General features: G+C 37.2%; 3 protein-coding genes and 1 non-coding gene across 11 annotated transcripts; 2 read left to right on the top strand and 2 right to left on the bottom strand.

Annotated features, from left to right (window-relative positions):
• Positions 1 to 27,997: 27,997 nt before the first annotated feature.
• LOC115723376 (uncharacterized) lies at positions 27,998 to 35,880 on the top strand. Of its 8 annotated transcripts, none has more exons than XM_030652843.2 (12): positions 27,998 to 28,160; positions 29,137 to 29,285; positions 30,190 to 30,712; positions 31,088 to 31,235; positions 31,487 to 31,597; positions 32,435 to 32,636; positions 32,781 to 32,828; positions 33,109 to 33,402; positions 33,728 to 33,797; positions 34,252 to 34,424; positions 34,709 to 34,775; positions 35,361 to 35,880. In XM_030652843.2, exons 2-12 carry the CDS (start codon positions 29,145 to 29,147, stop codon positions 35,513 to 35,515), a joined length of 1,932 nt encoding a protein of 643 aa, XP_030508703.2. In that variant the 5' UTR covers positions 27,998 to 28,160; positions 29,137 to 29,144; the 3' UTR covers positions 35,516 to 35,880. The 8 variants fall into 8 exon arrangements, with proteins under 8 accessions (XP_030508703.2, XP_060959605.1, XP_030508705.2 ...); XM_061103624.1 differs by lacking the exon at positions 27,998 to 28,160 and adding an exon at positions 28,168 to 28,355 and having other exon boundaries at positions 30,346 to 30,712; XM_030652844.2 differs by lacking the exon at positions 27,998 to 28,160 and adding an exon at positions 28,168 to 28,355 and having other exon boundaries at positions 32,450 to 32,636.
• Positions 35,881 to 38,738: 2,858 nt separating this feature from the next.
• LOC115719566 (ATPase family AAA domain-containing protein At1g05910) lies at positions 38,739 to 46,544 on the bottom strand. Its single transcript, XM_030648664.2, has 10 exons — positions 45,750 to 46,544; positions 45,145 to 45,243; positions 43,094 to 45,007; positions 42,820 to 43,008; positions 42,541 to 42,683; positions 41,895 to 42,140; positions 40,607 to 40,793; positions 39,931 to 39,996; positions 39,588 to 39,834; positions 38,739 to 39,236 (listed from the first exon to the last, which is right to left on the bottom strand). The coding sequence occupies exons 1-10, from the start codon at positions 45,987 to 45,989 to the stop codon at positions 38,851 to 38,853; spliced, it is 3,717 nt and encodes a 1,238-aa protein (XP_030504524.2). The 5' UTR covers positions 45,990 to 46,544; the 3' UTR covers positions 38,739 to 38,850.
• A 13,816-nt stretch (positions 46,545 to 60,360) lies between these two features.
• On the bottom strand, positions 60,361 to 60,467 carry LOC115721622 (small nucleolar RNA R71). Its single transcript, XR_004012630.2, has one exon. It is a non-coding gene; the product is annotated as a small nucleolar RNA R71 (small nucleolar RNA).
• A 241-nt stretch (positions 60,468 to 60,708) lies between these two features.
• Positions 60,709 to 62,104, top strand: LOC115719782 (uncharacterized). The gene is made up of 3 exons (XM_061104827.1): positions 60,709 to 60,818; positions 60,882 to 61,394; positions 61,468 to 62,104. The coding sequence occupies exons 1-3, from the start codon at positions 60,709 to 60,711 to the stop codon at positions 62,102 to 62,104; spliced, it is 1,260 nt and encodes a 419-aa protein (XP_060960810.1).
• The last annotated feature ends 9,985 nt before the right edge of the window (positions 62,105 to 72,089 follow it).

Genomic DNA, 72,089 nt, shown 5'->3' with positions numbered 1-72,089 from the left:
CTAAATAAAACTCCATTTCAGTGTAATCTATTTTATTCAACATCAATAAAGAAACCGAAGTATTTTTCATTCATTTGTGTATGTTTTGGTTCACCTTATCAATTGCCTGTCTATTTGATTTATAAATTCATCTGAAACCCTTTTCACATACTTGATCCTGTTTATTGTGTTGTCAACACTTTGGAAAGTAAACATGACTATGTGAATAAAGTTTCCTAGATTTATCAGACACAGAGTTTTACTGATATGATAATCTACAACAAGAGTTTACTTGCATTTGGAGAAATGCTATGTTCTTTCCAGAACATTGGTTAAAGTAAAGCTCAGGTTGGATGCATGGAGTATGCATCGGAAGGGACCGATATTGAACTTTGACTTAGATTTATTAAACTTACCGTAAAATCCACTCAAGTCAATATCACCTAGTTGATCCTAGATCAAATGATCTTAATCCTGTTATGATTAGGCTCAATCTTAAGAGGCTATTCGTGTTCTTTGATTTGTTAGTTAAGCCTACTTTTAGGTCAGGGTGATACGTACATTTTGGGAACACGGTAGTGCAATTGAGTGGGAGCGCTAACATAAACATGGAATCTATAGCTTCTATCTGGCGAATAGTAAGTAAAGGATGATCTCCTTCGAGCTTGACCAAACGAAAATAAATTGTGGAGTACTCATTTCACATAAGCTGAAATATCATTTATACGGGGTTAAGTGTTTTAAGGATAAAATACATTGTAGGGTCTAACGGTAATCTAATCCCTTTACAGTGTAGATCATTCATATAGAGGATCATTGATCAAATTAGGATTATAACAATGGATAACTAATGATGTGTCTATATGGTGGAACATATAGAGCATTCTATATACTGAGAGTGCGATTCTAAGTTCTATGCGTGGATTCAACGAAGAATTAATAAGTCAGTGAATTTAGGTTATAAATTCTTGATCTGCTTATTGGAAGCTCGGTTATATAGACCCATGGTCCCCGCACTAGTTGAGATAATATTGCTTGTAAGACTCATATAATTGGTTTTGATTAATCAATTATAATTCTCAAATTAGACTATGTCTATTTGTGAATTTTTCACTAAGTAAGGGAGAAATTGTAAAGAAAGAGTTTTAGGGGCATATTTGTTAATTATGATACTTTGTATGGTTCAATTAATAAATATGATAAATGACAATATTATTTAATAATTATTTATAGTTATTAAATAGTTAGAATTGGCATTTAAATGGTTGAATTTGAAAATTGGCGTTTTTGAGAAAATCATAGGCAAAAGTGATAAAACTGCAAAATTGCAAAAAGTGAGGCCCAAATCCATACTGCCATGGTCGACCACTTTTATAGGAATTATCCTCTGATATTTTCATTATTTTAATGCCAAATAATTCAAACCTAACCCTAGTGGAATGCTATAAATAGATAGTGAATGCTTCAGGAAAATTACACTTCTCATTCAGAAAAACCTGAGCCTTCTCTCTCTATACTTGGCCGCCCACTCTCTCTCTCTCTTCTTCCTTAAGATTTCGAAATACTTAGTGATTAGAGTAGTGCCCACACACAGTAAGTGATACCTCAATCATAGTGAGGAAGATCGTGAAGAAAGACTTTCAGCAAGAAGGAGTTTCAGCACTAAAGAATCAGAGAAAGAGATCCAGGTTCAGATCTTGATAATACTCTGCGACAGAAAGGATACAAGGGTTAGAGATCTGAACGGAAGGAGTCTTATTATTCCGGTGCACCCAATGTAAGGTTTACTAAACTTTATATGTGTTTATTTCATCGTTTTAGAAAGTTCATATTTAGAGTAATCAACATACTTGTGAGTAGATCTAAGATCCTGGTAAAATAATTTCCTACAGCAACATTCTCCCCCACTTAAACATGTCGATGCCCTCATCGACGGACCGCAGGCAAATCCTCCTGATCTCGACTCCTAAGCTTACCCTAAGCTTCTCCTGAATACTAAGTCTGCACTTGTCCCTCTACCTCCGTAGAACCACCCTCTTGGCGTTGATCTCACACGCCCACTCCTGGACTTGATGAAAGACCCTGTGCCACTGTCGCTATTCAGATCCACCCATGGAGTAGTGCCTCTGCACTAGAATATCTCTTCCCCAACATGAACTCCTCTGAGTCCATCACGACGTCCCTCCAGTCAACCAAGTAGCCCTTGTAACACTAACCCTGAAGCTACCACATCCTCTGATTGCAGCTCCTCGCCAATCGTCCAATGCATACTCCTTTTGACAAGGACTAAGTATGGTGCACCCCTTGGGTTGAGGTTCGCAAACCAACCATTCCCAACGGCACCTACAGAACACGCTTCCACTGAAGCCAAGTCCCTTCGGACAAATCCCTTCGGGAACTACACACGCCAACTCTATGGCCCACCATCCTCCTGATGGCAATTGAGCAAGACACTCTCATCACAAGGTAAAGTTTGGTGCGTCCCACCTGGATGAGGCTCGCAAGCCAACTGCACCCAATGCAGCACCAAGTGCACTCTTGCACAGATTCTCTTCGCGAAGTTCACAACATTGGCCCTCTGGCCCAATCGCATACCCACGGCTTCATGCAAAGGTCCCACTGACTCACTGTATACTTGCTCCTCTGAGCTCCTGCTTGTGTTGGCTCCCAAACTGTGTCACAAGTTTATCTCCCAAAATCAGCCCTGCATCCTCTGATGACTCGCTAACTTTCTATAAACTTGATGACACCCAGTCTTACTCTTAAGACATGAAGTCATCCCAATCCGCTATCTCCCATCGGCATATGCTCTCTGAACCATTCAGCTTACAGTGTCCCATACAACACTAGTGTCCCCATAAACATAAAACATGCCCATACATGCCGCAAACTAGCTCAGTCTTGATCTCAGTCTACGCCCTTGCATATTGTCTATCTGCAGCTTGCAGCAAGCATGCAAGTCTTCGCACTGAACAACCCATCTTGTCGTAGTGTTTCCCTCTGGATTCACACATCAAAACTGAACAAGTACCCTGATTCCTCAAACACATGAATTAGTGGGCTCCCCCACTTCAACTTGGGAACAACTTCTCTCTTAGAGGAATATCTCTCAAGATATAGCTCGCAAGCTAACCGCATACTCGCATACGGTTCCTCCATTCCACATGTCACTTTGATGAAGATGTTGAACTAATGTCCCGGTCATTCTGACTCTTCGCCCCTCGACATTTCAATGTTGCCTTAGTACCTTAGTCCTACTGACTTTCACCTTAGGCCAACATTGCCATGGTGTTATCTTAGTACCTGAGTCCTGCAGACTTTCACCCTAGATAACTGGCTCTGCCTGTGTCCCGAGTCTTCTTGACTTTACATTCTGAACAACAATCAATCTCCATGATACTCATCTTGATGCTTGTAATGAATAACTAGTCCGTTGAGTGAACCGTGAAGGTCTCTCCCCCACTTCATCTGTTGGCGTCCTCGACAACATGCCCACACGCAAATGCCTGACCGCCCAACTTTTCATGCACACCATGTCATCTAAAAGTGCATCCCGCAGGATGTGCCTCTCGAGTCAACTATCTCATATAGCACCCCTGTCGAATTCCACATGCATGCACTAACTTCCCACTCCACCATCCAACTGATTCACACTTGCATCACGCCCTTCTGGCTCCCACAATGTACTAAGTTCCAATGATGCAGCCCTCTGGCCTTCATGCAAACTCTAGCACCCTTCTCGACCTTCGCAGGCTCACATGACTACTGTTGGGTTTTATGCCCTAAATAAAACTCCATATCAATGTAATCTATTTTATTCAACATCAATAAAGAAACAGAAGTATTTTTCATTCATTTGTGTATGTTTTGGTTCAACTTATCAATTGCTTGTCTATTTGATTTATAAATTCATCTGAAACCCTTTTCACATACTTGATCCTATTTATTGTGTTGTCAACACTTTGGAAAGTAAACATGACTATGTGAATAAAGTTTCCTAGATTTATCAGACACATGGTTTTACTGATATGATAATCTACAACAAGAGTTTACTTGCATTTGGAGAAACGCTATGTTCTTTCCAGAACATTGGTTAAAGTAAAGCTCAGGTTGGATGCATGGAGTATGCATCGGAAGGGACCGATATTGAACTTTGACTTAGATTTATTAAACTTACCGTAATATCTATTCAAGTCAATATCGCCTAGTTGATCCTAGATCAAATGATCTTAATCCTGTTATGATTAGGCTCAATCTCGAAAGGCTATTCGTGTTCTTTGATTTGTTAGTTAAGCCTACTTTTAGGTCAGGGTGATACGTACATTTTGGGAACACGGTAGTGCAATTGAGTGGGAGCGCTAACATAAACATGGAATCTATAGCTTCTATCTGGTGAATAGTAAGTAAAGGATGATCTCCTTTGAGCTTGACCAAATGAAAATAAATGGTGGAGTACTCATTTCACATAAGCTGAAATATCATTTATACGGGGTTAAGTGTTTTAAGGATAAAATACATTGTATGGTGTAACGGTAATCTAATCCCTTTACAGTGTAGATCATTCATATAGAGGATCATTGATCAAATTAGGATTATAACAATGGATAACTAATGATGTGTCTATATGGTGGAACATATAGAGCATTCTATATACTGAGAGTGCAATTCTAAGTTCTATGTGTGGATTCAACGAAGAATTAATAAGTCAGAGAATTTAGGTAATAAATTCTTGATCTGCTTATTGGAAGCTCGGTTATATAGACCCATGGTCCCCCCACTAGTTGAGATAATATTGCTTGTAAGACTCATATAATTGGTTTTGATTAATCAATTATAATTCTCAATTAGACTATGTCTATTTGTGAATTTTTCACTAAGTAAGGGCGAAATTATAAAGAAAGAGTTTTAGGGGCATATTTGTTAATTATGATACTTTGTATGGTTCAATTAATAAATATGATAAATGACAATATTATTTAATAATTATTTATAGTTATTAAATAGTTAGAATTGGCATTTAAATGGTTGAATTTGAAAATTGGCGTTTTTGAGAAAATCATATGCAAAAGTGATAAAACTGCAAAATTGCAAAAAGTGAGACCCAAATCCATACTGCCATAGCCGTCCACTTATATATGAATTATCCTCTGATATTTTCATTATTTTAAGGCCAAATAATTCAAACCTAACCCTAGTGGAATGCTATAAATAGATAATGAAGGCTTCAGGAAAATTACACTTCTCATTCAGAAAAACCTGAGCCTTCTCTCTCTATACTTGGCCGCCCACTCTCTCTCTCTCTCTTCTTCCTTAAGATTTCGAAATACTTAGTGATTAGAGTAGTGTCCACACACAGCAAGTGATACCTCAATCATAGTGAGGAAGATCGTGAAGAAAGACTTTCAGCAAGAAGGAGTTTCAGCACTAAAGAATCAGAGAAAGAGATCCAGGTTCAGATCTTGATAATACTCTGCGACAGAAAGGATACAAGGGTTAGAAATCTGAATGGAAGGAGTCATATTATTCCGCTGCACCCGATGTAAGGTTTACTAAACATTATATGTGTTTAATTCATCGTTTTAGAAAGTTCATATTTAGGGTGTTAATCAACATACTTGTGAGTAGATCTAAGATCCTGGTAAAATAATTTCCAACAACTGGTATCAGAGCCATGGTAATTGATTTGCTTGCAAGAAATTTGGACTTAAAACGATTGTTTGATTTTTTGGATGGTATCATGTTGTATTGAGTGTTATTTGATGATTGATTGATGTTTGTGAATTTTCGTGAAAAATAATTGAATATCTGTTTCTGGAATTATTTTTATTGGATAGTATGAAAAACTAAGCATGGACCTAACCATTTCCAAAAGCGTGCGATTCCGTCTTTCTGCAACTCCATTTTGCTGTGGAGTGCTAGGGGCGGTAAATTGGGATTTAATTCCAAGTTCAATTAAATGATCTTTGAACTCCATATCCATATATTCTCCACCCCTATCAGTTCGCAAGATCTTTAATGTTTTACTTCGATTTTTCATGCTATTTCATGGATTTAACTTCCGATTTTTTGTGTAGTTCTGTATTTAAACATTTACTATTCCTAATTCAATTCTAAATATCATAATTAAATTAATTAATATTTTTTTTAAAATTAATTCATGATATTAGTGTAATTTGAATTTGAAAATAGTAAATAACTATCTTTTTTGCTTAATTATCTATCTTATTTTTAAATTTGATTATATCTTATCTTATTTTTAAATTTAAGGTCAGATATTAAATTTTTTTTTAAATATATTGACCTTATTTAAATTTAAAATAAGATAACTATAATCATGTAATTTTAAATAGATGTAAGATATTTTGCTAACTTTTAAATTTTGTTATTTTATTTATTTAAATTAAATCATAAAATTTGAAAAAGATATTTATTTATCTTTTTTTAATTTTATTTATAAAATAACATTAAATTTTTAAAAGTAGTTAGCAAATTTTGAAATGATATTTAGGTTGGTTCAAACTTAATTTTTCAAAATTGTAGGTTTAATTTTAAACATTATTTTATTAATTTCGAAAATATTTAACTTTTATTTTATTTTATTATTTTTCGAAAATAAAATTTTTTTAATTAGTTTTTCGAAATTATTTATTTAAAATTAAATAAATCCTACATCCAACTATCCAGCTAACCTTGTTGCAGGAGTATGTGTTTTTAGCTTGTTTGTAAGTTTTTAAAACCTATTACTGCTTGATTGCAAATAGCCATGGTTAACTTGTTGACAGATCCAATGATCTGATTTTAACTCATGGCTCCCTTGGTCAAGTAAATAATTTGTAACGGGTATATTTACAATCTTCTTTCATCTGTGTATGACCTAGCAACATGATAGGATCCATCCAAATTGTGTGCCTGTGTGAGCCTATGTGTTTAATTTTATTATAGATGCATATAGATCCATCCAAATTGTTGCTAAATAAAATATCATAGTTCTTGATAGATTTTATTTAGGCCCATTTAGTTTTGGGCCTATTAAATTAATAACAGTTGTTCATTTTAAGGTTAAATTCCTCTCTTTTGGGCCTTGTGTGAGAGTTGGGAGCCATAGAAGTGGGTACGACATACTGAACCCAGCACCCCCTCACATGAACCACCCCAATTGTGAAGGCCCATTTGTCTGATTTGAATAACTGTACTAGGTTAATTAAATTAGTTTAACCTAATAAAATTGATTAGCAACATAATTAATTTCATTTATTTTGAAATTAATTTAAGAAAACCATAGTTTAAAGAATTTTTATTCTAAACTAAACTATATGTATTTTCTTGTATTTAATTAAATATAGAATTATAACCATCTAGATTCTTTCTGAAACTTAATTTAAATTTTTCATTAAATATTCCTATTTAAGTTGATATTTAGTTATCTATAACTAATCAGCTTAAATCTGAATATCTTTTGGATTTAAAATTTCAAAATTAAGTTGAGGAATTTTAGGAATTGGTTATTAAGATTCTTTAGATATTTTTTAAGTTGATATTTTTTCAAATATTAACTTAAAATGGAATATTTTCAAATTAAGTGGTTACAACTTAATTTTAATTTAATTAAATTTAATTTGAAAGATATTTAAGTTGATTTTTTAGATTTTTCTAAAACAACTTAAACAAGATATTTTCAAATTTGTTCCATTATATTCGAATTTATTTTTCGAATTTAAATAATAATTGAAATTTAATTAAAGTTGTTTTTTTTTATTTAAACCAACTTTAATTTGTAATTTTTCATTATTATAATATGGAACTTGTTCGATATTTATTCGAATTTATTTTTCGAATTTAAATAATAATTGAAATTTAATTAAAGTTGATTTTTTATTTAAACCAACTTTAATTTGTAATTTTTCATTATTATAATATGGAATAAATGATTAAATAAAATACATATTTTTTTAAATAATGAGCTTTAATCAAAAGATATTCGATCTCCATTGTTGGTCTTACAATAGTTAAATTTTTTCAATATAACCTCGAGACGCTAGACTTCGTCCCCTATGGATGGTTATTCGTTGAACACTTTTAACACCGTAAGATTTCATTTGATAAGTGTTTTGTGAGTTTTCGTCTCTATTAGACTCTCCCCTACAGTGACTACTTAGAGAAACTCATAAAACATGAAACAATGGTGGAAGCTCATAAAATGAGAATAACCTTGACTCTCGCCTACCGGGACAACGTTGGATTCTCATTTTGATCGAATAAAAGGTTGCTAAAATGTTTAATTTTAGATGAGCTGACTACTCTATTCAACTAATGTTATCTTTGACTCTCGCCTACCAGGACACTGTATTTCATTATGTTGGAAACATTTGAAAATAAACTATGTTATATTTAGTATTTCTATAACATATGTGATTATTTGTTATTTTCTGAACTTGTGTATGAATTTGAACCAAAACCTTACTTCTGTTTTATTGATGTGTTGTAGTGCCAATAACCCTCATCCCATTCCACTCCTAGTTAATATCTTAGCAATTGAACTTGAAGTTAGGGGTGTTCATAAAAACCGAAAAACCGAAACCGACCATCAAACCGACCAGACCGTAACCGAATTTTTGGTTCCACGTCATCACCGAATTTTGCGATCGGTTTCGGTTTCGGTTTTTTTGACATGGCGGTCGGTTTCGGTTCTTGAAATTAAAAAATAGTTTAACCAAAAAACCGTCAAAACTGCCAAAAATCGCCTAAAACCGCCCAAAACCACCAAAAACCGCCTAAAACCGCCAAACCGAAAACTGCCAAAAACCGTACGGTCGGTTTTATACGGTTATAATTTTTAAACGGTCGGTTATAAAATTTTAAAATCTGACCATAACCGACCGATTTTCACCCCTACTTGAAGTTATAAACTCCTTGTCAGAGTAATACTTCACATATGCTCATGATGGACATTAAATTCCAGAAAGCAGGTAAGCTGGGAATTGTTCACTCTGAAGAGCAAATAGTTCATTACTCCATAAATCCTACTACTTCAAGCTTAGTTGAGAAGATAAGAGAAAGTGATTCCGCTTCCTCAAGTTATACTTCACAACAAAATGAACAAGCAAGAACAACAATTAACAAACGAATAAGCAGTAATGCTTTAGTCTTCGAATCATGTGTGTTAGAGAATGATAAATCGATATGGATTCTTGATTCTGGGTCTACAAACCATGTAAGTTGTTCATTGCAATTGCTTGAGAATTGGAATTATTTGAAATCTGGAGAGTTGAAACTTAAAGTTGGTAATGGCGAAATGGTTTCGGTTAGAGCTAGAGGAAGAGCCAAACTCTAAGTTTCAAAACAAAATTTTGGAATTAAACAATGTCTTATACATTCCAAATTTCAGTAGAAACTTGGTTTCTGTTTCATGCTTACAATTGCAACAATACAAATTAGATTTTTCGAGTTCTGGTTCTACCATTTCTCGAAATGACATTCAGATTTGTGTTGCATCCATGGAACAAGGGCTTTATGTTCTTAGACCAGAAACACCATTTGACCTACATAACGAACTTTTTAAAGTAGCTAAACCTAGAAACCACAAAAAGCAAAAGATCAATGATGATAATGAAACATATCTATGGCATTTACGTTTAGGTCATATAGGCTTTGATAGACTCAATAGGCTAACCAAAGACGGTCCATTGAAAAATGTCGTCTTAGGTGAACTGCCAGTATGCGAGTCCTGCCTGGAAGGAAAAATGACTAAACGTTCTTTCTCTGCAAAGGGAGAGCGTGCCAAACAACCCCTAGGGTTAGTGCATTTCGATGTCTGCGGACCTTTGAATGTAAAAGCCCGAGGTGGTTATGAGTACTTTGTCACTTTGATTGACGATTACTCTAGATATGGACATATTTACCTTATGCATAAGAAATCTGAAACATTTGCAAAAGTTTCAGGAATTTCACGCATTGGCTCAAAACAAATTGGGTAAAACATTAAAGATCTTGCGAACTAATAGGGGTGGAGAATATATGGATATGCAGTTCAAAGATCATTTAATTGAACTTGGAATTGAATCCCAATTAACCGCCCCTAGCACTCCACAGCAAAATGGAGTTGCAGAAAGACAAAAACACACGCTTTTGGAAATGGTTAGGTCCATGCTTAGTTTTTCAACTCTACCTACGTCCTTCTGGGGATATGCAATTCAGATGGCAACCGACATTTTAAATGTTGTTCCATCTAAATCAATCCCTAAGACACCTTTAGAACTATGGATTGGTCGTACACCTAGTTTACGCCATTACAGAATCTGGGGGTGCCCTGCTCATGTCTTAAGAAAGAAAGACGGCAAACTTGAATCACGTACCGAAGTATGCATGTTTGTCGGAAATTCTAAAGAGACTAGGGGGGGACTATTTTATAGTCGCAAGGATGATAAAGTGTTTGTTTCCACAAACGCCACTTTCCTTGAAGATGACTATATTAAGAATTTCAAACCACAAAGTAAAGTAGTGTTGGAGGAAATGCTTTCAGATATAACTCCTTCCAATGTTCCGTCTTCTTCCACTCGTGAGGAGGACTATCCCACTCCCTCAGTCGAGCCAACTGAGAAAACTACTGCTAAAGTTCCTGTTCAGAAGATCACCGCTCCTCGTCGTAGTGGGAGGGTTTCAACAAAACCAGCTCGTTATGGCTTGGATGGTGAAATCAATATGGTCGTTGGTGACGGTATTGAAGACGATCCATTAACCTATAAATAGGCAATGGCTAGTCCGCAACAGAAACGATGGTCGGTCGGCATGGATTCAGAAATGGATTCCATGAAAAAGAACAAAGTCCGAGAATATGTAGACGCACCTGATGACTATCATCCGATAGGATGCAAGTGGGTTTACAAGAAGAAAAGAGGAGCTGGAGGCGAAGTCGAAACTTTTAAAGCTAGACTTGTAGCCAAGGGTTATGCCCAAAGAGAAGGCGTGGACTATGAGGAAACTTTTAATCCTGTTGCTATGCTCAAATCCATCCGAATTCTTCTCTCCATAGCTGCTGCTTTCGATTATAAAATCTGGCAAATGGATGTCAAGACTCCCTTCCTTAATGGGGTACTTGAAGAAACCATCTATATGGAGCAACCAGAAGGCTATGTTCTTCAAGGGCAGGAAAAGAAAGTTTGCAAACTAAATAGGTCTATCTATGGACTTAAGCAAGCTTCTCGCTCATGGAACAAAAGGTTTGATGAAATCATCAAGACCTACGGCTTTCTTCAGAATGAAGATGAACCTTGTGTTTACCAACTCAAGGAAGACCAAGTAGTAGTATTCCTGGTCCTTTATGTTGATGAACATTTTGATTATTGGAAACAATATCAAGAAAATGACTCACATCAAGGAATGGCTTAACACTCAATTCGATATGAAAGATTTGGGTGAAGCAGCCTATGTTCTTGGTATTCAGATTATCAGAAACCGGAAGAACAGATCTCTTGCTCTCTCTCAAACAACCTACATTGACAAAGTTTTAGAGAGATTCTCCATGAATAACACCAACGGGGCAAACATGCCTTCTAGATATGGTATCCGTCTATCTAAGGAACAGTCTCCGACTGATCCTCAAGAGATAGAGGACATGGCGAAAATTCCTTATGCTTCTGCAGTTGGAAGTCTAATGTATGCAATGTTATGCACTAGACCTGACATCTGCTATGCAGTTGGAATCGTGAGCAGGTATCAGTCAAATCCAGGACAACAACATTGGAATGCAGTTAAGTATATTCTGAAATACTTAAAGAGTACAAGAGATCTAGTATTAGTCTACAAGGGTGGTGCTTTAAATCCTATAGGCTATACTTATTCAGATTTCCAGGCAATTCTTGAAGACAGGAAATCTACATCTGGGATGGTGTTTACTCTTGGGGTGGAGCAGTGGTTTGGAGAAGTGCAAAACAAACCGGGATATCGGACTCGACGATGGAAGCCGAATACATAGCTACAGCAGAAGCTGCTAAAGAACTTGTCTGGCTAAGAAAGTTCTTCACCAGTATCGATGTCGTGCCTGGAATGGAAAAGCCTCTGGTCCTACTTTGTGATAATAATGGAGCAATAGCCAACAGTAAGGAACCTCGAAGCCACAAGAGAAGCAAACACATTGAAAGGAAGTATCACATCATCAGAGAATACGTGGCAAGAGGGGATGTACTAGTTGAGAAAATGGACACAGAAGATAACCTAGCTAATCCATTCACCTAAGTCTTGGCCGTGACTTCATTTGAAAAGCACTGTCAGAATTCAGGATTAATTGATATGTACTGATAAGTTTTATATTAGTGCAAGTGGGAGTTTGTTGGGTTTTATGGCCTAAATAAAACTCCATATCAATGTAATCTATTTTATTCAACATCAATAAAGAAACAGAAGTATTTTTCATTCATTTGTGTATGTTTTGGTTCACCTTATCAATTGCTTGTCTATTTCATTTATAAATTCATCTGAAACCCTTTTCACATACTTGATCCTGTTTATTGTGTTGTCAACACTTTGGAAAGTAAACATGACTATGTGAATAAAGTTTCCTAGATTTATCAAACACAGGGTTTTACTGATATGATAATCTACAACAAGAGTTTACTTGCATTTGGAGAAATGCTATGTTCTTTCCAGAACATTGGTTAAAGTAAAGCTCAGGTTGGATGCATGGAGTATGCATCGGAAGGGACCGATATTGAACTTTGACTCAGATTTATTAAACTTATCGTAATATCTATTCAAGTCAATATCGCCTAGTTGATCCTAGATCAAATGATCTTAATCCTGTTATGATTAGGCTCAATCTCGAAAGGCTATTCGTGTTCTTTGATTTGTTAGTTAAGCCTACTTTTAGGTCAGGGTGATACGTACATTTTGGGAACACGGTAGTGCAATTGAGTGGGAGCGCTAACATAAACATGGAATCTATAGCTTCTATCTGGTGAATAGTAAGTAAAGGATGATCTCCTTCGAGCTTGACCAAACAAAAATAAATGGTGGAGTACTCATTTCACATAAGCTGAAATATCATTTATACGGGGTTAAGTGTTTTAAGGATAAAATACATTGTAGGGTGTAACGGTAATCTAATCCTTTTACAGTGTAGATCATTCATATAGAGGATCATTGATCAAATTAGGATTATAACAATGGATAACTAATGATGTGTCTATATGGTGGAACATATAGAGCATTCTATATACTGAGAGTGCAATTCTCAGTTCTATGTGTGGATTCAACGAAGAATTAATAAGTCAGTGAATTTAGGTAATAAATTCTTGATCTGCTTATTGGAAGCTCGGTTATATAGACCCATGGTCCCCCCACTAGTTGAGATAATATTGCTTGTAAGACTCATATAATTGGTTTTGATTAATCAATTATAATTCTCAATTAGACTATGTCTATTTGTGAATTTTTCACTAAGTAAGGGAGAAATCGTAAAGAAAGAGTTTTAGGGGCATATTTGTTAATTATGATACTTTGTATGGTTCAATTAATAAATATGATAAATGACAATATTATTTAATAATTATTTATAGTTATTAAATAGTTAGAATTGGCATTTAAATTGTTGAATTTGAAAATTAGCGTTTTTGAGAAAATCAGATGCAAAAGTGATAAAACTGCAAAATTGCAAAAAGTGAGGCCCAAATCCATACTGCCATGGTCGACCACTTTTATAGGAATTATCCTCTGATATTTTCATTATTTTAATGCCAAATAATTCAAACCTAACCCTAGTGGAATGCTATAAATAGATAGTGAAGGCTTCAGGAAAATTACACTTCTCATTCAGAAAAACCTGAGCCTTCTCTCTCTATACTTGGCCGCCCACTCTCTCTCTCTCTTCTTCCTTAAGATTTCGAAATACTTAGTGATTAGAGTAGTGCCCACACACAGCAAGTGATACCTCAATCATAGTGAGGAAGATCGTGAAGAAAGATTTTCAGCAAGAAGGAGTTTCAACACTAAAGAATCAGAGAAAGAGATCCAGGTTCAGATCTTGATAATACTCTGCGACAGAAAGGATACAAGGGTTAGAGATCTGAACTGAAGGAGTCATATTATTCTGCTGCACCCAATGTAAGGTTTACTAAACTTTATATGTGTTCAATTCATCGTTTTAGAAAGTTCATATTTAGGGTATTAATCAACATACTTGTGAGTAGATCTAAGATCCTGGTAAAATAAGTTCCAACAACTACTAAGTCTCACTGGCACAGCCTTCTGGCCTCCACACAAACTCTAGCGCCATCTCAACGCTTGCGCTCGGTCTTCGCCCTGCTGGCTTCCTTGATGCCTTTATTCCACAACTCCGCATCTCTATCAATGTCTTTGTGTGACTTACGCCCTCTAGCGGTTCAACAAGCCAACACATTCAACTCAACTGCCTCGGCGCTTCCATATGGATCAAATACAACTCCCATGCGAACACTTCCAAGTACAATCATCCTCTAACGATTGCGGCATATGCCCCCTTGGTCTCCATGTGCGTCCCTCTCGACACCCAATGTAGCAACTGAGGCATTCCATGTCTGTCCCAATTTGAACAATCTCGATTATCAACTCTCAACCTCTATCGTGACTAACAAGGATTTGACGGTCCCTGCACCACTTCCACACTCCTGCCAACAAGCTTCATTTTCAACAAAAGCGCCTCCTGGGGCTTACGATGTCACTCAGGCAAACTTGGCCTAGTGTACCAAGCATATAGCATGGACTATCCCCTCAACCTTGTCCTATGCCAACGAGTTCCAAACATTCTGTTGCGCTCCTCCACACTTGCACGTGGTAGTTGTCTTTCTAGCATCTCTGAACTTGACTCGAAGCAACCATCAACGTCTCCTCTCTAGGATGTCCAGTATTCCCATGAAGAAAAGCAACCCAGTCTTAACTCCATCTCAGCCTACTGATCCTCTTTAAAAGACTAACTGGCTCAACGACTTCTTGTTCCAACATTTGGACCATCTCGATCCGTCCACCCGCCTACATCCTCTCTAGGATGGGCCAACAAGGTTCACCTCCCACTGAGATGAACCTGGCTCTGATACCAACTGTCACGGCCTCACCTTTTCAGGCAGCGGAACACCCGTGCAGCACCTTGACTTCTCTAAGCAAAGGTTAGCCTTCCAACCATCCGAGTAACAATGGGCTCATTTTTCGCGCGACCGTGTGCCTCTTGCACACTTCCGTCTCTCGAACAACTCCCGCCGAGTCATGCTCGCAAGCATCCATGAGTGCATTCATGCATCGAGGCTCTCTAGCCAAGATACTCGCACTGTCCATAGGTTCCCACCATGGTAAGATAAATCCCAACACCGACGCTCACCTTGTCACTCGAGACCAAGGTAGCATGTGTGGCAAGATGCCAACACCAAGCTAACGTGCCAACGCCTCTATCATGCCCCATTTGATACTGTCCGAATAGTCTCCCTCGTCGCCCAAGGACTCCCATACGTCCATGGACCAATCCTCAAGGCGCCATGCCTCCACGCATGTTGGCAGGCCCTCAAGACAAGCCACCAAACTAGTTGCATACATTAGACCTCTGTCCCTGTTGTCGAGTGAATTTCGACAACACCAAAATGTATTACTTAATTAATATAAAAAGAGAATTTTCAGAGAAGTAACAAGTGCGAGTATTCGACCTAGAATGGCGAGTACTCGACTGGGAATGCAAGAACAATCAACAAGGCTGGAAAATATCAATAAGACAAAGAATTATAGTGGTTCAGTCAGATTGTGATCTGCTTAGTCCATTGTAGCAAAGGATTCGTAGGTGCCATTTTCATGGTGGATCACTCCTTTATATACAAAGTAGGTGTCCAATCGGTTACATAAGGATCACATTCATTGTTAATCCATTATTTACATATTGAATTGCAATAATTAAACCCAAACAACGTTAACGTTAATAAATGAGTGACAGTTACTAAGTCCATCAACGTATGCGTCTTCCGCATCTGCGAGTTGACTGTTCATGTTCCGTTTGTTGAGCTCGCAAGGTTATTATTACGTTAGGGACTGTCCGAGTCTTTAAGCAATCGCCTCTTGTAGACCCCGCATATCGAGCTGATAGAACCTAGACATGTGAGCCTATAGCGGTTTATCAAGGCTATCGGGTCGTTGGGACCAGATCGCACCATAGAAAGTTGATCTCTATGCTTCCGCAGAAGTATAGGGAGGATACTCGCATATGCGCCGACATATGCGAGTTGGATCCATTCTCTCCTCGCAAATTACGCGATCCGACTTTGGTCGTACTCGCAAGACCTCGTTGGCTTTATCAAATTTCGAGGAACCCCTTATGGACATTTTCAGCTTCTATTGGGAATCTGAACATACGTGTCCTTTAAATGGGAGTCTTGTCTCGAGTTTCTAGGTGAGAGAAATCTCACTATAACACATGCCCCTAGTTTCGCGACGTGACAGGAGCGGTCACTGAGGGAAACTATTACTCGAGAGACAGGTGAAAGGTTGTCACGAGGAGGTGACCTTTTGGTTGTCCCGTCGAGGGTTTCGAAAAATGACGGCTGTAATTATTACTTTTTATTACATTTATGGTGCCACGTCACAAAACTCCTCGGTTTTTGTGTAGGCGTGGCCATCGTTGGCCGTTAGATTGGGCGACCTTAGGCATTCTGGTTGCCACGTGTCATAATCCCAATTAATAAGGGATATGGGTATTTAAACCCTTTGATACGAATCAAAACTTCCATTTTTCCCTCTTGTTCTTAATTTCCTCCTTCCCTCCATTACAGAGACTTCAAAAACCCATTTCCAGATTTTCTACCACTTTTTCTACAATATTTTCAATCTCAGAAGTGGTCGAGAGCAATCGCAGAAATCGGGACTAAAAGTTAGTTTTCAAGTCATTGCATTTTCGTTTCTGTTTGGAGAAAAAGAAATGCTTTACTTTCTGGGTTCGGGTATTTTAGAGGCTTTTTAGGAATGTATGCTTGTATGTGCTTATGAGGCTATGTGTTTTAGGTAAGAAAACCTGGGTAAATTCATAGAATATGACCTGTAAACTGACATAACCGCATACAACACATAGGCACTGTTTCACGTCTTGAATACTCGTGGATATTCAGATGAACAACTTGAATATTCGCGGGTGTTCAGATGAACAACTTGAATACTCGCGTATTGTTAAGATTTACTTCCATTTGACTGTTAGCTAGATCTTTTAGGATTTTTATATGTCGCGGGCTGAGTTGCGAGGGTATCAATCGCCGTTCCAAATGGTGGGTGTATCTCAGTATTCTAATGGTCATATATACGATTATATGCCCCTTGAGATACTGAGGTACACCCAGCCATTTGCAACATGCGATGATACTCAAATGATCGTACTCTTTGGCTGATAGGTAGTCTCGGAACGGTGGGGGTCTCCCAGTAACTTCAGGGTTATGCTCGAAAACGCATACCCCTTGAGTCACTGGGAAACTCCCAGCCGTTTCTGGAGGTATACCGCTTGGTCGAGGATGCGTGAATTACTCGCCCAAGAAAGTTTTATCTCTTCTCGCATATTGAGGGGATGGTCAGTACTCGCAGGGAGGCTGACCATTCTATCGAGTGCGACTTTATAATCTAATGCGGGTGAGATCACTTACTTTGCTTTACACACATCCATCACGCTGAAAAGATCTTCTATCTTTCAGATGAGCGATTTGTCGGATAGCCAACAGCTCGGCTCCGGAGGCCGCGCATTTGACAGTGAAGCTGACTAGGAGGAGGACAGTTTTCTCCCCACTTCGCTTTCCGAAGAGGAGGCCGCTCCAATAGAGCTAGGCCCGATGTCTTCTGTAGACATTGAAAAGATGGTGCAAGAACTCGCAGAACCTGGGACCATCGATATTCGAGACAGCGAGTCCACGGTGTCGGCACACGACTACCTTATACACTCGAGGCATGCTCCTGACATCGAGGTCGAGGAGATGGACGATGAGTGGACGACTCCAGTTCGCGAGTCAGGTGAGGAAGAGGAGGAGGCGGAAGGGAGTAGGACAGATTCGGTCGACGATTCCCAGCTGAATGAGCCCTTCGCGTGTGAGGATTTAATCTCGAGAGTTTCCAAATCAGACTTCACCACCTTTGTGAGGTTAAATTTGTTGCGACTCGCATTTCAGCGACCTAAGCCATCTCAGAGAGTGCATTTTCCGTTTACCAACCCTGCGATTATTCCCACAGAGGATGTGGTAGTCTCAATACCCATTCTTCGGTGTGGGGTATCGGTCCCCTTTCACCCCTTCATCGCAGCTATTCTCAGGCGATATGATGTATCGCCTTTTCAGCTAACTCCAAACAGCTATCGCACTGCCCTAGCCTTCTATGCGATGTACATGGAGTATGTCCATAGGGCTCCCTCAGTAGAAGAGTTCAGCTATTTCTATGACATAAAAAGCGTAGGTCTTCATAATGGCTTCTACTGCTTTAGCAAATGGGCGACTTCTGAAATCAACGGAGTTGAAGGAATGGTGTCGAACATGGGGGACTGGAAATCGAAGTGGTTTTATGTCTTTAAAGTCCCTGGGATTAGGACTGACTTTAATCGCAGACCTAGTATGTCCCGTATTTCTTGACTTAGATATTTTCTGCATTACTTTTGAGATCTTTTGCTTACTCGCTCTTTGTTGTTATCGCAGATAGGCCAGTTCGACCGACCCTTGACGCGACTAGCAAGGAGACAGCTGAAATCCTCGGGAGCCTTCCAGTACAAGATCGCGACTGGCGATTACTGTGTACAACTGCGAAGTTGCGAGAACATCAGCTGATTCCTGAGAACGCAAGTCTTCAAAGGGAGCCAGTATACAAAGAACCATCCGAGAGGCAGCAAGAGCGAATAGACAAGCGCCTTTCTAAGCAAACTCCTCGACAAATTTCAGGTAATTCATCTCTTGTTATAAACTGACAGGTAGGGTTTGACTTATACTTATCTTTCATTTATCTTCGCAGATATGACTTTTCTGAAGTCTGCCCCTATCCTAAAGATCAAACCGAAGGGCAGAACAACGACGACTTCGCCGGTTGTTGCCCAAAAGATGAAGAGCGATGCGATGGCTACACTTGTCGCAGACTCTTCCAAGAAGCTGGCCAAGACCACACAGGACAAGGGGAAGAAAGTCGTAATTGATCCACCTGTTCGAGCTCGCGACTTCCTAGCCATGCAAGAGAAGTTCCTGGCTGAGATTCCTTATGAGGACCTTGTTACGCGTTCTGCCGAGCTGGCCGCGCAATCGATGACTCTGTTCGTAAAAGCTGCTGCTACTCCTTCAAAGGAAGCCGACTCGCTGAAGAGGCAAAATGCTCAGTTTCAGGAGAACATAAAAAAGCTGAAGCAAGAAGTGGCGAGGAGGGAGAAGGAGCTCAAAGAACTCAGCAAGGCCAAGGAGAAGGAGCTCGAAGAACTCAGCAAGGCGAAGGAACAGGCGGAGCATGAGGTCAAGAAATCGCAGGCGACGATCGTGGAGATGGCCCGCGATTTGGAGACTGAGAAAGAGAATGGGAAGAAGCAGTATGATCAGGCAGTGTCTGATTATATCTATACCACTCTTTCCAAAGTCCCAGATTTCGACTTTTCTCTTCTCGGAACAGAAGCCGCTGAGATGGCTGAGGCTTTTCGTGCCATGTCGCCTACTCAGACCAAAGGTGGGGGAGGGAACCTTCTTGATGAGGTCGAGGGTGCACAAGCTGAAGAGGTCGAGAACGAGGTCATCAGCAAAGTCGCGGATGAGACTGCTCCGGATGAGACTACTCCTGCTGCTCCAGATGCTTAGTTATCTTCTAATTTATGTTGTTTTTTAATTTTAATTCTCTCTTTTTTTTTTAATATATGCGGTACAAGGGTACTCGCGCTTTTGTACTTGGACAAATTTCTTTTTATTTTGGACAAATTTATATCCTCGCGGGGATAACTATCCTTTAACATTTACGCAGTACATGGGTACTCGCGTTTTATATATATATGCGTCTTCAATTACAACTTGGTGTAATAAGTAGGAATATTTACAAAGCTGGTAAAATTTTTGAAAATTTAACAAGTAATTTCATTCATATAATCAATAGTACATTCGGGCATATATACCCCCTTATACTTAGGATTTTTTCCTTTTTGAATGAAAAATATCTAAGTATAAGTACAAGAGTGAACATAATCGAATAATGCGAGTACTATTGATAATAAAATTTCAAGCTCTCGCTATTCCATGCTCGTGGAATCGCAGTTCCATCGAGTGTTGCGAGTCGATACGTTGCATCACAAATTTTATCTACGATGAGGTATGGTCCTTCCCAATTATCCCCGAAGACCCCATGCGACGGGTTTTTGGTGTTTGGCATTACTCTTCTAAGGACCAAGTCTCCTGCTCGCAGGGCTTTTACTTTCACTTTGGAGTTAAAGTACCTTGCAGTTCGCTGTTGGTAAGCCGCATTTTTTAGGTGCGCTTTGTCACGCTTTTCCTCCAAAAGATCAAGGCAGAATAGCTGATTCTCGTTATTCTGCGAGATGTTGAAAATATCCCTGCGTAGGGAACCTGCCCCGACTTCAACTGGCAACATGGCCTCGCACCCGTAAGAAAGTGAGAAGGGTATTTCGCCAGTTGTTGATCGAGGGGTCGTATTATAAGACCATAGGACTTGCGATAACTCGTCTGGCCAAGCCCCTTTGCGATCTTCTAGTTTCCCTTTTATGGTGTGTTTGATTATTTTATTAATGGCTTCAGTTTGTCCGTTACTTTGCGGGTAAGCAACTGCAGAAAAAGCCTTTTTAATCCCCAAATCGTCGCATAGCTGTCGCATCTCTTTACAGTCAAACTGTTTTCCATTGTCTGAAATGAGTTTATGCGGAATGCCAAAACGACAAATGATGGATGTATAGACAAACTCGCACAATTTCGTTGCTGTGATGGTTGCGAGTGCTTTGGCTTCGGCCCATTTTGTGAAGTAATCAATTGCGACTACAGCATATTTGACTCCGCCTTTTCCTTTGGGTAACTCGCCGATTAAATCGATTCCCCATATTGCAAAGGGCCATGGACTTGTGATTGAATGGAGGTTACTCGGAGGCTGGTGGGTGTAAGTGGCTATTCGCTGACATCTATCACACCTTTTTGCAAACGCGAGAGCATCTTGTCGTAATGTTGGCCAGTAATACCCTTGCCGCATAATTTTTAAAGCAAGGGAATTACCTCCGGTATGATTGCCACAAATCCCCTCGTGTACCTCACGAAGTATGTAACCACAGTCTTCTCCACTGATACATTTGAGAAGCGGTTGACTAAAACTTCTGCGATACAACCTTTGGTCATATATTACATAACGGGCTGCTCGCTGTCGCAATTTTCTCGCTTCTACCTTATCATCGGGTAAGAGCCCCTTCTCAAGATATGCGAGGATAGGAGTCATCCAGGTGATCTCCTGAACATCATCTATCTCCATGATTGCTTCTTGATTTATGGTTGGGTGAGCCAGCACGTCTACCGGAATCACATCGAGCAATTCGGCTTCTCTAGTTGAGGCCAAACGGGCCAATGCGTCTGCGTGGGCATTTTGAGCATGCGGTACTCGAGATACAACTACATTTTTGAACTTCTGCATTATTTCGCGAACGATGGCTAAGTATTTAACCAATCTTCCGCCTCTTGCTAGGTATTCTCCATTCACCTGGCATACCACGATTTGGGAGTCGCTAAAAGCCTGTAGATACTCGACTTTCATCTCAAGGGCAAGTTTCAATCCTGCGATTAAAGCCTCATACTCAGCTTCATTGTTAGATGCAGAAAATTCAAATCGTAAAGTAGCGTGTACCTTGAAATTATTGGGACTGATTAACAAGATCCCACTGCCAGAACCTTCGTTATTCGAGGCTCCATCGACGTACAATGTCCATGCTTCTTTGCCTGCTATAGCAATGTCACTTCTGTCCTCTACGACTGCCACCTCGGTGCTGGGGAATTCAAGTATAAAATCTGCCAAGGCTTGCCCCTTGATCGCAGTTCTCGGTTTATACTTGATGTCGAACTGACTCAACTCCATCGCCCACTTTAACAATCTCCCCGATGCTTCTGGTTTCGCTAAAACTTGTCTTAAGGGGAAGTTTGTCAAAACTTCAATGCTGTGAGCCTGGAAGTAGGGTCGTAATTTTCTTGAGGATATTATCAAGGCGAAAGCCAATTTCTCCATTTGGGGATAACGCGTCTCGGCATCCAGTAATCGCTTACTGACGTAATACACCGGGTATTGGCGTCCTTGGTCCTCGCGTATTAGTATTGCACTAATCGCATATTCGGAGACGGCCAAATAGATAGACAAAACTTCTCCGGACAATGGCTTCGATAAGATCAGAGGTTGCCCCAAATGCGTCTTTAAAGCTTGAAAGGCTTGCTCGCATTTTTCGTTCCAATGAAACCTTTTGTTGCCTTTCAAAATCTGAAAAAACTCCTTGCACTTATCAGAAGATCTGGATATAAAGCGGTTTAAAGCCGCGACTTTACCTGTAAGGCTTTGAACCTCCTTTGGCTTGGTCGGTGATGGCATCTCCACCAATGCCCTGATCTTCGCAGGATTGGCTTCTATTCCTCGTTGATTAACCATAAAACCAAGGAATTTCCCAGAGCCAACCCCAAAGACGCATTTTAACGGATTTAGACGCATCTTGTATCGCCGCAGTATGTCGAACATGGCCTGCAGGTGGGTAATATGATCCTTCGCATGTTGTGATTTTACGAGCATATCGTCAACATATACTTCCATTGTCTTTCCAATGAGATCTGCGAACATCATATTCACTAGCCTTTGATAAGTCGCACCTGCGTTTATTAAACCAAAAGGCATTACTTTGTAACAGTATAATCCTCGATCAGTAATGAACGAGGTATGCTCTTGGTCTGGTTCATACATCGGGATTTGATTGTATCCCGAGTATGCATCCATGAAGCTCAAAAGTGCGTGACTCGCAAAGGGCATCGACAAGCTGGTCAATGCTAGGAAGAGGAAAGCTGTCTTTGGGACAGGCTTTGTTTAGATCAGTAAAGTCAACGCATGTGCGCCATGAGCCATTAGGCTTTGGCACAAGTACGGGGTTTGCTAACCAGTTGGGGTAAAACGACTCCCGTATAAAGCCGCAGGCAAGGAGGCAGTCGACTTCTTCTTTCAGCGCTTGGTACCTCGCGGGGTCCATTTTGCGGCGCTTTTGTTGGACACCTCGCACTTCGGGGTCAATGTTCAAGCGATGACACATGACTTGCGGAGATATCCCGACCATATCTGAATGTTTCCAGGCAAAGATATCAAGATTTTGCTTTAAAAAGGTCGTTAATTGTTCTCGCAGCTGTAAATTTAATTTAGAACCAATTTTTAAAACCTTGTTATTATCTACAGGATCTATAGGTACCTCGATTGTGTCTTCCGCGGCTTGGGCTGCGGCGGTGTGATCGAGGATTCTTGGATCCAAGTCGGGTTCGTCTATGTGCGACCCCTCCTCGATCCTGAGGATCTCTTGGCGAGGAGGTGGTGCTTCCAAAAGGTAGATAACATTTACCGACCTTTTTTCTGCGAGTTTAACGGCTGCATTATAACATTCTCGTGAGTCGGATTGGACTCCCCGCACCGAACCTACTCCAACGGGAGTAGGGAACTTCAACTTCAGATGATAGATCGAGGTTATAATCTTCATCTCCTTCAGTATTGGTCGACCAATTACGGCGTTATACGCTGAGTATTGGTCGATTACTGCGAAATCGGCCATTGACTTGGCTGTTACTGGGGCAGTTCCCAAAGTGATTGGGAGCTTGATCATTCCTTTAATTGTTATGACATCTCCCGAAAAGCCGTAAATGCTTGATGTCATAGGTCGCAAATCCTTCTCTTGCAACCCCATTTGCTTGAAGGCTTGGAAATTCAGCAGATTCACTGAACTCCCATTGTCAACCAGTATACGATGGACATTATCCCCACCAATATTGGCGACTATTACCAGTGCATCAGAATGCGGGTGATGGACCCATCTCGCATCGCTCTCCATAAAGATGATGTCGTCGCATTCTTTTTTAAAGAGCTTCTCAGGCCGTTCACCAAGATTATTCACATTGGTAAGCGGCTTCTCCTTGGCTTCTCTGGCATACCGTTCTTGTGATTTGCGAGAGTTGCCCGCGATGTGTGGTCCTCCGATTATAGTCAGGATATTACGAGGTGTTTTGGAGCCACTCGCGTTCTGGTTTTCTCCTTTGTCATCCGCTTGGGGATGACTTTCCTCGCTCCTTTTATACTTGTCGAATTTCCCTCTCCGGATCAGCTCCTCTATTTCATCCTGCAAGACCCAACATTCTAGAGTAGTGTGACCAATGTCCTTGTGGTACTTACAGAATTTTTTAGGATCCCTCCGGTCGCGATTCCCCCTGATGGGGGGCGGCTTCTTGAAAACTCCGTTCCTTTCTTTAATCGCATAAATATGGTCTCGAGGGACTGTGAGTTCGGTATAATTGACGAAGCGAGGTCCTCCCTTCCTTTTTGGCGAGGACTCCTTCTTTGGGGGAGACTTAGCCAACTTCGGACTTCGCTGTCTTCGCGGGCTGCGTCTTCTCGGGCTTCGGCCCCTGGAGTTCTTCCCTCACGGACTGCGAGATCGCGACCGCAGTATGGGTGACCGACGTTTGTCCTTCCCCTTCTCTAACTCCGCTAGAGAGTTCTCAATTCTTTTGTGAGGTTCGGCCATGGCGAAGAACTCTACCAAGGACTCAGGCCTTCGAGCTTGTAGTTCCTTCCAAAAGTCGGTTCTCGGCAAGATACCTGTTATCAACATACAAACAAGCGAAGACTCGGGGGCCTTCTCGACCTTTGTTACTTCTGCGTTAAAACGTTTGAAATAGTCTTGTAAAGACTCACCAGGTTCTTGTTTGATGTTGGCCAAAGTCATATAGGGTGGTCTATACGTCATTGTGGCCTGGAAATGCGTGAGGAATAAGTCGACGAAGGTTTCCCACGTCGATATTGATGCCTCAGGTAATTGGGTGAACCAATCATGAGCATTTTCCTCGAGTGTTGCCGCAAGAATGCGGCACTTCGCGAGTTGTGGTACCTGGTCTACTTCCATTATAGTATTAAATTTTTCTAAATAGTCTATCGGGTTAGAAGTACCTTTATACTTAAGGGATTCGGATAGACGAAACCCTTTCGGAAGTTGAGCCTGTCGCACCTCTGCAGTAAAAGGCGAGGTGCCATGCAACTTATATATAGGCTTACGTTGCTGCTCGAGCATCTTTAAAGCTTGCAGAAGCATGCTTTGGTCGATTCCTCCTGTCGCAGGGGCTGGAGTCGCTGCGACTACGGGGCTCGCAACAACTGCGGCAAGGTTGGCTGGGATATTAATCCCAGTGGTCCCGATTGGCGCGATAGGCGGGTTATTATCTGCGTTGACACCCTGATCGCCCGTCTGGGGATCACGGAGTGTCTCGGTATTATGTGGGCCGCGGGAGCGTGCCCTGAAAACTGCGTTGAGATGATCACGTAGATCACCTCGGTGTACTTGATAACGTCCTCCCTGTTGTGTCTGTACAGAGCCGGACCTTGTATACCTGCTCGGAGTGCGTCCATGCGATGACGAAGAGGCTGACTCTGCGTCGTTGTCTCTTGATGGTCGACTGCGAGGATTACGGCGCTCAGGATCATCGTCAATTTGTGCGCTCTGGTTAGGAAACCTTGCGGATTAATCTCTTGACATCGGATGGTTCAGGTCCAGAGCTTCAGGGTTAGTTCTTCGTTCCTTGCGTACACGGTTAGTATGACGTCTAGAAGTTGTTATCTGAGGGTTATCGTTGCGAATGGCGGGAACTCGAGGAGGGCGTCGAGCTCGACTCTGTCCATCTACTTCGGCTTGTAGTGCCCGCAGTTGATCCTAAATTGCAGCATATTGATCAGTGGTGAGCTGGATCATTCCCTCAGATACCACCGTCGAAGTGACGGGGGGAAAATGCATGTCTGCTGGTGGTGTGGACGTGTCCCCGACTTGAGGGCCAGTCGTTTCTGGGAATAGGTTGAGAGGTCTGATATTGCTCCTCCCCACTCCGCCGTTGATGACGTCTACAGGTGGCACTCCAGCTCCAAACAGTGGTACACTCATCATTCCAATATTGATGGACCCGTTGTTAGCTCCGTTAGCGTGATTTCCAACCATGATGAATAGTGTTCTTTGAAGTGAATGAAATCTTTAGTCGATTCCCACAGACGGCGCCAAATGTTGTCGAGTGAATTTCGACAACACCAAAATGTATTACTTAATTAATATAAAAAGAGAACTTTCAGAGAAGTAACAAGTGCGAGTATTCGACCTAGAATGGCAAGTACTCGACTGGGAATGCAAGAACAATCAACAAGGCTGGAAAATATCAATAAGACAAAGAATTATAGTGGTTCAGTCAGATTGTGATCTGCTTAGTCCACTGTAGCAAAGGATTCGTAGGTGCCATTTTCATGGTGGATCACCCCTTTATATACAAAGTAGGTGTCCAATCAGTTACATAAGGATCACATTCATTGTTAATCCATTATTTACATATTGAATTGCAATAATTAAACCCAAACAACGTTAACATTAATAAATGAGTGACAGTTACTAAGTCCATCAACGTATGCGTCTTCCGCATCTGCGAGTTGACTGTTCATGTTCCGTTTGTTGAGCTCGCAAGGTTATTATTACGTTAGGGATTGTTCGAGTCTTTAAGCAATCGCCTCTTGTAGACCCCGCATATCGAGCTGATAGAACCTAGACATGTGAGCCTATAGCGGTTTATCAAGGCTATCGGGTCGTTGGGACCAGATCGCACCATAGAGAGTTGATCTCTATGCTTCCGCAGAAGTATAGGGAGGATACTCGCATATGCCCCGACATATGCGAGTTGGATCCATTCTCTCCTCGCGAATTACGCGATCCGACTTTGGTCGTACTCGCAAGACCTCGTTGGCTTTATCAAATTTCGAGGAACCCCTTATGGACATTTTCAGCTTCTATTGGGAATCTGAACATACGTGTCCTTTAAATGGGAGTCTTGTCTCGAGTTTCTAGGTGAGAGAAATCTCACTATAATAGTCCCTTTCCAACATGGTGCATTTGTCCCATGCGTGTATGCCAACTAGCCCACGAATGACTACCCGTGTCATCTCGTGTTGAGACTCGTGGCCTAGGCGCACCACAACGTCTCTTGGAGGGTCTAGGCCACGTCCCGTGCAAGCGACATACCGACAAGCCAAGGGAAACGTACCAGCGAACCGCTGGCAGCTTTCTTCGACGCACTACCGGGTCGGCCCGATAATGTCCATGAGTACTCCAACTCATGGATACATATGAGTCCCCTCATGGTCCTCATATGCCCGCCCTACCAGTCCCTACTGACTAGTAGTAGCTCACTTAGCACCAAGGTGCAAGGGGTGGTGGAGAGCTGACACCAGAGTACCCCCTTAAAGAGCATTCTGAGCTTTTAGCCTTCTACCAGGAACATAGATGATTTTTTCTCTGCAGACATATGGTAAGTACCATATACCAAATCACCTAGTTTCACCAAACCGATCGCACCATTCTGTTTGTAGACCCAAATAAATGGCGGATACCAACTCCCGTCCCATTCCGGACAATATTGAAGATATTTACAAAAATGCCACTGTATACAAACTAAGCATCAGCATGCCACCTGCATGCACCACAACATGCGCCACCACTTGACCACTACTTGGCCAACTTGTGGGTATCACTTAGCTTGTAACGTGCCATCATAGACTGCATGTAACACAGTGCTAGGTGCAATAAGAGTTTCTATGTAGAATTCCGTAAAAATACTAAAAAAAAATTATTTTAAAATGTAAAAATAAAAAAGTCAAAAAAAAAATACTGAACTTAATGTTTTAGATTTAATTACGAAATAAATTGGGTGAATAGAAATTAAGATTTTTTTTTTCTTGGACTGGAAGAAATGAAGTTGGTAATGAAAAGGCACTGTAGGTAGGTAGGTACTGAAGAGGCACCGTAGTGGGCGGGCAGTGGTAACCAATTAATAGGAAACGTACAGCTCTCAATTTGACAAAACAGGGAAATCACCCCCTCAGCTTTATTTCCTTCTCAGGAAAATATTGACTGGATTACTCACAGTCTTATTGCCATTTTCAACACCTCACCAAAAGTGGTACGAAAATAAACAAAGGGAATCCCTTTTGATCATCTAATTCTAAAACACCATTAAAACCCACTCATTTCCTTTTGCTAAATAAACACACTTCATACTTCATATCATCTTCTTCACATTGTTTTCTCTCTTTCCCTCTTGCATTCCTCATACTACATTGTATCAGAATTCTTTCCTCACGTGCTTCATCTTGGTGTATGTTTTTTATTATTTTTTTTATTTTTTATTTTTTTGCTAAGAATGAAACCTTGGTTAAACGTAAAGCTCTCATTTTTACTCTGTTTTTTTGGGTGTTCTTTACGTTTATTCTTCAGATGGGTCTTTGGTATATGATGATATTTTGTGTGATTTAGTTTCTTTTTCTTTTTCTTTTTTTCATTGGGTATTTAGTGCTATCATAATCAGTACTTAGTAGCACCTTACTTTCTCGAACGGCTAAACAAAAATCTTTGATTTGAAATTCTCTTTCACAAATTCCTTTTATGTAAAGATGAATGTAGAATGGTGAAAAATGCAAAGATAGTTCCTTTTATGTGAATATGAGTATAGAATTGTGAGAAAAATGTAAAGATGGTTCCTTTTATGTGAATATGAGTATAGAATTGTGAGAAAAATATAAAGATGGTTCCTTTTATGTGAAGATGAGTATAAAATTGTGTAAATTGTAAAGATGATTCCTTTTATGTGTTTAAGAACGTTGAGAAAGGAGAAGTTTTAAGATTAGGATTTTTCATAACTGAATAGAGGAGTGCACCTTTTTTTTTGTCGTAAAACAGCCTTACTGAAAAGAGATTTGTCAAATGAAACTCAGGCTAAATATCTGTTTTACTCTCTAATTTGATCAATAGTTGAAAGTGTAGAATTGTTTTCTTATTTTGGTGTCACTCTCTAATCATGAAGCTATTCTCTAGTTAGTGGCTTTGATCAGTTGCTCAGTGTCTACAACCATGACCTTGTTTTTATTGGTTTTATTTAGAAAACAAGATGCTGGAAATGACAGAAGAAGTATGTCCAATGGAGGACGCTCTTCTTGCACTTTTAGATAACTTAGTTGGCCCAGTGCTGCCAGCTAGATTTATTACGGATAACCCTCCTTTATCTCATCAGCAAGTTGTTGCAAAACAGGTACTTTATCTTCTATTTTGTTATATCCTTAAATCTGATATGTTAATGTTTTTTTCCATGTTTACATAGACATTATCAAATGGATTTCTTGCATTCTTCAGAATTAACTTTGATACAGTAATGGAGATAGTTAGAAGAAATGTGTGTTTATTTAAATATGAAATCTTTATTTAAATAAGAAATGTGTGTCTTTATAGTGTCACAGGTGCAGATAACATTTCTTCTCGGTCACGGTCTTTGATAGTTTTCAAATAAATAGGGGTTTTATATTGTTATCATCTGGTGGCATGGCATGGTTATGAAGAGAACGCATGTAATTTGTGTATCAATTTCTTATGAAATTAACTTTACATTATCAGTGATAATCTTTAATTTTTTTGGTGCTCACAAACTCCCATTTGTAAGGTGTGTTTTTTTGACTATCCATTTCTAAAACACGGAAATCCTTTAAATATGACATTGTTTGTCCTGCACTCCTGTAGTGTCTGTTCCTAGAAGCACTTAATAAACAATTATATACAGATCTTTGCTCAGGCAATAGTAAATTCAGTGCACAACCTAAAGCAATTTGAGTCATGTTATGTCTGATATTATTCTGCTTTGATGACTAATTTTATCTCTAATTCAACTATGATGATCCTTAAGTTTTAGAGTGTTCAAGTTATGCAATCAATTCTAACCACTGAACCAGCTTTATATTAAGTTTGAGATATTATATATAACCATTTTCACATCTAGAATTCTGTATATTAACAATTTCTTAAGTGTGAATATGTCTGATCTGTAAACAAAAATTTCAATGTATCCACTGGCAAGGAAAATTTCATCCATTTACTCACATGCACAAGCATAATGCATTGAATGTTAGTCATGTAATTGCTTGTTTTGTCTTGATTTATGTTAGGTACATGCTGTAGTGTTATTGTACAACTACTACCATCGAAAAAAATGCCCAAAGCTAGATTTTCTTGGTTTCGAATCATTTTGCAAGTTGGCTGTGGTTTTAAAACCAGCATTATTGGTGCATTTCAAACTGACACAAATGAAAAACTATATGAAGTTAGATGATCTGGAGAACCATCTATCACCAACAGAGAAGTCAATTATGCAAGCCTGTGATATATCTACAGCATTAGATGCATCAAGAAAAGACCCCATTGTTGAAGGATGGCCAATTACTAAAGTTGCAGTATTTTTGATTGACTTGAAGAAAGAGAATTGTTTGTTACTAGATAGTGTGACTCAAGGGGTTTATTCAGTGATTGAAAAAGATGTAGAGGCCTCAAACCAAAGTTTAAGGAGTACAATGGGGAAATCTCAAACATGTAAAAGGAACAAAGTAATTCAAAAAATTCCAAAAGTTGAACCCGGGACTAATTCAACTGATTTTCAGCAACTTGCTTATTTAGCTGTCTTGGAAGCTACAGGTATGTAGCTTTATTATATACCATATTATTCAAGTTTGCACTAGCTACAAGTATGCTCTCTTTTATAAAAATGACAACTTTGGTTCTTTTGTTGATTAAGTAGTATTTGTACAACAAGAAGAGTTGTATTGTATTTTGTAGCAAAACAGTGGCCTCCTTTTTTAAAGCTTACACTGATAATTGAGAATTAAGCTGGTTTTCTAGAAGATAATTAATGAGATAAATCTCAAGTCTTGACCATCACGGACACAGATACATTTATTCTAAGATATGATCTACTGAATGTTTTTGCTCTTCCAATATTTCTGTATCTTTAAATCTTCTAAAAAATAAGTTAGATTGCTCATGCGTGAATGATTCTCATACATGCTATAGGTGTTAATCAGACAGATCTGACAATTTTGGAAGACCATGTTGTGTATTCTGATAGTAAAGAAAAGGCAGCGGTGCAGTTTTACATCATGCAAGCCAAATCAGTCACAGAAAATATTATTCAATTTCCCATCAAAGATGTCATTGACAGGTTTTTATGTCAAACAACCATTTCTGTTCTTTTATTTTCTGCGTACCAACCTATTAAACTGCTTTTGCTAGCCACTTCAGTAACACACCTTTGATAATGTGTATGTGACTAATCACTTGATTGTTTAACTTTTTATATTACCTTTTCTGAATTCCCTTTAACGCTTTGTTGATGATGAGGTTCTACCGTTATCTAAGGATGGTAAGCATGTCTGCTTTGCTGATGCTCTTTATCCTTTGCTATTTGAGTAGTCTGCAGGGTCCTTTGGTTAGAAAGATCTCTGGAAATTGGACAGTTACCCCAGTTGTTGAATATTTCCATCTTCTTCCTTATGGTGGGATTTTATTAAATTGGATGAAAAGGTGAGCTCATCTAGGCTGTCCTGAATATGCTTTTTTGCGGTTCTAAAAGTAGGTTTCACTAGAGTTTACATTAATTTTCTCTTTAATATTTCATATTTGCTGTTACCAAGGCCCTTAATAACAAAAATTTGGCTTAGCATCTTAATTAATGTCTAAAGATACAACACATTTATAGAATTTTAAGCATCTCCTATATGTTTATGCTTCCCTGAAATAACTTAAACCATCCCTTAAACAAGGAAAACTGCAATTTGATTGCTTCATTTTTTCAAAAGTTATGATGTGGTGATGTCATTGGTCATTTGTGTAAAGTGTAAACTAATAGCTATGAATCATCTATCAAATTGTCAACATCTAGGATTGTATTTTCTTTTTTACTTGCCGTGATTTTTTCTTCTTTACAAACATGATACAAGAGGAGCTACTTGATCTAAACCATGATGTGCAAACATGCTGTATCGTCTACGATTACATTGGGGGATTGAACATTTTGAATCACATGTCCCCCCTTTTAAGAAATCGACTCGTACAATGGCTTAAATGTTATTTCTCATGCTTGTTATTTTCTTCATTGAGATATTTTGTTTGGGTTTACGCTCTATCTTATTCATTTATGGTAGTAGTAAGATATTTCTGTATAGAACAGTCTACCAACTTCCTAAAAGTCGAGCTGTACAATCAAACATTCCCACAAGTCTTGATTTAGATCAGACAAGAAATTAGGCTGATTGGTTTTTGTTTCATTTAAGCCACAAGTCTTGCAAATTTTACTTTTGAATATTTTTGTTCCCAATTTTATCCCTTGTGTATGTGCTTAACGGAGATATGTTTGAATAGTTTACATGATTCCAGGCAGGGAAAAAGCCCTGAAAGGACGACAATTCCAAGGACATTGGCAGAAAATAAAATTCAAGTTAATTTTCATGCTGGTGGCATAAGAGAAGTTAATAGCCACAAGACAACTGCAACTGATCTCAAATCACCAAAGGATGAAGATGCTATTGGCTTTTCCAATGCTTCTAACGAGCCTGGTATCAAGGTAAGCTTCTTTTGGCTACCTATTACATTTATTTATTTATTCTTTATGTACGTATGACTCATCCAGTTCTTAAGTTCACCAAGTCTGGATTACAAAGCTACCGTCTTTGGCCATTGTTTGGACTTAGAATTTTTCTGATTGAAGGAAGAAAATGTGAGGAAATACATTGAACTTTTGAGAATCAAAGTTAAGGTAAGGAAAATTAGTTGACAAGCAAGATTTTATTGATGGTAGATCAACATGACAATGAGAGTCACTGAGATAACATTTATATTTTCTTTATTTTAAAAAGCAAATAATAATTATGTTCTACAATCAATCTTCTTGGGACTTTGCATCTCATTTAGATCTGGTTACAGTTTCATTTTCTGTTGTATGTTGCTTTAACACTACAGTTTTTATACACTTATTTATCTTTCCCTCTTTCATGATTTCCCCCATTTAAATGCATTTTGACTTCTTGGACTGGCAGTTTGAGATGGACTTAACAACAAAGTCAAACAGTTCTGACTGTGCAATTGAGAAGGCTTCTTTTGGAAATAGAATCAGTGACATCTCAAGCGGTCAAAATGGATTTGGTTGCCGTGCAATGGTTGCTTATCATTCCAACGGCATATCAGATAAAGGAGGAAATTGTTATCATACATTGGCCACTTATCAATCTTCTTCTCAGCATCTTGAGAAGATACAAAGTGTCATGGCTTCGAAACACAACTTAATGACCGAGACTGCCTTAAAACTTCTCAGAAGTAGAAGAAATAAGCTGGTATGTTTTTGTTTATGACATGTGAGTATGCTGGACAAGTAACTAAAACGTTTTTAGAGATATAATGTATATTAGGCTGCCTCTGTTTTGTACTTGGTATTTGGAACTGGCAGTACTTCTTATTTCAATCTCAAGCCTCAGATTATCCTTCTTTCAACATGAACCCTTGTAGTTTTTTGGTTTATATTGGTGATTTCATAAGGTGCTTAATCTATTTGGTAGTCTTTTTTATATGTGCTTTTAGCTTTTTCCCTGCTGTGTGTCAGATTCTCTCTCTCCCTCCATTTTTGCATGTGTTATAGAATTCATTTTCTTGTTTATGCAGTCTTTGAAGTTGCGGGATATAGAGGATGAGATTGCTGAGTATGATAGAAAAATGGAGACAATTATAAATGGTACACTTTTTCAAGTTTGATTTCGCGCCCTTCACTAAAACCATTTTGTAGGTTTTAATGGTGCCTAAATTTGCTTTATGGTTGGATATTCTCACCCATCAAGTTTGTCTATTCTGCTCTACTGTTTAATGCTTAAAGTATGGAACACAGTATATAATGGTGTGATAAAATAGAAAAACAAATAAAATTGAGTAAGGATTGCTGAGATTTTCTCTTAGAAGAATCGAATAATCCTTGAGAATGCTTTCATTGTTTTTCATACATCGGTAGTATTATCTCATCTGTAAGACATAATAACAAATAAATAGATATATAGAGTTATTCCAATGTCAAATAAACAAATAAAATAAGAAAACAAGTAAGCATAAAAGAGAGCTTGTCCATCCTTCTGCTAGTCACAGGGTGTTAGAAATATCATGTGCTTATTATATACTTGTTCTTGCTCTACAAGCAGGTGGTGAAGATGACCTTCAGCTGGTGTTAGAATCCCTCATTGAAGGTGGTAATGAGGAAAGCCAACGAAGTGCTGCTGACCATGTAAGGACTAATCAACGGGTTGAAGACACGTTAGACAACAAGAGAAAGAGGTTGTCAGAAGCCATTCTTAGCACACGAAATGCTCGCCAGGTAAATATTTGTTCACTATCCAATTAACGAAGCTTTTCTTAGGAAACAAAATACTTGAAGCTTTAAATGGATATTTTAATGCTCTCTGTGGCAGTTGAAATGTTTTCTTAGTGTGACTGGGTTTCATTTTAGATAAGCATCATGGTTTTTCCCAATCATTGAATTTAAAGCCTCTCCTCGATCCATTTTATTCAACTTTTCTGGTGTTTGTTACCAATCCAGTTCTTTTTTTTTTCCCTTTATTTATGTTTTGTTGATTATTCTAATCAGAATAGAATTGACAGGAATTGGATGATATTTGTGATGCAAACAATTGGATATTACCCATCTACCACATAAACCCAGCCCAAGGTATGATTCTGCACCCTTTTTATGTATTGACCAAACAGATACGTTGGCCATAATTGCTTCTGACGTTTACTGCTATTTGATCATTTATTACCCAGTTCTCATTTTCACACGTACAATTTTTGAAATAAGCATAAAAAACTACTATTAGAACTTAATCTAACTATACAGTGTATTTCCCAAATCCCTGCATAAAATGACTTGAGTCCTCAAAATATGAGAAAAAGTTGATGAAATATTTTATTTTGTGAATTCAGAACATCTTCCACACATAAAAACATGTGATTTGATAGTGTTTAGCTTCAGAGTTTTTATGGATATCATTTGAACTTGGAATAGTTCTTAGTAGGCAATAACTTTTTGCACTTGCTTACACTTGAATGGAACATGGCAGGACAAGAATATAATGGAAAAATGAAACCAAATTATTAGTTGTAATTTCAAATTCAAAATCTTGACGAAGATCAATATGTTCTGATTATTTGTGTAATGGGCATGGACACGTATAATTATCCAAAATATGTTTTTTTAAAAGATTATCATACATTGTTGGTAAGCTTAATTTTGGTAATTGTTTTTTCAATGAAGGTGGATACATAGCCAATGTAAGCATACAAGGAGCAGGTTTCGAATGCTCAAGTGAGGGAGAGGTGCATTCAAGTCGCGGGGAAGCACGAGAATCGGCTGCTGCACTCATCTTGGTGAAGTTGCGCATGATAGCAACTCGGTCTCTAGATAATTAGTAGGTTACAGTTGGTGGGGGATGCTACAATCAAATGCAAACTGGATTTTGTGCAAATGAAAAGTTCATGAAAATATTTTAACGTGGCCCTGCAGCTACTGCTACAGCTACAGATACTTTTTTTTACCAAGGAAAAGAGAAGTATTAATACAATCTCAAGGGAACACAGACTTTTAGTTTTTTTTACAGATGTCTTTATCTATGTGTCATGATGATCTTAATATTTCATCATGCTTTTACCTCAGATTTACAATTCTTGAATTCACATCACAATTTTGGAAGTTGAAGTTGAAGGAGAATCTAATTTGTACAAGACGAATAAACCGCTAAAACCAAACTGAATATAAGCTCACATTAACCCGTCAATTTGGGATCTGATTTGGGATTTTCCTTGGGAGGTATCGGGAAGGAATTGGAATGGATTAATATCGATTTACACAAATATGTTTATACAGGTACAGAAGAAAAGATTTTCTATTGATTCAAATGCTGTTTCTTTTTCTTTTCTTAGGAACACATACAAGATTTGTTACTACAAAAAGGATAATAGTAACTCCACCATTAACTATTTCATTTATGAATTTCATAGTAATAGAAATACATGTCCTAATGTAGGACTGGTGCCAACAGTTCACGGAAGAAATGACTCACTGAGTCGAGATCACTAACTAATACTAATCTAATAGAAAATGCTAATATAATAGAAAAGAATTGTCTTTTCTGTATACTTTTCGCAGGCTTGAGGAGAAGGTTTTTCACTAATAAATCGATAGTCAAAATCATTCCATTCTGGCTTCCTTTCTCTATCAACGTCTTAGATTTCTAAATTCTCATGCACGGTTTTGAATGAGAGAAAAAAGTGAGGAATCCTCTTTTCGACTCTAACCACTCTAGTTGTTGCTTTTCTTTCTGTTACTTCGAAAGTAGCTGCTAAATTAAAAATTATGCTTATTTTTTTTCGAGTCAGAACAAGGATTATGCCAATTTTGTATTATTTATTTGGCGTATAAAAGAAGCTTTTTGAATTTCTTGTAGAAAGAGATTTACCTAAAGAAAAAGCTTTTAATGCTGCCCAATATCCTTTCTTTGTTTTTTTTTAAATATTTTTACAAATTCGCTTCTTTTTTCTTCTCATCGGAGTTATTTCACAAAAACTTGCCATGGTAGGGAAGAAGGGAGGAACAAGCACACTTGGACAGCACAATACAACGGAGTTTGGGAAGGATGAATCGCTCTAGAAAAGGAATCTATTGATTCTCTCCCAATTGGTTGGACCGTAGGTGCGATGATTTACTTTACGGGCGAGGTCTCTGGTTCAAGTCAAGGATGGCCTAGCTGCGCCAAGGAAAAGAATAAAAGGAGCATTTGACTTCTTCATGCATGCTCCACTTGGCTCGGGGGGATCTAGCTCAGTTGGTAGAGCTCCGCTCTTGCAATTGGGTCGTTGCGATTATGGATTGGGTGTCTAATTATCTAGACGGTAATGATAGTATCTTGTACCCGAACTGGTGGCTCACTTTTTCTAAGTAATGGGGAAGAGGACCAAAACATGCTACTAAAAAACTCTACTAAGACAAAGATGGACTGTCAAGAACGTAGAGGAGGTAGGATGGGCAGTTGGTCAGATCTAGTATGGATCGTACATGGACGGTAGTTGGAGTCGGCGGCTCTCTTAGGGTTCCCTCATCTGGGATCCCTGGGGAAGAGGATCAAGTTGGCCTTGCGAGCAGCTTGATGCACTATCTCTCTTCAACCCTTTGAGCGAAATGCGACAAAAGGAAGGAAAATCCATGGACCGATCTCATCGTCTCCACCCTGTAGGAACTACGAGATCACCCCAAGGACGCCTTCGGCATCCAGGGGTCGCGGACCGACCATAGAACCCTGTTCAATAAGTGAAACGCTTTAGCTGTCCGCTTTCAGGTTGGGCAGTAAGGGTCGAATAGAGGAATTCTCGAACCCGAACATTTGGCGATCTCAGATGTGTCGATATCAATGGTGACTCATTATTTCGATGAATCATTTCTTTGGACAGAAGAAGATTATGTAAACACTTACTCGAAATCTCTTATCAGATTCTATTGTGGAAGACATAATTTTTTCTGAGGAATTCACCATGATATATCTAATTCATGCATAATATCATGAAAAAATACAACCCGAATAACTTTATGAAAAAATTAAACCACCAAATAAATATATTGGGCGAATTGAATATTATTCTAACCCGTCCAAATAATCTGAATAAACCGTATAAACCGATTTACATATTTTTTATTATAATTATTTATAACATATTACATAAATTACGTTTGATAGTTAAGCTATTTTACATTTAAAGTATGTATTTTATAGTGTTTATTTTGAAATTTAGAATTGATAATTTTAATTGTATTTAAATATTAAAGTTAAAATTTAGAATATTAAAGTATATATTTTATTTTTTTGAAAAATATTGTTTAATACTTTAATGGGTTTATTCAATTCATATTTATTTTTTAACGTTCATTTAAACTATAACTATTTTAATTTTAAAAAGCATATACTATACATTTATTTTTTTAAAATAAATTATTTGAACACCAAAAACTAACAACAATGAAAAAAATAAAAAATAAAAGTCAATTTAACGGGTTAAACTGACGAAACCAACAAAAATCATTAGACGGGATACACTTTTTTTTTTTTCATTACACGAATTACAATTAGATATTTACAACCCGACATTTATATTAAGTTGATAAAATTACACTATAACCCGATCAAACCGACCCATATACCCCTACAATATATATATGGAAACGATTTTGTCTCGTGATGTACTTTCACGGAATGTATTTCCTGGTACATTAAATAAGTCTCAAGGTACGTTACCATTTTTTAACTATAATTACCCCTAAATCAACCCCAACCCTCAGATCAAATAACTCCCTCCATCTAACTGTCATACATCACGAAATACATTCCGTGAAAGTACGTCAAAACAAAATCGTCTCCCCATATATATAATCAAACAATGCAGCACTACATCGTCAATATTTGAGAAATGAATAGCTTTTCAGCATTCCAATGTGTTTTTGTCATTACTGTTAATGCAACGTACTACCTTATAGCATTGAAGTAAATAAAGCTCGACTTGATCCCAAAATGAGTAAAACAAGATAAAACGACCGGAGATCAAAATATTTTCTAAAAAAACACCAATGCCACTAAACAAAAAAACAAAAAAAAAAGCTACCACTCAATATGAATAAAATGATACCGGATTTACATTATCTGACTACAAGATTTTCCTTTTCTTTTTCCTTTTTCTATTTTATGAGTGAAAATAATAAGCTAGAAATTTGCTTTGTCCTCCACAAACTTGTGCAAAAAACTCAAGATTGAAGCCTTGGGATCGTCTCCACTTACCTTATCCTTGATTTCAAAAATTCCCTTCATAATTCGGGTGTAAAGTCTCTCCAGCTGTGGAATGTTGAAGTTTTCTGATCGATCCACAAAATTCTGCTTTACAGACTTCACCTGGTTTGCAAACTTAACATCTAACATTGCAACATCAAGAGATCCACCTCCATCGGTAGAATCAGAAACTTCAACTTCTCTGGCAGAAGCTTCATCATTATTCTGCTCAGCAACAGATGTTTCTAGCCTTTCGGGATTTACATCCATTACTTCTGATTCCTGAGATGGCTTTAATGGCTCTTGTTGTCGAGACTTCTCTTCTGCAGTAAATATAATGTCAGCAATTGTAATTTTCCAAAATCTCAAATTTGATGAATCATCAAAGCATCCACACCAACTACTAATGTTAACAAATAGAGTACTGCCAATAACAAAAGTAAAATAACTTCATTAGCTTTACTAGAAATAAATTTCACACCAAAAAATGGGTTCAACTGCTCTGTTTAGTTTACACAAAACTGTACTTCAGTTCCTAAACTTCTTAAATCTAGCAATTATCTCGTGTGCACTAGTTTTTTCATGGAGAGATAATATGCTAGATTTTAAACAGCAAGATGAATAAAACTGTGTAACTCATATATATGAAATCACAGCAGCAGAAGCCTGAATACCTGTATTTGCAGTATCTACATTCTTTTTCGGTCGTTTTAGAGCCTCATAACTTTGATCCAGATTTACCTCTGGCTGGACATTTCGAAGTCGATTACTTGCCCTAGTTGTTCCCAACTGCACAACAGGAGTTGAAGGAAAAGTAGATCCCCCGAATTCTTCTGGTATATTCATTGGACCACCTTGTGCTGCAATCTTGTCACAGCATGCAACAAGAGCAGGGTCCATCTGTGACAGCATTCCATGAACCTGAAAGGAGGGTAAAAAAACATATTATGATGATGTTTCTTTACAACGAACTAATGCATTTCTTTTTGAAAGCCAACTGAGACAAGAACTGCTTACAGCATCTCGAAGCTCATAGCCTCTGCTAACGATCCTAGCACCGTTGTAATCATCTCCATTATAACTCTAAATTTCAGACAGAAGAAAATGATAAATTATAACGAATCTTGATAAAAATAGTTGAAGTGTGATGCCCAATGTTTTGAGCTTGTCACAGCTTGGAATAGCAAAATCATCAAGGCAACGACAACTGACAGGAATTAATTTCAGCAGAAAACTACAGAGCTCAACTCTTTCATGCAGGTAAAGGGGAAGAATCAAGAGAGTAATATTGCAGGCTTGTCCAGATGGTAAAATTTAATCTATTGATAAAAGTTTAAGGACCGAAAACTTTAAAAGTTCAGTAACTCATAAGCCCAGCATTTACTTAGAAATATATACACACACACACCTCCTGGAGTATAGTTAACGTTTCTAAACGCAAGCCTCAGTTCAATATTGGGGGGGCCTCCGTTGAAAGCAGGTTCTGAGGCGTAGGTTTCAAATGTTCTCTTTTTTAAACCATGATGATAAAAACAACATTGTAATTTTCTTTGTAATTAATAATGCCGATCCTTGATTGACAGAATAAACTACTCAAATTTTCTACTGTTTCCAACATTTTAGTAAAGATTTAGCTCTGTTAAGCCATGACCAACTTATTTAAAGACATGCAAAAACTACAAAGAACCCACACCTTTGCATTGGATACTATGAGATCAAAATCTTGAAGAAATGCCGAACATGTAATATACTGCCCAGAATCAACTCGCTGCAAAAGAGTAGCCATGTCCATTGGGCTTTGGATTACTGAACGATAGTTGGGAGCGTCTTCATCTGAGACAGGATAGTGGAAGGCACTAAACCGTTTATCATATAAAATCCTGCAGTGAAGGAACAAACATATGAATAAACATAGAGGAATATGATGCAAAAAATGGGAATAACTAAGAGAGTGTTTGGCACCGTTACTATAAACTGGTTTTTGTTTATAAAAACAAAATTCTGTCTTTAATCACAAGTAGGGGTGTTTGGCATTGTTCTCAGAAAGCATATTTTAAAACGAAGTTACAAGAAAATTTTGAGGACAACTAAAAGTTGTTAGTTTACATCACTTTTTTTCTTCAGATTACTTTGATCCCATTATTTATTACAAACTTTTTAATCATATATTTATTTATTATTTCAACAACAAACAGAACTTTTTAATGTATCAAACTTCAAAGGAGTACAATACAAAGAAAATAAAGAAAGCAAGCTTTAATTCGAAACAGAGCGTATAAACTTGGGATATAACCAAACTGTATGTCACTATGTAGCCACAATGCCAATTTAACCTTCAGCAAGACCCAGAGCCTATACATGTACAGCATAATGCTTCAGCTCTTTTTTCTTTCTTTTTTTATCTTAATCACACAAGAACTGAAAGACTTTGATTACTTGCGGGGAAGTCAAGTTCAATCATTTATGGAGAAGGCTTTAAGCTTATAATCGATCAAAAGTAAATTACTAATAATATTTTTCCAGTTTTTTAATGTATTTTAACATAATGTGTCTATATATTATTCACAAGAATATGTGGCTCGTGGCAATCTTATTAAGCTAATTAGATCCATACTTTAAACTGGTTATCGTGCCTTTAAGTTCAAACTTCTCTTAATTGTTGCCACCCAAACACCTATTCCTTAATAGTTTTTACAACTTACAGTATCCTAGACTCCGCACAAAATCCATTATAGATAGATTGTTCCAAAATTCAAACAATCTAGAACCATGCACCAGCATTACAAATTACAGCAATCTGCCCACTGTTTAGTGCTAAAAACCTCCATGAAGAATTTAAATAAGGTGTTTTTAGCTTATGTCAATGCCACACACAAACACACAACAACGGACATAGACAGTAAAATGCAACTACCACTGGAGATTTTAAAAAAATGGCAGCATTTTCAAACATTCATGAGAATGGTTAAGGGCTATCTAACCGGTTGCAAATATCTCTTAGGCACATCCGCAATCGGCGAAGGGCATGCTGCTCAGCTTCTATCTTGGCTTTTAACTCAGAGATCTTTGGTCCACTTACCACTTTTGGAGCCTTAGGAAGTTCAGGAGTAGATGACAACTCCTGGGTTTTCTTTGCCATCCCCACCGACAAGACTGACAAAGCAGCTTCAATTAAATGATCAAAAAACAATATTCTGTCTTCTTTAGTTAGTTCACCAACCTCGTAGCTGAAAATAAAAAAGTAACAAATTACGTAATATGTAGGCTGCAGAAATGTTTACAGAGAAATAAAAAAATAGATAAAAATCTCCTCAGAAGGCAGAGTTTCAAGTAAGTAAAATCATAATTGTATGCTACAAATTGTTTTATTTCAGTGTGAACAAATAAATTATAAACAAGATCACATTTATCAGACGACACTTTGAGGGTATAAAAACTAACAAAATTCTATTTATTAAATAGAATGCTACAATGAATAATATAATGTTCAAACAGGGTATCAACAAGATATAGTCTATAGATAAGCATAGAACAGCAATCAGTGTAAGCATATATCAGAAATAGAGGACTTTTTATGGTTTATTATAGATGAGGGTTGATATATATTCATTAAAAAAGAAAACATACACAGAACGGAGCGAAAATATTGAAGCAGACTCTGAATCAATTTCAGCAAGGGATACTGATGAAGTCCCAAGTAATAATATAGGTAAATCAGATGGCAATTCTTCTAACAAGGTCAGCAAAACAGCCCTCAATTGCTCGTGTGCCTGGAAAATTTTAGTAGTGACAAAGAAACATTCAATTATAATACCACAGAATCAGCAGCATTACAGAAGAACAAAAATAGGTAGAATGACTATACAGAATTAAATAATAAAACAGCAAAATGAAGTATGCACTCACAGTCTCCCACCAAAGATGAAACTGGGGCAAATAAAGGATGGACGGTGTTGTTCTTCTTGCTTCACCAAATATATGTACCAATGCCTCCTCAGGAGTCTTTGCACTGGGATCAGAAAGTAGAGATGATAGACCCAGAGAATGAACAGGGAACTTCTCTAGTTCGTGCAAAATTGCAGGCCCAAGATGATCCTGTTAAACTAAAGCAGTAAGTAAATTTAGTTTTTGGCACCAATGGTTACACATATCGACAGCAAGAAGTTCCGGAAATATTTACCAGTCCAGAACCTTCACTCCCATACAACAGAAGCCGGGGCCTATAGACAAGAGGAATTGCCGATCCATAGGAAAGTAAAGAGAGCTTAGTCAATTCAGAAGACATTGCAAGGGGGGGAAAATTATCAAATATAGAGTTCATGGCTTTAAGCAAATGTCTTTGCAAACACGGTTTAACTACTGAAGACAACGGTCTAGATTGAACAGTGGCACCTCTGTGAGCAGCAGGAGTAATGGCTGACATGGCTTCAACAAAATGACACTTCTCAACCCTGACTGAATCAACATCTATGACATATTTGTCATCACTTGTATAAACCTGAGGATACTTTTCACGGAATGCACGAATGGCAGCTTCAGTGCAAAGAGCCTTCAAATCAGCACCACAATATCCAACACAACTAGCTGCAAGTTCTAGTTTCAACTCATTTGAAGGAGGATGCTGCCATTTGCGGGTATGTATATCTAATATTTCAGCACGTGCCTCACAACCAGGCAAAGGAAAGTTGAACTCCCGATCAAAACGACCAGGACGACGCAAGGCTCCATCAATAGCATCAATTCGGTTTGTTGCACCAATTAAAACAACTTGTCCACGAGAATCAAGACCATCCATCAGAGCAAGCAAAGTAGATACGATGGAATTGTGAATCTGTTCTTGTTTGCTAGACCTCACAGGAGCAAGTCCATCTATTTCATCAAAGAAAATTATGGAAGGTTGATTCCTTTGTGCTTCCTCAAAAAGTAGCTTCAATTGTCTTTCTGCCTCACCAACCCATTTGCTTAAGACATCAGCACCCTTACGCATATAAAAGCTCACCTTCTGCCCAGCTTTTGATGCAGCACAAGCCAATGCCCTAGCAATCAGCGTCTTTCCAGTGCCTGGGGGGCCACACAACAATACCCCCCTTGGTGGGGTGATATGATAACTGGCAAAGAAATCAGGATATAATAAAGGAAAGAAAACCATTTCCTTCAACGCATCAATATATTCTGAAAGTCCACCAATGTCTTCAAAACTCACACTCTCATCAACCTGTAAAGGTTGAATATCAGCCCCTCCCTTTGAACTTGGCCCTGCAGTTTGAATCCCAGAAGTCAAGGTGGCCAAAGCATCACCCTGATGACCCCAACCTGAGGCTGCAGCATTCAATCCCCATGTTGTTGTCCCATGCATGTCAAGCCCGCCAAAGAGCCAAGGTGGTCCAGATCTACTCCCACCCCGTCCCCATGGAATTGCAGGGCCTTGATCCAACTCATCCACAAGAAGAGAGTCATCAGATTCTTCTGTTCTTGTAATCCGGTGACGCTTATGAACCCGTGATCCACTTTTCCTAACATCCCTGCTAACCTTAGTCCCCATTCCTTGACGTAAAACCCTTCGAGTAGATCTAGTTCTCGGCTTTCCTTCTTCTAGAGACATACGACGGACTCGATTCCTGAGATCATACCGCCTTCTTCCATCTTGTTCTTCTTCACCCTCTTCATCATCACCATCTTCCTCGCCATCATCACCATCTTCCTCTCCATCATCGCCATCTTCCTCTCCATCATCATCGCCATCAGCTTCAACTTCAGCTTCAACTTCAGCTTCGCCTTCACCCTCACCCTCACCTTCGCCTTCACCTTCACCTTCACCTTCACCTTCATTTTGACCATCACTTACTTCAATATCTTCAATGTCATTCCCATTTTCGGTGTCATCTTCACCAACTTTTTCTTCTGAACTGCCTTGTTCATCATCAGATTCCATAGTTCGCTGCCCTCTTGCAGCTCCCCTCAAACGACGAGGCCGTAATCCTTCCCGTCGAGGCATTGATTTATTTTCCATAGTATTTATATTCTTCGGGAATGATAACTCATCTTGGCTAACATTATTATCAATCTGGTTCCTCGAAGATCGATATGAGGGTCTCTGAAAAAGAAAAAAAAATATACAAAAATCACCTTAGGTCACAAACAGAATAACCATTATCTACTTTATTGTACCAATTTTACGCATATAAACAATCAAACCTTGTCAAATACAAGGTCTTCAACATAAAACCTTACCATCATGTCCTCATCCTCGGAACCTGAACTGTCCGTATAGTCCCTACGATCTACCATCTTCCGCTTTCTAGTTGACCGCCGGAGGTTAGTTTCGTCTTCCTGGAAACGAAAGTATGTCATTTATGCATCCACTATTTTTTATTTTCCTAAATGTTTGTTTAAATAGGCAAAGAAACAGAAAGTCCGACAATATTTCTATATCGCTCTCTCTAATTTTTTTTTTGGTAACGCACAACAAAACCATTTTCTGAGTAACAAAAAAGGAATGTTTCTTCAATTCGAAGATATAAATGGCAGGTTCCATTAATGCAAAAGATTTAACGTCAAAACACCATTGATATTATCCTTCATAGAAGAATATCGTTTGACTTAACGAGCCATGATTGACAGTCACATTCCTATATTCGACCTCAAATCTAATTCAAATCTCCGACATTAAATTCCATTTAAAAGCTTTGGTTTACTCCATGCGTATTTTTCAATCCAAAACCATATATATACATCCATCTCTAATCTCAACGGTACAATCAAAACCCTAACACAAAACAACAAAACCTCAAAGCAAAAGAAAACTCGATAAGAGGTGAGGAATAACAGTTGCTCACGTTGTTGTTATTAGAGGCGTGATGGGTCCGGCGAGAGCGATTTCCAGGAGAGAGCATCTTGGCAATGCGAGAAGCAGCGGTGCGGGTCTTGGTCTTGCCCTTCCTCTTCCGAATGATATTGGCGGGGCCGTAGAAGTAGTAAGCGCGCCCATAAGCCTTAGGTGTCCTCCTGAGCCGGTCGCTGGACCTAACCGGCCTCGAATCCGGCTCATCACTCTGCCCCGATCGCTTTGAATGCATCTACAAACACCCAACCAAATTTCTTCCCGACTAGGCTCCGCTTTGGCGTCTGCTCCGAATCATTATCAACTGCCGGGAAAGAAGGAAGAAAAAAGAAAAACTAAAGAAGAGAAGGAAATGAATTACATGAGAAACACGGAAGAAATAATGGAAAACCCTAAATCAGTGAGCCTCGAGGTCGAGTCAGAAGAAGCCATGCAAGTTCTGGAGGGAGCTAGGGTTTTGTACAGGGTCAGAGAGAGAGAGGAAGTGATACAATACAACCCCTAATTTTGTTGCAGAGGAGACGTATTTACCAAAACGCCCTTAACCCTCCCTTTGAAAGTTTACCCATAGGAAACGAGGTAGGAGAGGAATAAATTGGTATTTGGTACTCAGTCCCACTTGTATTTTCTGTTTCTTTCTTTTTTTTTGTCCAATAGAAAGTGTATTTTTGAAAGGCTGAAGAAGCCATAACACCCTTAGAAAAGAAGGCATAGCAATTACCACATTAAGCCACCAACACACACTTAAGGCTATAATTCATGCCTCCAAACTTTGGCTGTTAATTTTAGTCGTGTTTCTTTTAAGTTTCATTGCGGATAAGCTTATAGTGTTTGTAGGAGGTCTGTTGTTAGTCGTGTTTCTTTTAAGTTTCATTGCGGATAAGCTTATAGTGTTTGTAGGAGGTCTGTTGTTAGGAAACCAGTCCTCGTTGTAATGCTACTTCAATTCTGTTTTGTTTTCCTTGTTTTTTTTTAAACAAGCCTTTTCTTTCCTATCAAAAAATAAATAAATAAAAACTTACACAAAAGTGTTCACTGAAACAAACTCTTACACATAAAAGTTATAATCTTTTAAAATTACAAAGGTTACATAAGTACTCCATACAGCATAACATAAGCTTCAATGACATGTGGTTCAAAAGCCAACACCACACTTAAATTGCATCCCCCACCCAGTTTGTATATTGTATATTCCTAAACTCATTTTTATTGTTGCTTATCCTACTTTCATGCTGTAGAATTAATAGATTGTTGAGTATTAAAGTTAGACTAACCCAACCTAGCAATTAGTATCACTTGGTGCTCATTTTAAATAGATTTTACTATCTAGAGTATGACATATTGACAATGATAAGTTTTTTTTTTTTTTTTTTTGATGTAACTGAAATGGAGAAAGGAAAACAAGGAAACCACGAGACAGTTACAAAGCATGAAAGGAGCTAGATTCTCCAAACCCGATCCTCATCTTGTTGTAAAGCTTCTCGAGCATGCCGATGGGCTTCACCATTGTGATTCCTCAAGATATGGTGGAGAGAAGCATTAGGGAATGATGATAAGGATTCTCGAATCAAGGCAATAATACTGGACAACGCTGAATTGTCCTTCCAACTACCTTTCACCTTCAAGATCAACTGCAAACAATCGGACTCAATGGAGGCTAAGGGGATCTTGATTGCAGAACACCAGAGGAGGCCCTCTAGCAGAGCATGGGCTTCTTCAAAAAGGGGAGAGGAGGCACCCCATTTTAAGATAGAGAACCCTACAGTATGCTGGTTCTGGTTGTTGCGAATTGTAGCTCCCAAACCTGTTTTAAGCTACTTGAGATCGAGGGCAGCATCAATCGAAAGAGCAAAGTGGCATTGTGGAGGAGAGTGAGGAACTGGATCAATTACATTAGTTGGTTGATTGTCTTGGATAGATGGGATTCGATCTGAAACCTTGGACTCCAAAGGATCGGTATGGATTGTGATAGTGTGAGCTTCTTGATAATCCTGCAATAAAGAGTGTTATACCCAAAATTCAGTTGTGTACCAGAAGCTGACACATGTCCTATAAAAGGCATTTAAATCAACTCAATAAATATAATAATGACATTATATCATTAAATGTAATTCAAATAACTCATTTGATTTAAATATATATATTTAATAGAGATGTTCAAACTCACTAACTATTTAGTCTTATGCGACACAAGAATAATAACTATTAAACTAAGAATTGACGAGACATATGTTTTCCTCAGTATAGACAGATGGCACTCAACCGCCTCGCGTTACTCATAACTGTTGGGTTTTATGCCTTAAATAAAACTTCATTTCAATGTAATCCAGTTTATTCAACATCAATAAGAAAACAGAAGTATTTTTCATTCATTTGTGTATGTTTTGGTTCATCTTATCAATTGCTTGTCTATTTGATTTATAAATTCATCTGAAACCCTTTTCACATACTTGATCCTCTTTATTGTGTTGTCAACATATTGGAAAGTAAACTTGACTATGTGAATAAAGTTTCCTAGATTTATCAGACACAGGGTTTTACTGATATGATAATCTACAACAGAGTTTACTTGCATTTGGAGAAATGCTATGTTCTTTCCAGAGCATTGGTTAAAGTAAAGCTCAGGTTGGATGCATGGAGTATGCATCGGAAGGGAACGATATTGAACTTTGACTTAGATTTATTAAACTTACCGTAATATCTATTCAAGTCAATATCGCATAGTTGATCCTAGATCAAATGATCTTAATCCTGTTATGATTAGGCTCAATCTCAAGAGGTTATTCGTGTTCTTTGATTTGTTAGTTAAGCCTACTTTTGGGTCAGGGTGATACGTACATTTTGGAAACACGGTAGTGCAATTGTGTGGGAGCGCTAACATAAACATGGAATCTATAGCTTCTATCTGGCGAATAGTAAGTAAAGGATGATCTCCTTCGAGCTTGACCAAACGAAAAATAAATGGTGGAGTACTCATTTCACATAAGCTGAAATATCATTTATACGGGGTTAAGTGTTTTAAAGATAAAATACATTGTAGGGTGTAACGGTAATCTAATCCCTTTACAGTGTAGATCATTCATATAGATGATCATTGATAAAATTAGGATTATAACAATGGATAACTAATGATGTGTCTATATGGTGGAACATATAGAGCATTCTATATACTGAGAGTGCAATTCTAAGTTCTATGCGTGGATTCAACGAAGAATTAATAAGTCAGTGAATTTAGGTTATAAATTCTTGATCTGCTTATTGGAAGCTCGGTTATATAGACCCATAATCCCCCCACTAGTTGAGATAATATTGCTTGTAAGACTCATATACTTGGTTTTGATTAATCAATTATAATTCTCAAATTAGACTATGTCTATTTGTGAATTTTTCACTAAGTAAGGGCGAAATTGTAAAGAAAGAGTTTTTAGGACATATTTGTTAATTATGATACTTTGTATGGTTCAATTAATAAATATGATAAATGACAATATTATTTAATAATTATTTATAGTTATTAAATAGTTAGAAATGACATTTAAATGGTTGAATTTGAAAATTGGGGTTTTTGAGAAAATGAGATGCAGAAATGATAAAACTGCAAAATTGCAAAAAGTGAGGCCCAAATCCACATTGCCTAGGCCGGCCACTTTTATAGGTTTTTTCATCTGATATTTTCATTATTTTAATGCCAAATAATTCAAACCTAACCCTAGTGGATAGATAGTAAAGGCTTCAAGAAATTTACACTTAACTTTCACACTTTCATTCAGAGAAAAACCTGAGCCTTCTCTTTCTAAACCCTAGCCGCCACTTCTTACTCTTCTTCTTCCTTGAAATTTTGAAACCACTTAGTGATTAGAGTAGTGCCCACACACAACAAGTGATACCTCAATCATAGTGAGGAAGATCGTGAAGAAAGACATTCGACAAGAAGGAGTTTCAGCACTAAAGAAGGAGAGAAAGAGATCTAGGTTCGGATCTTGATAATACTCTGCGACAGAAAGGATACAAGGGTTAGAGATCTGAACGGAAGGAGACATAATATTCCGTTGCACCCAATGTAGGGTTCCTTATACTTTATATGTGTTTATTTCATAATCGTTTTAGAAGTTCATATTTAGGGTGTTAATCAACATACTTGTGAGTAAATCTAAGATCCTGGTAAAATAATTTCCAACAACTGGCCTCAGAGCCATGGTAATTGATTTGCTTGCAAGAAATTTGGACTTAAAACGATTTGTTTGATGTTTTGGATGGTATCATGTTGTTTTGAGTGTTGTTTGATGATTGATTGATGTTTGTGAATTTTCGTAAAAAATAATTGAATATCTGTTTCTAGAATTATTTTTATTGGATAGTATGGAAAAAATTAAGCAACTTACTTTTTTACAGAACTCAATTTCAATTTAATTTGAATTAGTTATGATTTTTTGAAGTTTCGAAAAATATCAGGGGTCGTGCATCTACCCACGCGCGCGCACGAGGGCTTGTCTCTCGGACAACACGTGCATACAAGTTTCTTGTCTGAAACCGAGCCTCGTGCGCGCGGAGAGGCTGCATGCAGCCTCCTGCGCCGAGGATTCTCGATCATGCACTCTGATACGCGCGCGCCGACAGTATGCAATGCATACTGTCCGTACAGCTCGCAATTTTTTCGTTTTTCTTCGATTTTTCATGCTATTTCATGGATTTAACTTCCGATTTTTTGTGTAGTTTTGTATTTTAATTTTTACTTTTCAATTTTTAAATCTAATATCAAAAATAAATTAATTTGAATTTTTTAAATTTAATTTTAGATATTAGTGTAATTTGAATTTGAAAACAAGTAAATATCTATCTTTTTGCTTGATTTTATATCTTATTTTTAATTTGATTATTTTATCTTATCTTTTAAATTTAAAGGTCAGATATTAAATATTTTTTAAATTAATTTTTTTTTTTTAAATATTTGACCTTATTTAAATTTAAAATAAGATTATTATAATCATGTAATTTTAAATAGAAGTAAGATATTTTGCTAATTTTTTAAATTTTGTTATTTTTATTTAAATTAAATTATAAAATTTGAAAAATATTTATTCTTTCTTATTTTATATTTAATTTATAAAATAAATTTAAAAATTTAAAAGGTAGTTAGCTATTATTTTTTGAAATGATATTTAGGTTAGTTGAAATCAATTTTTTTAAAAAAAATTGTAGGTTTAATTAATTTTTTTTTTAATTTTTTTTTTAAAACCGAAATATTTTTTTTATTTAAATATTTTTTTTTGAAAATAATAATTTTAAAATTAAATAAATCCTACATCCAACTATCCAATTCGTCTTGTTGCAGGAGTATGTGTTTTAGCTTGTATGTAAGTTTTATAAAACCTATTATTGCTTGATTGCAAATAGCCATGGTTAACTTGTTGACAAATCCAATGATCTGATTTTAACTCATGGTTCCATTGGTTAAGTAAATAATTTGTAACAGGTAAATTTTACAATCTTCTTTCATCTGTGTATGACCTAGCAACATGATAGGATCCATCCAAATGTGTGCCAGTGTGAGCCTGTATGTTTAATTTTGTTATAGATGCATATAGGTTGTTGTTGCTAAATAAAATATCATAGTTTTTGATAGATTTTATTTAGGCCCATTTAGTTTTTGGGCCTATTCAATTAATAACAGTTGTTCATTTTAAGGTTAAATTCATCTCTTTTGGGCCTTGTGTGAGAGTTGGGAGCCATAGTAGTGGGTACGACATACTGAACTCAGCCCCCCCTCACATGAACTACCCCAATTGTGAAGGCCCATTTGCCTGATTTGAATAACTGTACTAGGTTAATTAAATTAGTTTAACCTAATAAAATTGATTAGCAACATAATTAATTTTATTTATTTTGAAATTAATTTAAGAAAACCATAGTTTAAAAAATTTTATTCTAAGCTAAACTATATGTATTTTCTTGTATTTAATTAAATATAGAATTATAACCATCTAGATTCTTTCTGAAGCTTAATTTAAATTTTTCATTAAATATTCCTATTTAAGTTGATATTTAGTTATCTCTAACTAATCAACTTAAATCTGAATATCTTTTGGATTTAAAATTTCAAAATTAAGTTGAGGAATTTTAGGAATTGGTTATTAAGATTCTTTAGATATTTTTTAAGTTGATATATTTTTTTTAAATATTAACTTAAAATGGAATATTTTCAAATTAAGTGGTTATAACTTAATTTTAAATTTAATTAAATCTAATTTGAAAGATATTTAAGTTGATTTTTTTTAGATTCTTCTAAAACAACTTAAACAAGATATTTTTTCAAATTTATTCTATTTTAAATTTCGAATTTATTTTTCGAATTTTAATAATAATTAAAATTTAATTTTTCATTATTATAATACAGAATAAATGATTAAATAAAATACATATTTTAAAATAATGAGCTTTAATCAAGAGACATTCGATCTCCATTGTTGGTTTTACATAGCGTTTGTTTTAGTGAGTAATCCTCCCTAATGGAGGAACGTTCATTAGCAAGTTCGCACCGTTTAATCTCGAAAGATAAGTAGCTTTGTAAGTGTTTTATATGGTATGGATCACCCTAATGGTGGCGACCATATTTGACTTACAAAATATGAAACAATGGTGGAAGCTCATAAGATAGAATTGCCTTGACTCTCGCCTAAACGGGACAACGCTGAATTCCAATCTTCATCGAATAAAAGGTTGCTAGAATGATTATCATTTTAGATGAGTTGACAACTCTATTCAATGGATGATGGTTTTACTCTCGCCTAAACTGGACACTATATCAGTTTGTTGAAAACCTTGGAAAATAAACTATGTTAGATTTAGTTTTTTTATAACATATGTGATTATTTGTTATTTTCTGAACATGTTTATGAATTTATGAACCAAAACCTTACTTCTGTTTTATTGATGTGTTATAGTGCCAAGATGAATAACCCTCACCCCGATCCTCTCCTAGTTAATATCTTAGCAAAAGAACTCTATAGTGTGAAAATGCATCCTGGTAGTTGCATAAACTCGCACCTGTTGATGATGAATCTGAAGTTCCAAAAGGAAAATCTACTAGGAATTGATTTATCAAGAGAACAATGGGTTCAATTCATTCTTAATAGTCTTCCTCCGGAGTATAATGAATTTGTTGTTTCTTACATGATCAACAATTTCAACTCCTCCGACATGGACAAGCTCGAAGCAGAATTACGAGCCCATGAACGGAATCTGATTGCAATGGGTCCTCCTGGGTTTGCAAATCTTAATCAGAGGAAAAGGATTAAGCATGAAGGCTCTAGCAAAGCTGCTTCTTCAAGTACAATTATCAGACATAATCTTCTATGTTCGAATTGTAATGAAAAGGGACATCAAGAAGAACGATGTCCCCGGCTTCTAAACAATTCAAACGAAGATAATGCCTTTGTCTTTGAATCATGTGTTTTAGAGAACGACAAATCCACTTGGATTGTTGATTCTGGGTCTACTAATTATGTATGTTCTTCACTGCAACTGCTTGAAACTTGGGAAAATCTGCTTCCAGAAGAGTTAAAGCTTAAAGTTGGTAATGGCGAGTTAGTGTCGGTCAAAGCTAGAGGAAAAGCCCGCATCAAGTTTCAACAAAGATTTTTAATTTTAGAAAATGTTTTATTTATTCCAAACTTTAGTAGAAACTTGATTAGTGTCTCATGTTTGCAAACACAATCTTATATATTGAATTTTTCGAGTTCTTATTGTACAATTTCTCGTAATGGATTTCAAATATGTGTTGCTTCCATGGAACAAGGGCTTTATGTTTTAAGACCAAATACACAAATCTCACTAAACAGTGAACTTTTCAATCTAGCTAAACCTAGAAACCTCAAAAGAAAAGAGATTGATAATGATGATCAAACTTCTCTATGGCATTTACGTTTAGGTCATATAGGCTTTGATAGACTCAATAGGCTAACCAAAGACGGTCCATTGAAAAATGTCGTCTTAGGTGAATTGCCGGTATGCGAGTCCTGCCTGGAAGAAAAAATGACTAAACGTTCTTTCTCTGCAAAGGGAGAGCGTGCTAAACAACCCCTCGGGTTAGTACATTCCGATGTCTGCGGACCTTTGAATGTAAAAGCCCGAGGTGGTTATGAGTATTTTGTCACTTTCATTGACAATTACTCTAGATATAGTTTTCTTTACCTAATGCAAAAGAAATCTGAAACGTTTGAAAAGTTTCAAGAATTTCATGCTTTGGCTCAAAACCAATTAGGTAAAACATTAAAGATCTTGCGAACTGATAGGGGTGGAGAATATATGGATATGGAGTTCAAAGATCATTTAATTGAACTTGGAATTGAATCCCAATACACTGCCCCGGGCACTCCACAACAAAATGGAGTTGCAGAAAGAAGAAATCGCACTCTTTTGGAAATGGTTAGGTCTATGCTGAGTTATTCAACTCTGTCTACGTCCTTCTGGGGATATGCTATACAGATGGCTAATGACATTTTAAATGTTGTTCCATCTAAAGCAGTCCCTAAGACTCCCGTCGAACTTTGGAATGGTCGTACACCTAGTTTACGCCACTACAAAATTTGGGGGTGCCCTGCTCATGTCTTGAGAAAGAAAGAAGGCAAACTTGAATCACGAGCTGAAGTGTGCATGTTTGTCGGAAATTCTAAAGAGACTAGGGGTGGACTATTTTATAGCCACAAAGATAACAAAGTGTTTGTTTCTACAAATGCTACTTTCCTTGAAGAAAACTATATTAAAAACAACAAACCGAAAAGTAAAGTTGTTTTAGAGGAAATGCTTTCAGATATAACTCCTTCCAATGTTCCGTCTTCTTCCACTCAAGAAGAGGACAATTCCACTCCCTTAGTCGAACCAACTGAGAAAACTACTACCAAAGTTCCTGTTCAGAAGATCACCGCTCCTCGTTGTAGTGGGAGGGTTTCAACAAAACCAGCTCGTTATGGCTTGGATGGTGAAATTAATATGGTCGTTGGTGACGGCAATAGCTAGTCCGCAACGGAAACGATGGTCAGCCGGCATGGATTCAGAAATGGATTCCATGAAAAAGAACAAAGTCTGGGAATATGTAGACGCACCCGACGACTATTGTAAAGACCACTTAGTTTAATTTGGAAATTAGCAGTTAATCATGTTTAATTATGAAATTATTTATAGCTATTTAAATAATTATTTATACTGTTATTATTGAATTATGAGATGCATTTTTATATCATTCAGTAGTTTTCATAATTTTGCATTTCCGGTGCCCGGTAACATGGAACTCGGTGTTTGGCTCAGTAAAAATCACAACTTAGTATGTTAGTAGTTTGGGACGGTTTATTAGACATTGGGAATGTCGGGAATGGCCGGGAATTTAGAATTTCCCAAAAATACCCCTTTAATGTTATTTATGTTATTTTAGTGTAGAGGGGCAAAATGGTCTTTTTGCCCCAATGATATTTTGTCCTTTAATGGACTTAGTAATTGAGTTATATATGTTTATTTATATTATTATTGGCTGAAATGAAGTTGCTATGTGTTTAGTAGCTTTTTATTTCATTTTACCAAAAAAATTACAAAGTTAGAAAAAATTGGAAAAAAAAAAAACTCTTTCTCTCTCAAAGCTCTCTCTCTTTTCGGCCTCTTGGTACAGCAAGGGACTTGGGATTTTTCCTTGTGATTTCATTCCTCTTTGGTTTTCAATTCAAGCTAGGTTAGCTTCTAAGCAATTCTTCTTTAAGTTTGTTGAATTTTTGTTGGAAAAGATGAGGTTGCATGCATGATATATTGATGTTGTTGCTGCTGTGATTTTGTTGTTAATTTCTGAGATTTAAACATGTTTATTTGAGGTTAATTAAGCTACTTGTAGTGCTTGATAGTTAGGTTGTTTAAAGTTATGAATTTTCTATGCAAAAGCTTGAGTTTTCAAAGTGGATTTGTGAGTTTTGTTACTGTGTTTGTTGAGGTCGATTTCTTGTGTTTTCAGAGGCTTTTATATGCATGTTTAAGTAGGTTTGATCTGATTTGGATGCATGTTAGTTGATTTTAACCAAGTTTGAGTTTTGGAACTCAAAGCTTGGGCTTTAATGGCACTTTTTGTTTTTGTGCAATCTAGGTGAGTTTGTTGCTTTAGAATGGTTATTTGGGTCATATAGAACAGGTCTGGAAGGTTTGAGGTTGTTTGGATTAGATTTGAGCATTGTGTGAATTTTTGAAATTCTGCCTGCGAGGAACCGGAATTCCGGTTGTGCATCCGGAATTCCGGATGGGTTTCAAAAATTCCCAGAACCGGAATTCCGGTTGGGCAACCGGTCTACCGGTTGGGGAAATTTCAGAAACCCTAGTTTTTCTCGATTTTATGTTATTTGGGATATTGCCATGCTTTTTATCGATAGGAAAACTTTTAGTTCCTAGTTTAAGTCCCCGGGAAGTGATTTAGCGTATCACTTATAGTGTTGTGATTTTTATGGTTTAGGAGCCTGTAATCCGCCGCGCAGATAGTTCCAGTCAGGTTGACCGGCACACCTGAATTCGGAATCCAGGTAAGATTAGTATAACAGTATGCATATGTAGATTACATGTTTAGCGTGCATGTAGGAAGCCTGTTAGATTACATTAGATATGTATGTTGGCTTCGAACCATCCAACTGTGTCACGTCGGTACAGGCTGGAGTATGACCAGCAGCCGGAGTATGACCGGTTCGACCGATTAGGCTGACACTGTATCACGTCGGTACAGGCTGGAGTATGACCGATGGCGGAGTATGACCGGCTCGACCGATCAGCCGATACTTAGGTTGGTGGTTCCGTACTATTTGACGTATCACGTCGGTACAGCCGGAGTATGACCAGCAGTGGAGTATGACCGGTTCGACCGATCAGGCTGATACTGTAACACGTCGGTACAGGCTGGAGTATGACCAGCAGCCGGAGTATGACCGGTTCGACCGATTAGGCTGTTACTTGTCAATAGTACCGTCCCTATGAACGTTCAGAACTCAGTACCGTGTTGGACACGGCAGTTAGGGGGACTCATTATCGTATTGGACACGGCAGTTAGGGTTATGATCAGGGGTATAGGCGTCTGATCATGACCGGGATTTATGTATGAGTATTATTATGCTTTTCTTACTGAGTCTGTCGACTCACAGTGCTATGTTTATGTGTAGGTAAGGGCAAGGCTAGAGTTGATGGACCGTGAACGAGCCTATGAAGATTGTACATGTCGGGGCGGTTAGGCCTGGAGCGTACGATCATCGGGACAGCGAGGCTATTTTTGTAACTAGTCGCTAGGCGACAAATATTTTGTACAGACAGTAAAATTTTATAAATGATTTTGTAATCCGGATCCCGAGTCTTTTGTATAAATATTTTACAAGTTTAATTAAAAAGCAAAAATTTTAATTAATCACGTTTTTCCATAAACCTCGTTGATTAGCAACGAGCTGCACAGTATGTTTAAAAATCACGTAATACGCCTATGCTAGTTAGGGTGTTACAACTATCGTCCAATCGGATGTAAGTGGGTTTACAAGAAGAAAAGAGGAGCTGAAGGCGAAGTCGAAACTTTTAAAGCTAGACTTGTAGCCAAGGGTTATTCCCAAAGAGAAGGTGTGGACTATGAGGAAACTTTTAGTCCTATTGCCATGCTCAAATCCATCCGAATTCTTCTCTCCATAGCTACTGCTTTCGATTATGAAATCTGGCAAATGGATGTCAAGACTGCCTTCCTTAATGGGGTACTTGAAGAAACCATCTATATGGAGCAATCAGAAGGCTATGTTCTTCCAGGGCAGGAAAAGAAAGTTTGCAAATTAAATAGGTCTATCTATGGACTTAAGCAAGCTTCTCGCTCATAGAATAAAAGGTTTGATGAAATCATCAAGACCTACGGCTTTCTTCAGAATGAAGATGAACCTTGTGTTTACCAACTCAAGGAAGACCAAGTAGTAGTATTCCTGGTCCTTTATGTTGACGACATTTTGATTATTGGAAACAATATCAAGAAAATGACTCACATCAAGGAATGGCTTAACACTCAATTCAATATGAAAGATTTGGGTGAAGCAGCCTATGTTCTTGGTATTTAGATTATCAGAAACCGGAAGAACAGATCTCTTGCTCTCTCTCAAACAACCTACATTGACAAAGTTTTAGAGAGATTCTCCATGAACAACACCAATGGGGCGAATATGCCTTCTAGATATGGTATCCGTCTATCTAAGGAACAGTCTCCTACTGATCCTCAAGAGATAGAGGACATGGCGAAAATTCCCCATGCTTCTGCAGTTGGAAGTCTAATGTATGTAATGTTATGCACTAGACCTGACATCTGCTATGCAGTTGGAATCGTGAGCAGGTATCAGTCTAATCCAGGACAGGAACATTGGAATGCAGTTAAGTATTGATAACTCTAAGATTTAGAGTTATTTTTATATCTTTAAGCTTGAATTTTAATGTGAATTGTGGAGCAATTAATGTCTATATTATGTAATTTTGTTTTGTTTGTTGTGTCTTTGTAATAAATGGAAGTGTGTGTATTAGTAAGTGTTAAATAGACTTATGTTATTGTTTTTATGTGTTTTAAGCAGAAAAAATACAAGAATAGGTATTTGGAAATATTTGGGACAAGGAGAAAAAGGAGCAGAAAAATGCTTATTGCTGACTGGCATTGCTATAGCAATCATCGTGTAGCAATTTGTCAGCCCAGTAAGTTTATTTTGGCAGATATTCCAGCTGGCTTTAATGAAGAAAGAAAGGAGCTGAGGTGGCGGAATTTGGCTATTGACTCAACAAACATGTGGAAAATGAAGGACAAGTGGGTTATGACTTGGATTTCCAATTAGGGTAAACTTTGGTACCCTAATTGGGGAGCAAAAAGAAAAGAGAAGGACATGAGAAGAATGGTGGCTGTACTTTGAATGAAGAGTACGAAAAAAATCACAGCAGAAAAATAGAAAAGTACAGGGAAAGAGAGTACGAAGAAAGAAGAAGAAGATTAAGAAGAAGGAGAAGAAGGCAACTTCCAAAGAAAGGATTTGAGCTCACCACTCATTTCTCTTGCTCTCCACTTCATTTTGTATCATTTTCTTCTCTCTAGTTTTCTCTTTAACTCCATGAACATTTTATTTTCTGGTTTGTTGTTTTTAATTTCAGCTATGAACAAAACTCTTTAAGATTTGGGTGGTTATGAACCCTTGTATGGACTAGTGTATTGATTTTGCAATGATGAAGTAATCTTGTCTTAGTTCAATTAGTTGTGATGAAATGTGATTGAATGTTAATTTTTGGCCATTTTTAACATTTGCCAAGCTAGATCTTACTTGGAAAAGCAAGACCTAGTTGAACCCCTCTAATTGATGCATGATTTTTACCTTTTCTTTTAGGTATTAATTAGTAGTGAAATAGGAATATTTTGCTACCATGCATAACTAAAGATTTGATGCTTTATTAGGCTATTTGTGATCTAAACTGATGTAGGAATGCATTGTGAGATTGTGAATGGTTTATTGCAAGTTTTGGAGAAAGCTTGCTGGTTTTTTTTTTAAATCTGTTAACTTTGCCAGGATTGCTGAGTCATTGCTGGGTCATTGCTGTATCAACTGGGACATACAAGTGGAAATTAATCACCCAAGTCTATTTTCCAAATCTGAAATTACCACTACTTTAATCACTTTTAGCTTCTTATTTGTAGTTTATTTAGTTTAAAAAATTAGTTCTCAAGTTTAGAATCAAGGCTATAAATTTTTCTTGTGAATTGATGTGTGATTTTATTTTATTTTTATTTGAAATTCTTGGAATTGCTCTTAGTTGATTTAACATTATTTAGTAAAAAGTCCCTGTGGAGACGAACTTTGATTACTTATCATTGTATTACTTGTTTGTGATTGTGTACACTTGCGCAATCATAAAGCATTATAATTTTCACAACATGTTTTTGGCGTCGTTGCCGGGGACTTTAAGTTCTAAATTTTGTTTTATCAACTAATTGACATTCTAAGAATTTTTGTGCTTTTAATGTTGCTGGTTTGTCTTTGAAATCTCAGGTATCTATAGTGTATGAACCAACAAGAGGACTTTGAACTTGCTCCTATTGACCCCGAGATTGAACGCACATTCTGAAGAAGAAGAAGGGTTCAAAAGGCTAAGGGCCGAGACATCATGGCTGAGAATTTTGATGATGATGGGATTGCTCAACAAATTGTTAATCCCATCATATTGGCAGGTGATCGAGCAAGGGCTATAATGGAGTATGCAGCCCCATGTTTAATGAGCTCAATCCAGGCATTGTGAGGCCTGAAATACAAGCACCACAGTTTGAGCTCAAGCCAGTGATGTTTCAAATGCTCCAAACCGTGGGGCAATTCAGCGGGATGCCAACTGAGGATCCTCACCTCCATCTCCGTTCATTTTTGGAGGTGAGTGATTCTTTCAAGATCCAAGGAGTGAGTGAAGAGGTGTTAAGGTTGAAGCTATTCCCATTCTCACTACGAGACCGAGCTAGATCATGGCTCAACACTTTGCCTCCTGATTCTGTTACCAATTGGAATGACCTTGCTGAGAAGTTTCTGAGGAAATACTTTCCTCCTACTAGAAATACAAAATTCAGAAGTGAGATCATGTCTTTTCAGCAACTTGAAGATGAGTCTACAAGTGATGCATGGGAGAGGTTTAAGGAACTTTTGCGAAAGTGTCCACATCATGGCATTCCACATTGTATACAGATGGAGACTTTTTATAATGGCTTGAATGCAGCTTCTTGAATGGTGTTAGATGCATTGGCCAATGGTGCTATTTTGTCGAAGTCTTACAACGAAGCATTTGAGATTTTGGAGACCATTACAAGTAACAACTACCAATGGTCCAACACAAGAGCTCCAACAAGTAGAAAAGTGGCGGGGGTCCTTGAGGTAGATGCAATAACGGCTTTGACAGCTCAAATGGCTTCCATGACGAATGTTTTGAAGAATTTGAGTATTGGGAACGCTAAAAATATTCAACCAGCTGCTGCCATTCAAAGTGATGATGTATCATGTGTGTTTTGTGGAGAAGGGCATGCGTTTGAGAAGTGTCCCTCTAATCCGGAGTCCGTTTATTACATGTGAAATCATAATTTTAATAGAAACAATGGGGCATTCTCAAACTCTTACAATCAAGCATGGAAGAATCATCCTAATTTATCTTGGGGGGGTCAAGGAGCAAGCTCAAGCACCACACCAGTCCAAGGAAGACAAGCATATCCACCGGGTTTTTCACAACAACCGGGACATTCACAACATGCTCAAAATTCCCAACCGAGTTCTTTGGAGAGTTTAATGCAGGATTATATGGCCAAAAATGATGCGGTGATACAAAGTCAAGCTGCATCTCTTCGAAACTTAGAGTTGCAACTTGGACATTTGGCCAATGAATTAAAAGCTAGGCCGCAAGGTTCTTTGCCTAGTGACACGGAGAATCCAAGGAGGGATGGGAAGGAACAATGCAAATCCATTCACTTGAGGAGTGGCAAGCATCTGAAAAATTCCGAGGAGGAAATAAAGGGTAGTGGGGAGCCCACTTCAATCCAAATCGACGAAAAATTGAGTAAAAATCGCCCAGAACTTGCCGATACTGCACCGGTTGATACAAAGAAAGGGTCAACAACCTGACAGTCAGCAATCCGCACCAGTATGTTCTAGTCCTAAACCACCCCTTCCATTTCCTCAAAGATTTCGGAAACAACAGCAAGATGGGCAATTCAAGAGGTTTCTAGATGTGTTGAAGCAGCTCCATATCAATATTCCCTTGGTGGAAGCATTGGAGCAAATGCCGAATTATGTCAAGTTCTTAAAAGATATTTTGACGAAGAAAAGGAGGTTGGGGGAGCTTGAAACTGTGGCTCTTACCGAAGGATGCAGCGCCATGTTGAAAAGTAAGATTCCACATAAATTAAAAGATCCGGGCAGCTTCACAATTCCAATTTCTATTGGGGGATGGGATGTTGGAAGAGCTCTTTGTGATTTGGGAGCTAGTATTAATCTCATGCCCATGTCTATTTTCAAGAAGTTGGGAATTGGAGAAGCAAGGCCAACCACCGTCACTTTGCAATTAGCGGATCGTTCCATGGCTCATCCGGATGGAAAAATTGAAGATGTTTTGGTACAAGTAGATAAGTTCATCTTTCCGGCGGACTTCATTATTCTTGACTATGAGGAAGATAGGGAAGTTCCAATCATTTTAGGGAGGCCATTTCTTGCCACGGGAAGAACTTTGATAGATGTTGAAAAAGGAGAGCTCACCATGAGAGCTCAAGATGAGCAAGCCACATTCAAGGTTTTCCATCCCATAGTGCTCTGGATGCAATAGGAGAATGCTTAGCAATTGGAGATATGGATCCTAACATGGTTGAGGAATCCAAATTCAAAGTTAGTAAGAAGGTGAGAAAGAAGATTCTCCTTAAAGAAATTGCTAAGGATCACGAGGCACAAGAAAGCAAAGACAAAGCATCATTTGACTCTAAAAAACCACCCAAAAAGAAGAGAAAGAAAAAGAAGCTTAGTAGAAAATTTCGGTCTCAAATGTTTGAAGTTGGGCAACAAGTGAATTTTTCTAACTCTTTAACGAAGGCTACTCATGGACGATTAGATTCAAGGTGTGATGGATCTTTCTTGGTGGTGAGAGTATACCCCGATGGGGTGGTGGAACTTCATGATGCACTTTCAAGAAGAAAATTCTTAGTGAAAGGCCAAGGAGTGAAGTTTGGGGATGGAGAGGTCAACTGAGAAAAGACCTCTATCTCTTTGAAGGATGTTTGAGACTTGTAATTTGGGGGTGCCAAAAGAAAAGAAAAAAAAAAGACTGAATTGAAAAAAAAAAAAAAAGAATGAAAAGAAAAAAAAAAGTAATAAAGGCACCCCAAGAAAAGAAAAAAAAGAGAAATATATATATATATATATTATATTATATAGATAGCTATAAATAATTGTCATGGTGAAATTGAGATTGTGTTCTTTTCTCTGTGCAGGCAGTCAAATGTTTTGGAAGTGATGAAATTTCAAAGTTGGGCAAAGAAACTAAGTTTGGGGTGAAAGAGATATGCCCAGTTGCTATAGCAATGACTTAACAATTTTATTTGACAGCAAATGTATTTTGATACTGGGCTGATCAAAGGAGTTGTTGGGTTGAAAACAATAAGAACATTTGATTGAAAATTTGTTGAATGAAGCAATCATTGGGTACATGTTCTTTTGTGTGTTCAGTCCAATCATTTGGGCTGATACATTTCAGTTGACTAGTGTACTTAAAAAAGAGATTGATTTAAGAGAGATTGGGGCTTAAATTTTAATTTTTAGTCAACTGGGCCCTTTATGTGACAGCCCATTTATTGTCAACCCAAAAATTACAACCCTACCACAGTCATCATCATTATCTTCATTTCCCTTCACACTCAACCCAGCCGCCTTCTTCACCAACACCACCATAACCTCCGTTCACCTCCATCCATTACCAACCCGTAGCCACCACTCCCAGTCGAACCTCCGCCTAACTCCAAGAAAACCAACCCAAAGCTTCGTTCAACCATCAACGCGAACAAACCCAAACCACCCAGCCCCAGCCTTCACCAACGCGACCCAGCCACGAACCACTGCACCAAGCCTAGACTCCAGTCGAGCCTTCGTTCGACCCAACCACGAACTCACCACCTTCGGAAATCACCATCTCCATCACCCATGCGAACCAACTTCAGTCAACCATGTCCCCTTCGCCCTTCACTCAGTCCATCTCACTGTTCACCTTCACTTCATTTTAAACATAAGCAGCTGCCATTACGACCACCATTGTAGTTCATTTTTGCTAGTGAAAAGTAGAGGAAGTCAAAGCTGCCACAAAAAGCATTGTCAAGAGTGATTGGGTAAAAAAAATTCTCATTTTTCTTAATTGAATCACACTATGGCTGCTGAGTAGTGGATAATGTGTGGGAAAGATTTAAATTGGGTACATTAATAATCTAAAATTAGTGGTGGGACTTTTAAATTTTTAGTGTGATATTAGAATAATTGTGTGGTCCTTTGTCGTGGCTGTTTGTAATGGTAGTTATTAGTGTAAATGCTTGGAATTTTGAGTTGGTGAAGTGGGGAAAGTGTTGAGTCTTGGATATATGGGATTGTGAATAACTTATACAGGGAAAATTTACCATGGCCAATTGATTCGTGGAATGTGTGTAATGTCTTAAATCTGATTTGGTGAAGAGTGCAAGAATTTTATTGTGAATGCTGTGAAAGTGAATTGGTGCGATTGGGTCAGATTGGGGGATTTTTTGAGCAAGATTGGAGTAATGCTAGAGTAGTGTATTGTTGGAATTAGGGGTGTGGTGCTGGACAGTTGTAAAGAAGACAAAGAAGAGAGGGAATTTGTTGTGTTGGGGTAGTTCGCAATTGAAAAAAAAAGAGAAAAAAAAAGAAGGAAAAAAAAAAGAAAAATGCCTAACATTCAAGAGGTGACGCCCCGATTTGATCCTAAGTTCCTGCACTTCCCTCAGCACGTTCTAGACCCGTGGGGTGGACCATCAGCTTTGAACACAGAGGAGCCCCACGAGGACTCCGAGTAGAGGGAGTTTTCTAATACCTAAGCTATTTTATATTTTTCTGTTGTGTGTCGTTTTTTAAGTTTGTATTGTGATAATTGTGTGTTGTCCTTTGTGTTTGAAACTTTTAGTTATGTCATTTATGTGATTGTTAGTTTGATATTGAGAGATTTATGAGTTTTTGTGTGGCCTAGTGTTCTGCTCGATGATGATATTTTTCCGCTCATTCCATTATTGTTGCTGCCTAATTTTATTAGTTGCCTTTTCATGCTGAATTATTGGATATTATGGATGTTTCTCTTTAGTCTCTCTTCACTAGTTTATACTTTTATTTTTTCCGCCATGCTTTGCATTTCTCATACGAGTACTTCACATGTAATTTAGCATCTAGAATTGGTTAGTGCATCTCCTTGAGGCGAAATCTTAGTTAGACTTGTCTCTTAGAAATGATTTAGGCAATCCTTGGACGTTTGAGCCTTTCTAACCTTCCCTATAAAATGAATTTTTCCCTAGTCACCCAAGTTTGAGCCGTTTAGCCTATTCTTGTTGTGCAACCCGATCATACATATCACATCAATCCTAACTTGCATTTCCACATATGTCCTAACTTAATTGCTCACTTGTCAAGAGCCAAGTTTCACATTAAGTTTGGGGTGATTGCGGTGAGTGTAATTTGTGGCGAGCTAATTCAAGATTATACTTTTAGCCACATTGAGGACAATGTTGGGTTGTAAGTTTAGGGTGGGAGAATTAGCTCACAAGGTATATTAGTATGCATTTTCAATTAACTTTCTCTTGCTATATATAAGTATAATATAGTAATAAATTCCTTTCTAACATATAAAAAAAAAATCAGCAAAAGAAAAGAAAAAACAAATATATATATATATATATATATATACTTGCAACTAAGTTTGGGGTGTTCCACCCATTTTAATTTTTTTTTTATTAAAAAAAAAGAGAATAAGCATAGCAAGAGAAGTCAATTTTAATATCAAGTATTTGTGAGTACTGAATTAGGGAAGTGGGTCAAAAGAAAAAAAATCATGGAAGAGGCTCGGTTTTTGACAAGTGAAGTGGTTAGGTGTTGAGCTAGCTTAAATACATCTTTTACCATACCCTAACCCAAGCCTAACATTATAAGCTTAGTAAAGTCCTATTGATCAAGGGGATAAGTTTAGACTACATTAGTGGAGAGGAATGCACTAATCCAACTTATGGAGCTTAAATGAATGAAAAAGAAAAAAAAAAGTTTAAGGTAGTTGTAGAAAATTCAAAGTTTAGGTGGGATATACTTGTATAAATTGTTGATTAGGTGACTTTTGGGAAATATTAATGTTATCCAATGAAAAAAAAACTGTAAAGGGGCAGCATATAAAGTTACGGCAAGCAATTTCCTATTCCATTTAATTCCAATTTTTCTGAGAGCATCAATGTTCGCTAGGCCAACTTTAATTTCTATGAAATCTCTTATTTGTCTTGTATGTTGAGTTTTTGTGTAAAAAAATTTTGTTGTGTTATTTTATTTTGTTTATTTTGTGTTGTCATTGCTCGGGGACGAGCAGGATTCTAAGTTTGGGGTGTTGATAACTCTAAGATTTAGAGTTATTTTTATATCTTTAAGCTTGAATTTTAATGTGAATTGTGGAGCAATTAATGTCTATATTATGTAATTGTGTTTAGTTTGTCGTGTCTTTGTAATAAATGGAAGTGTGTGTATTAGTAAGTGTTAAATAGACTTATGTTATTGTTTTTATGGGTTTTAAGCAGAAAAAATACAAGAATAGGTATTTGTAAATATTTGGGACAAGGAGAAAAAGGAGCAGAAAAATGCTTATTGCTGACTGGCATTGCTATAGCAATCATTGCGTAGCAATTTGTCAGCCCAGTAAGTTTATTTTGGCAGATATTCCAGCTGACTTTAATGAAGAAAGAAAGGAGCTGAGGTGGCGGAATTTGGCTATTGACTCAACAAACATGTGGAAAATGAAGGACAAGTGGGTGATGACTTGGATTTCCAATTAGGGTAAACTTTGGTACCCTAATTGGGGAGCAAAAAGAAAAGAGAAGGATATGAGAAGAATGGTGGCATTACTACAATTTGACCTGACACTATTTAGTGACACGCATAAAAAAGCATGTCACTAAATAGTTATGAGTAATTTTTAGTGACATGCATCATGAGACTCTAAACATTTGATGTTAACCTCTTGTAATGTGTGTCACTAAAAATATGGAGTGTCACTAAAGAATAAAATAATTTTTTTAAAAATTTTTATTAATTTAAAAAATATTGGCCTATAGTGACGCGCCAAGCGTGACTGGGTAAATGTATTCCGACACACTTGGCGCGTCACTATATCATAATCTTTTTTTTTTTAAAAAAAATACTGTAATTAATAAGTAAATAAAATAAATAAAAAGTTAAAAAAAAGTCTGTACGTTTTTATTAATCAAAAAAAAAAGAGAAACCTAATATATATTAGCTCTCTCTCTCCATCATCCCTGAAACAAAAAAACCCTAGCCGCCTACCCCTTTGTTCTCTCTTGCAAAATTCTGAACGAACCCATGGCCCAAAAAAACCTTACTTTGGCGATCACAACCCCATGACCTCATGTACCGACCTAACTCCGGTGATCCCCGACCCTGAAACTCCTAGCACCGAGCCATTCTCTTCCTCTTTCTTCTCATGGAACACTGCGATTTCTTCTCCAAATTCGACGAGCAGCGGCAAGCTTTATTCTCCAGGTGTGGCCATCGTTTACCCCAGGCGACACCCACTAGGTCCTTGCCGTCCTCGATCATCGATTTATTTAGTCAAAACTAGAAGGTCACGGCAGGTAGGCTTTCCATTGTTTCTTGAAGTTTTTTCTTTTTTTCTCACTGATTCTCTTTTTCAAATCCATGAAATCATTCATTAATCATCACCACTAAATCTGTCAAATTTTTTATTTCTACACAAATTTGAATCTTAAGTTTTATTTTTTCTGGGTATTGATTTTTCATTGGCTGTCATTTTAGATTTTATTTCAAAACTCAATGTTTCTGGCTGACTTTGAAGTAACGATTTGTTGGATCTACTCTTTTTTTTTTCTGCAGATTGACAAAGGTGGTGGGATGAAAAGGTTCATAGATGGTCGATCATGGTCCAGTAGTGGCAATTAGGAGTTGTATACATTTATTTAATTTTTTTTTGGGTTTGAAATGTTATTTTTCTGGGTTTGTTGAGTTCAAAATGTTCAAATGCTAGTGTCATTTTGTTTCCTCTGAATAGCAAAAATTTGCTACAGGTGTTTGGTAAAAAAATGTGTATTGTAAAATGTGTGTAATTAATGAAAAATAATAATATTTTTTAATCAAATTTAATTTATGTTGCTTAAAAAAATGATTTTATTTTATTAATTGTTCATTGTAAAATTTGTTCATACCATTTTTTTTACAAAAAAAAATATATATATAGATATTATTAATGTATTAATAATATAAAATCGGATTGAATATAAAAATTAAATACAATAATTGTAAATTAAAAAAAATATATATATACATATAGTGACGCCCATTATGTGTAGGTAATAGTTCTAGAGTTTGACTTGGAGGGACTCTAAAAGGCTATAGTGACACTTAGTAAGAAACTCTAAAAGGCTTTAGTGACACGCTGTGATGAGTCACTAAATATTACTTTTCCAGTCAGCTACATTAGTGACACGCAGTGGAGTGTCACTGTAAAGTTTTAGAGTCATTCAACGTGTGTCACTGAAACTCATTTTTGTAGTAGTGTGGCTGCACTTTGAATGAAGAGTACGAAAAAAATCACAGCAGAAAAATAGAAAAGTACAGAGAAAGAGAGTACGAAGAAAGAAGAAGAAGATTGAGAAGAAGGAGAAGAAGGCAACTTCCAAAGAAAGGATTTGAGCTCACCACTCATTTCTCTTGCTCTCCACTTCATTTTGTATCATTTTCTTCTCTCTAGTTTTCTCTTTAACTCCATGAACATTTTATTTTCTGGTTTGTTGTTTTTAATTTCAGCTATGAACTAAACTCTTTGAGATTTAGGTGGTTATGAACCCTTGTATGGACTAGCGTATTGATTTTGCAATGATGAAGTAATCTTGTCTTAGTTCAATTAGTTGTGATGAAATGTGATTGAATGTTAATTTTTGGCCATTTTTTAACATTTGCCAAGCTAGATCTTACTTGGAAAAGCAAGACCTAGTTGAACCCCTCTAATTGATGCATGATTTTTACCTTTTCTTTTAGGTATTAATTAGTAGTGAAATAGGAATATTTTGCTACCATGCATAACTAAAGATTTGATGCTTTATTAGGCTATTTGTGATCTAAACTGATGTAGGATTGCATTGTGAGATTATGAATGGTTTATTGCAAGTTTTGGAAAAAGCTTGCTGGTTTTTTTGAAATCTGTTAACTTTGCCAAGATTGCTGAGTCATTGCTGGGTCATTGCTGTATCAACTGGGACATACAAGTAGAAATTAATCACCCAAGTCTATTTTCCAAATTTGAAATTACCACCACTTTAATCACTTTTAGCTTCTTATTTGTAGTTTATTTAGTTTAAAAAATTAGTTCTCAAGTTTAGAGTCAAGGCTATAAATGTTTCTTGTGAATTGATGTGTGATTTTATTTTATTTTTATTTGAAATTCTTGGAATTGCTCTTAGTTGATTTAACATTATTTAGTAAAAAGTCCCTGTGGAGACGAACTTTGATTACTTATCATTGTATTACTTGTTTGTGATTGTGTACACTTGCGCAATTATAAAGCAATATAATTTTCACAACAAGTTATGCACTAGACCTGACATCTGCTATGCAGTTGGAATCGTGAGCAGGTATCAGTCTAATCCAGGACAGGAACATTGGAATGCAGTTAAGTATATTCTGAAATACTTAAAGGGCCCGTTTGGTACGCAGGACTAGATTGGATTAGACAGGCTAATTTGTCCAATCCAGTGTTTGGGCATGTTACAAGTCTGGATAACTAATCCAGTTAACCTCATCTGTCTGGGATTATTTATCCCATCCAGCAGGGTGGGATAAATAATCCCATGCAGGTGAGATTTTTTTTTTATCGTTTTTTTTAATTTAAATTTTATTAATATATTTTAAATTTAATAAGAATTTAAAGGAAATAATTATCACACATTTATTTATACATTTTTTTATCAAAAACTTATTCATTAAAATTAGTGAAAATATATAATTTTAAATTATTATACATAAGTTTTTAAAATTTAGAATATTATTAATTAAATAATAGTTACTTAAATTGATTCTAAGAAAAAAATATGACAATAAAATTATATATTATTTTTAAATTACTAAAAAATTTATATAAATATTTTAAAAAATTAATATTTATATTAAATTAGTGTTTAAGATAAACAATTTTATATTATTCAAGTATTTTTATTTTACTATTCTAATTATTTATTAAATAAAAAATATGACAAAATATTTTATTATATATTTATGATATATTTTTAATTATATATGATATATTATTTTTTTTGGTACGAATTATTTATATTTATTTATTATTATATATTTTAATTTTAATTTATTATTATATATTTTTATTTAATTTAAGTTTTTTTTCTAAAAGAAAATAAATAAAATAGTCCAGTCCATTCTTAAACCAAACACAGGATTACTTTCAGCATTATCCAATCTTGTCCAGTCCAGTCCAATCCTTTTCAGTCCAATCCAGTCCAATCCTGTGTACCAAACGGGCCCAAAGAGTACAAGGAATCTTGTGTTAGTCTACAAGGGTGGTGCTTTAAATCCCATAGGCTATACTGATTCAAATTTCCAGGCATGTCTTGAAGAAAGGAAATCTACATCTTGGATGGTGTTTACTCTTGGGGGTGGAGTAGTGGTTTGGAGAAGTGCAAAACAAACTGAGATATCGGACTCAACGATGGAAGCTGAATACATAGCTGCAGCACAAGCTGCTAAAGAGCTTGTCTGGCTAAGAAAGTTCTTCACCAGTATCGGTGTCATGGCTAGAATGGAAAAGCCTCTGTTCCTACTTTGTGATAATAATGGAGCAATAGCCAACAGTAAGGACCTCTAAGCCACAAGAGAAGCAAACACATAGAAAGGAAGTATCACATCATCAGAGAATATGTGGCAAGAGGGGATGTACTAGTTGAGAAAGTGGACACAGAAGACAACTTAGCTGATCCATTCACCAAAGTCTTGGCCGTGACTGCATTTGAAAAGCACCGTCAAAATTTAGGATTAATTGATATGTACTGATTAGTTTTATACTAGTGCAAGTGGGAGTTTGTTGTGTTTTATGCTCTAAATAAAACTCCATTTCAATGTAATCCAATTTATTCAACATCAATAAAGAAACAGAAGTATTTTTCATTCATTTATGTATGTTTTTGTTCATCTTATCAATTGCTTGTCTATTTGATTTATAAATTCATCTGAAACCCTTTTCACATACTTGATCTTGTTTATTGTGTTGTCAACATATTGGAAAGTAAACATGACTATGTGAATAAAGTTTCCTAAATTTATCAGACACAGGGTTTTACTGATATGATAATCTACAACAGAGTTTACTTGCATTTGGAGAAATCCTATGTTCTTTCCAGAGCATTGGTTAAAGTAAAGCTGAGGTTGGATGCATGGAGTATGCATCGGAAGGGACCGATATTGAACTTTGACTTAGATTTATTAAACTTACCGTAATATCTATTCAAGTCAATATCGCCTAGTTGATCCTAGATCAAATGATCTTAATCCTGTTATGATTAGGCTCAATCTCAAGAGGTTATTCGTGTTCTTTGATTTGTTAGTTAAGCCTACGTTTGGGTCAGGGTGATACGTACATTTTGGGAACACGTTAGTGCAATTGAGTGGGAGCGCTAACATAAACATGGAATCTATAGCTTCTATCTGGCGAATAGTAAGTAAAGGATGATCTCCTTCGAGCTTGACCAAACGAAAATAAATGGTGGAGTACTCATTTCACATAAGCTGAAATATCATTTATACGGGGTTAAGTGTTTTAAGGATAAAATACATTGTAGGGTGTAACGGTAATCTAACCCCTTTACAGTGTAGATCATTCATATAGAGGATCATTGATCAAATTAGGATTATAACAATGGATAACTAATGATGTGTCTATATGGTGGAACATATAGAGCATTCTATATACTGAGAGTGCAATTCTAAGTTCTATGCGTGGATTCAACAAACAATTAATAAGTCAGTGAATTTAGGCTATAAATTCTTGATCTGCTTATTGGAAGCTCGGTTATATAGACCCATGGTCCCCCCACTAGTTGAGATAATATTGCTTGTAAGACTCATATAATTGGTTTTGATTAATCAATTATAATTCTCAGATTAGATTATGTCTATTTGTGAATTTTTCACTAAGTAAGGGCGAAATTGTAAAGAAAGAGTTTTTAGGACATATTTGTTAATTATGATACTTTGTATGGTTCAATTAATAAATATGATAAATGACAATATTATTTAATAATTATTTATAGTTATTAAATAGTTAGAATTGGCATTTAAATGGTTGAATTTGAAAATTGGCGTTTTTGAGAAAATGAGATGCAGAAATGTTAAAACTGCAAAATTGCAAAAAGTGAGGCCCAAATCCACATTGCCTAGGCCGGCCACTTTTATAGGTTTTTTCATCTGTTATTTTCATTATTTTAATGCCAAATAATTCAAACCTAAACCTAGTGGAATGCTATAAATAGATAGTGAAG

Source organism: Cannabis sativa, chromosome 9 (assembly GCF_029168945.1).
Source record: "Cannabis sativa cultivar Pink pepper isolate KNU-18-1 chromosome 9, ASM2916894v1, whole genome shotgun sequence".
Taxonomy (NCBI): domain Eukaryota; kingdom Viridiplantae; phylum Streptophyta; class Magnoliopsida; order Rosales; family Cannabaceae; genus Cannabis; species Cannabis sativa.
The sequence above is the reverse complement of the archived record's forward strand: the minus strand, read 5'-3'. Positions and strand labels throughout refer to the sequence as shown.

Excerpts from the sequence above, each read along its gene's own strand:
- LOC115723376 (XM_030652843.2), top strand. The coding sequence starts at position 29,145 with ATGCTGGAAATGACAGAAGAAGTATGTCCAATGGAGGACGCTCTTCTT. Across the intron at positions 29,286-30,189 it reads AGCAAGTTGTTGCAAAACAG|GTACATGCTGTAGTGTTATT; the intron begins GTACTTTATCTT and ends GATTTATGTTAG. Across the intron at positions 34,776-35,360 it reads CCACATAAACCCAGCCCAAG|GTGGATACATAGCCAATGTA; the intron begins GTATGATTCTGC and ends TTTTCAATGAAG.
- LOC115719566 (XM_030648664.2), bottom strand. The coding sequence starts at position 45,989 with ATGCATTCAAAGCGATCGGGGCAGAGTGATGAGCCGGATTCGAGGCCG. Across the intron at positions 42,684-42,819 it reads TTCATCTTTGGTGGGAGACT|GCACACGAGCAATTGAGGGC; the intron begins GTGAGTGCATAC and ends AAAATTTTCCAG. Across the intron at positions 39,237-39,587 it reads TGTAGATACTGCAAATACAG|AAGAGAAGTCTCGACAACAA; the intron begins GTATTCAGGCTT and ends TATTTACTGCAG.
- LOC115719782 (XM_061104827.1), top strand. The coding sequence starts at position 60,709 with ATGACGAATGTTTTGAAGAATTTGAGTATTGGGAACGCTAAAAATATT. Across the intron at positions 60,819-60,881 it reads TTTTGTGGAGAAGGGCATGC|AAACAATGGGGCATTCTCAA; the intron begins GTTTGAGAAGTG and ends TAATTTTAATAG. Across the intron at positions 61,395-61,467 it reads CCGGTTGATACAAAGAAAGG|ATTTCGGAAACAACAGCAAG; the intron begins GTCAACAACCTG and ends ATTTCCTCAAAG.